The sequence below is a fragment of the Micromys minutus genome, assembly GCF_963924665.1.
Source record: "Micromys minutus genome assembly, chromosome: 2".
In the NCBI taxonomy this organism is placed as follows: Eukaryota; Metazoa; Chordata; class Mammalia; order Rodentia; family Muridae; genus Micromys; species Micromys minutus.
This window is the reverse complement of record NC_137971.1, coordinates 57854406-57926494: the sequence shown is the minus strand read 5'-3', so window position 1 is coordinate 57926494 and position 72089 is coordinate 57854406. Positions and strand designations below refer to the sequence as shown.

The following is a 72089-nucleotide window of genomic DNA, read 5'->3' as shown; positions in this document are numbered from 1 at the left end:
CCAGAGGGATGTCAGGGAGGCTGGGCCTCTTCCTGATCCTGTCAGACAATCCAGTTTCCAACCTGGATTCTGGTACCTGACCAGAGACACTTATTTTCTGTGTCTACTTTACTTATTGTGAGTTTCCCTTCCAGGAAAACCACTGGGGGAGAGGTCCTGCTACAGTATACTGGGTGGAGGTGGGGGTGGGATGGGGTGGGGGTGGAAGGTAGGTGGCTCCATGCACTGTTTGCTGAGTGCTGTACTCTTGTTCTGTGGGTGAGGTTACCCACTTTTGCAGCATCTCGATGGGTTGAGTGATCTTTGGGTACCCTCGGACGACTGGCTAAACCTATTTGGGATATGGGTTCCCAGGAATATGAGAGTCAGGAGGCAAAGGTGAGAGTGCATGCTAGGACAAAGGTCAGGTTGAGGGCCAGAATTGGGGTTAAAGTTTGGGTGGGTGAGATGAGGTGGAATCCAACAAGTCTCTGAGTCCATCCAGTTCCATTGGGAGCCTGGGGTGAGGGATAGGGATCTCCTGATGGTGGTTTGGGTCACTCCTGGGACAGTGAATGCTGAGCAGTGGCCCTTGGAACCCTGCAGGAACCAGGGCCAGCCTTGTATCTGTGTTTGTTGCAGGTTTGGTATCGTCTCTGCCTTGCTTAAGTCTGCGTTCTCAAATGGGCCTGTATCTCACAGTCAAGCTAGGCCAAGCCCCCTACCCTGGCCTAGCATATCTCCTCTGGTCCCCCACCTCATATCCTGGGAGCTCCTAGATGCTATTCTCAGTTGGCTCAGAGAATACCCATCCTGTTAACCCAGGGTGACACCAATGGAGCTTGTCCTAGCTCTGCCTACATATCCACAGCTGGGCTTGGGTGGGTGAGGAGGGACTCAGGATAGACCCTAACACAAAACAGTCGTGTAGAAGGAGCTTATGACCCCATGTGTCTAGGAGCCTTGTGTGGCTTGTTTGGCTGGTTGTGCATGTCTAACAATCTTCAGGACTGTGTGCACATACATGCACACGTATGTGTGGCTCAGAGCTGTGCCTTCCAGGATCTTCTAGGTTGCATACACCTGTGGCAAGAAGGTAGCTCTAGGGAGTGGCACTGCCTTTGCCTGGGTCGATGGTTCCATCCTGTTGGGGAGTGGTCACAGGAGGGCATTAGGGCCCACCTTCTGCAACAAACTTGATTGGTAGGAAATCACAGCTCAATAGTGTTTTTGTCCTTTGACTTGGGAGAGCGAATGCATTGAACAAACAGCTTTGACAGCCGAGATAGCCCTGACGGGGAGTTAAGTGTGTGAGCGCCATTGTTCCTCCAGCAATCACAGTGATAAGCTCCAGGTCCCGCTGGCGGGTCAGGAAAGCGGAACCTACAGCTGGACAAGTGTATGATTGTCCATTCTCACGTCCAGCTCAGACTCTTGCCTTCCACATCCATTGGTGTGGCCAAACCCTGGACAGTAGCCTGCCAGTAGCCTGCCTGGACCTAGGCTTGGCTATGGAGTGGACCCCGAGCCAGTTCTAGTCTTAGAGCCCTGTGTCTAGAGCAGTGGTTTTTGACTTTCCTAGTGCTGTGACCCTTTAATACACTTCCTCATGTTGTATTATTTTTATTTTTTTTTTTGCTATTTCATAACTGTAATTTTGCTACTGTTATGAATCATAATGCAAATATCTATGTTTTCCAGAAGTCTTAGGTGACCCCAGTGAAAGGGTTGTTCGACTCTAAGGGGTTCACAGGTTAAGAACCACTGGTTCAGAGAGAGGTAGCCCAGAATCCTGCACAGTGAAGAAGTAGGCTTTTGTGTAGGGTTGACGGGTTTTAGCAGGTGCTTCTAGATGTTCTTTATGCTTGAGTTCTTATTCCTGTCACAGGCAAGAAGCCCCAAACCCTTAGTTTGCTAGGTCTCATTCATAAAGATATAGGAGTGTACATATTGATCAGCCCATCCAGACTACCTGTCCCTGACTGCTGGGACCATGTGGGTCAGGTGTGACATTCCCCAGGGGATGGGCTGGTGTCTTCCCAGTCCCTTTGGCTTGGCAGCTGTGTGTCATCAGATAAAAACTGGGGAGAGTTTGGGAAAGATATCCACCCCAGAAGTAGGAATTCTCTCCTATGACTGAGCCATGATCTTGGAGGGGTCCCAGCTGTGGTCAGGGTGAGCCAGGACCGACCATCCAGTTTGGACTCTCAGTGGAGGATGTAGCTCAGAATTTCCAAGGACTGGGTATAAAGGGTGGAGTGGCTGGGCCTGGTGTTTCTGGAAGGTTTAAGGTGGGCTGTCTGAAACTTTGGTGGTCAATGAACTTCAGGGCTGGTTCATGGGCCCTTCTGTCATTTTGGGGGTGGGGATGAGAGCTAGTGACCCTGAACACAAGTGGCTGAGGGGTTTCAAGCCTTGGAGCAGGAGCTATGCCTGCTTTGGCTGCTATGTCCTGTGTGTAGTAGGTGGGCAGTCAACCTTGGACTCTGTGACTCAGTGGAGCCTGGGTTTCATTAGCTGTCCCCAAAAGGGCTGCTCTCCCCTCTCCTTCTGCCCCCAAGGATCACTGGTGATCACCCCTCCCCCCTAACTCTCATGTGTCCTGGCTTCCCAGTGGCCTTGAGAGTACTTAAAAGACAAAGTATTCATGGTCCACCTTCTCCAGGGACCTGCAAGCCCAGCCCTGGGAACCTGCTGGCTGGTACTCCTACCTGGAACCGTGCTGTTCTATGGCCCCACTGCCCCAACAGAATGTCCAAGATCCTGGGTAACCCCTGGCCTCTGGTCTCCTAACTCTATACCTCTTGTTTCTTGGGCTCTTGAGGAATTTACCCTGAGGTCTGAAGTCAATTCTGACAGATAACAATGAAGTCAGCAAATCTGCTATGGCCAGGGCCCCACAGCTAAAGGGTGGATGTGATCTCCACAGCCCCTTCAGCGACTGTTCCTCAGTTTCTACCCTGCAAAGTGCCTAGCTTCCACAACTTGCATGATCAGGCTTTGGCTCTCGGGCTGGGATTTGTTATGATCAGCCCCTCCCTCTGGACATGGGCCCTGGCCTCCAGCCTTGGCAGGAAAGTGAATGCCTGATGTCGGTCCTACCTGGGTGGGGAGGAACTGTGTTCTGAAATAAGTGGAGTGCTCACTGTCATGCTTCCCTGGCTGGGGGCCCTTAATCCTTTTTGTTCACGGATGTCCTGTATTTGTGCTTAATGTAGGGACCACAGATAATAGGGGTGGCATCAGAAAGGTGGTAGGTGGACCTGGATTCCCAGGGAGCTGATAGGTCTTACCCTGGGATGAGGGTGCCTGCTGCTGCACATTCACCTCCTCCTTATCTTCTTCTTCCTCCTCTTCCTCCTCCTTTCTTTTTTTCCTCTTGAGATCTGGTCTGATGCAGCCCACGCTGGTGTTGACTTGCTGTGTAGCCAAGGATAACCTTCATCTTCACCTCCCAGGGGCTGAGATTACTAGTGGACCACCATACTTGATTTATGTGATGCTGAGGATCAAATTCAAGGCCCTGTACACGCTAGGTGAGGATTCTACCAACTGAGCTACACTCCCACTTTTTAACAGGAGGGCTTCTGGCTCAGCTGTCCCTTCAGTTAGGGGACACACTATACGTGTGAGTCCTATGATAGACTTGCTTATACTTTTCTTCCTTGCAGAATGATGGGGAGTCTTGGACCTCATTGACCATCAGACAGAAGCCCATAATGAGACTTTTCCCATTACCTGGATGCATCAACAAGCCTTTCAGGACAGTGATTCCCCCAGCCTTGCTCACAGCAGGTACTCTAAAATCACACAGGCACCACCAAACCTAACCAAAGGGAGAGTTCAGAGTCCAGAAGGATGGGCTGCATCCAACCCTGGCCAATGTTAACACAATTCCAGTTTCTAGGCCACATGTAAGGGTTCCCTCAGCCTGGCAAGCAGGAAGCAGTTTAGGATTGCCAGAAAGCCCTGACCAAGCCGACCTGCCCCCCTTCAGTGCAGATCCAGCGGATGTAGAGTAAAATACAGATAGGGGGTTGGTAAGGACACAAGGCTCAGGCCCTGGGTTGCCCTAAGTGGCACCATTGACCTGTCAGGCTTTGGGTTCCTGGGCTGCCTTCTGCCATGTGAGCACCTGTGGTATATGTAGACTCAGTGCAGACATCCCCACTGCTGGGAGCTGCAGGGGGTGGGGGGTGTTCAGAAGTGCAGGAAGGTCCTAGACTGTGAGTGGGTGACTTTGGAAGCTAGAGATCAGGTGTTGAGCTGGAGGCTACAAGGGCACTTCTCTTCAGACATCTTTGATCTCTGTCACAGATAATGTTAGGGATCCAGCGAGGTCCCAGAAACATTAAGTCAGATGCATTTCAGAACAGGGCATCAGTAGCCCAGAGTTAACCATCTGGGGCAGAGCCATGACTATGGAGGTCAGACTGGCCAGCAGCAGGCATTCAAGGGTCTTGGACCTAGAATCAACTGGGAGCTGACAGTGGTGGAGCGGCTTCAAACTAGTCATGGCACTAAAGGGGACAGTTTGTACTTACATGGGGTCTAGGTAAGGGGTCTCGGTGGAGTTTGGGGACAATATCTTGGCCCTGTTAGTAGCATGGTAAACAGACATGCACAGAGGCCACAGCCCGAGGCTGCAGATCCTGCAGGAAGTTTCTGGAAAGTTGTGGCCTCTCTCCTGAGAAGCGTGGCTACCATAGAACAGTGCGATCCTAAGGAATTTAAGGAGCATCCCAGGCAGTGGGAAGGGGAAGGTGGGCGTGGCATAGGGGGACAGCAGTCAAGAGGGAAGGTCTGGGCACAGAAGGGTCTTAGACATTGGCAGTCGTCGGTTGAAGCCTGATGTGGGCTGAGTCAAGGACAGACTCTATGGGAACAGGTGGAATTCTGGGGTCTTGGGGAAACAGGGGCTTTTAGCCTTTCCTGCCCAGTGTCAGACTGAGCAAGGCTGAGACTGGCCTTAGAAATGAAATGCCTATGTCTGGGAATATGGCTCAGTGGTACAGTGTCTGTCCAGTGTGCATAAGGCCATGGGTTCAGTTCTCAGTACCAAGGAAGAGAAGAAATGTGATGTCCAGGGACAGTAGGTAAAAGTCCTCAAGAGATCCTGACAATCGAGTCTGAACCCTGCCATGGAAGGAGGGCACAGACTCCCAAAAGATGTATTCTGACCTCCCCATGAGCGTTGTGGCTTGCTTGCCTTACATTGAATAATGATAAATAAAAGTGTAAATATAAAACAAAGAAAAGAAAATAAATGTTCACCCTTGGAGCCTGATGCACACTCTAATCCTTGGTTGATTTCTTGGCCTGTTTCCAGCTTGAGTTAACCTAAGTGGGCTCTTGGGAGCATGTGGGAAAAGTTTGCCATGATTTGGTTTGCCACAGTCACATCACTGGTGTCTTTGGACTGTGTCCCATTGGGGGCGTAAGAGACTTCTAGGTATACAGTCAGTGATGCCATGTGACAGACCACAGTGCCCACTATGTGTAAGGCAGTCCATAGTACCTACTATGTGCAGTGTTACAACATGGCAGTACACAGTGACCACTGTGTGCAGTGCTCTGTAAGGGCAGCTCTCAGTCAGCTTCCCTTGGCCTCTGTTTTTTTTTTTTTTCCTCAATTATTTTCTGAATCTATTTCTTCAGTGAAGTACTTCAAATCCCTAGTCTATCTTCAGATTGGGTTATTTAACTGTGGTTCACTTAGGAGTTCTTTAGGTGCATGCACACGTGCTTGTGTGTGTCTGTGAGTGCGTGTGTGTGTGTGTGTGTGTGAGTGTGTGCACATATATGTTTGCACTCAGCATGTGCACGCACTCGCACACACACACACTCATGCACATTGAACTCAAGTCTCAGGCATGCAAGGCAATCACTGCACCTCCTGAGCTTTCTCCCCAGTCCTTCCCCTCTGTTAGCTGCAAGCTTATTGAGGTTGCACCCTCTCTTTTTTTATGTTACTTAAACCTTTCACAGAGCAGTTGCTGCTCTTCAGTTTGATAGAGTCTGACTTACCAGTGTTTCTTTAGTACCATGCTTCCAGTACTGGGGCTAAGAACTTCCCGAAGGCCACACACCTTTGGCTGCCATGTCATTATTCAGTAGCCTTCTTTGTTCATGGTAATATCATGGCTCACAAACCTGTTTTGTTTGATGTTAATATTGGCATGCCTCTTACAACAGAAAGAGGATCAGTCTAACTTTTCTGTTAGAGCAGTGGATTTGAGGCAGGGTCTCAAGGAGCCCACATATGGCAAGATAGCCCAGGCTGAGTCTGGGGTAACCTTGGACCCTCCCATCAGCATGGCAGATCCTTTTCTATCCTTTAAATTTTTATTTGGCTGTTATGATTTATGGTTTTTGAGATGACTTGGCTACAGAGCCTAGTCTGGCCTTGAACTTAACATCTTCCTGTCTCAGCCTCCATAGTGCTGAGATTCCATACGCACACACACACACCACATTTAGCTGCTACAGTGAGTTTAGATGCCCTCTAGTATATTTTGTCTTTTGATCTAGTTGTTTTTAATTTTTTTTTTAATAATCAGCTCTGGACTGAAATCAATAAAATAGAAACATCATCAACAACGAATTTCACATTATGAAGAATCAAAGAAATAAAAATTTGACTCTTTGGCAAAATCGTCATGATTGACCAACCCTATTCAAACTAACTAAAAGGCAGAGGGAGAAGGTCCAAATGAACAAAATCAGAAATGAAAAGGGAGACATAACAACAGTCACGAGGAAATCCAAAGAATCACAGTGTCGTACTTAAAAAACCGGTATTCTATAAAACTGAAAAAAGAAGTGAAAATTTTTCTTGATAGGTGCCACTTAGCAAGACTAAATCAATGTCAGATAAGAAAGTTTTATATTTTTAAAATTTACTTTAATGTTTTTTAATAGCCCAGTTATCCCTTTCCTGGTCTGCCCTTCAACAGGTCCTCATCCCATTCCTCCTCCCACTTCCTGTCCCCCCACCTCGTTCTCTCCCTCTCCCCTCCCTCTGTCTCCAAGAGGATGTCCCCACCTCCACCTTTCCAGGCTTCTCCATTCCCTGGGGCCTCAAGTCTCTCGAGGGTTAGGTGCATATTCTCTCACTGAGGCCTGACCAGGCAGTCCTCTGCTGTAGTGTTGGGGGCCAGCTGGTTATGCTGCCTGGTTGGTGGCTCAGTGTCTGAAAGATCTCGGGGGTTCAGGTTAGTTGAGACTGCTGGTCTTCCTATGGGATTGCCATCTTCCTCCACAACTTCTTCCAGCCTTTCCCTAATCCAACCACAGGGCTCCCCAACTTCAGTCCATGGTTGAAGTGTAAGTATCTGCATCATCTCGGTCAGCTGCTTGTTGGGCCTCTTGGAGGGCACCTATGCTAGGCTCCTGCTTGTAAGCACATCATAGCATCTTCACTAATCCTACCTCCAACAGAGGGTGAATATCCAGAATATATAAAGAACTCAAGAAAAACGTTAATCTCCAAAAAACCAAACAACCCAATTTAAAAAAATGGAGTATAGAACTAAACAGAATTCATGACAGAGGAATCTCAAATGGCTGAGAAACACTTAAAGAAATGGTCAAAGTCCTTAGTGATCAGAGAAATGCAAATCAAAATGACCCAGAGATTACGTCAATTGTCCTAAAGCTGTTTGTATTTTAATGTTAATTCCACTTCCGGGACTTCATCAAAACCTTCCTATTTTAATTAGTAAAATAAAGGAGAGAGCCTGGTGATTGGACAGGTAAAGGAGGTGGAGAAAAAGAGGGTCAGAGGTCAGAGGACAGGAGAGGACCGAGAGAAATTCCAAGATGGAGGTCGACAAGGATGAACTGAATCTAGGTGGACTTAATTGGTGTTAAGTAGCTATGAACATTTAAGGATTTTATAGGTCTTACATCTAATATTGTAGGGCAGTTTGTATCTTTGTCTATTTGATGTAATCTTATTGTGTACAGGGTTTGTGGATTGAGAGTTTGATATATAAACTTGTATGAAAAGCTATTGGACTTAGAGTTGTGTTTGTGTTGGAATTTGGGGTAAAGAAACACCCTGGGATGGAGGCAGTAAACAGGTGGAATAAAACCACCAGTGAAGAGCGTCGTGCAGACGGAGTGAGACCGTGGTGGTGGCTCAGATCCAGCAACAGAGTTGGTGGGCACGGCTCCGTATTAGAAGTGGACCCACGGAGTGAGACTGTGGGGCTGATAAAGGAATAAAATATTATATATATTTTAATATTTACTGCAAGGGTTCCACCTTCCCCCAGTCAGAATGGCTAAGATAGAAAAACCACATGTTGGCAAAGATGTGGAGAAAGAGGAACACTCCTTCATTGCTGGTGGGATTGCAAACTGGTACAACCACTCTGGAAATCAATCTGGAGGTTTCTCAGAAAATTGGGAATAGGTCTACCTGAAGGCCCAGCTATACTACTCGAGCATATACCCAAAAGATATCCCACAATGCCACAGGGGCATATGCTACACTATGTTCATAGCAGCCTTATTTGTGATAGCCAGAAGCTAGAAACAACCTACAGTGAAAGAACGGATACAGAAAATGTGGTTCATTTACACAACGGGATATTACTCAGCCATTAGGAATGAGGACATTATGAGTTTTGCAGGCAAATGGATGGAACTAGAAACTATCATCCTGAGTGAGGTAACTCAGACCCAAAAGGACATGCCTGGTATGTACTCACTTATAGGTGGATATTAGCCAAAAAGTACAGAATACTCATGATACAATCCACAGAATTTAAGAAGGTTAACGAGCAGAAGGGCCCAAGTGAGGACAGCTCAATCTCACTTAGGAGGGAGAAGAAAGCAATCATAGGAGGCAGAGGTAGGGAGAGATCTGGGTGGGAGAGGAGACAGGGAGGTGGGAAAGGGGAAACATCAGGTTTTGGTGGGGGGAAGGAGTGAAGCCATTAATGTCAGCAGAATGAATGGAAACAGGCGACCTTGGGAGGTAGAGGGACCCTCTAGAATGTACCAAAAACCTGAGAGGTGAGAGACTCACCTTAGATGAAATGCCCAACAGTGGGGAGAGGGAACTTGTAGAGTTCACCTCCAGTAGAAAGACAGGACATCAAGTGGAAGGGTGGGGCTGCCATCCCACAGTCAAAAACTCTGACCCAGAATTGTTCCTGTCTAAAAGAATTGCAGGGACAAAAATGGAGAAGAGACCGAGGGAAAGGAGGCCCAGTGACAGGAACAAATTGGGACTCAATTCAAGGGGAGGCTCCAAGGCCTGACATTATTACTGATGCTATGGTGTGCTCACGGATCTGGTCGGATTTTTGTTTTTGTTTTTTAACTGGTATGTTACTGATGTAGCTTAGGGCAAGTCTGCCACCTACTGTTGATTTTCCCTCCCTTCCATGCTTCCTCCCCTGTGGTACTGAGCAAAAAGAGGGCCTTAAAGTGAGTACTGGGCACAAGCAAGAACCCTTCCTCTCATCTGCCTTCTTGTGTAACATGCATTTCTTTCTTTTTCCATTATCTATGTGTTCATTGGTGTTTTGTCTGCATGTCTGTCTGTTTGAGGGTGTTGGATTCTGGAGTTATAGACAGTTGTGAGCTGCTAGGTGGGTGCTGGGAATTGAACTGTGTCCTCTGGGAGAAAAGTCTCTTAGCCACTGATTTCTATGTAACTCTGGCTGTCCTGAAACTTACCCTGTAGACCAGGCTGACCCCAAACTCGAAGGTCTGCCTCCCCTTGCCTCCTGAGTGCTGGGATTAAAGGTGTGAATCACTGCTGCCTGGCTTGCTTCCAGGGGTGGGGGGTTTCGTTTTTTGTTTTTGTTGTTGTTTTGTTTTTTGTCCTTTTCCAAGTCAGAGTTTCTCTGTGTGGCTTTGACTGCCCTATGTAGACTAGGCTGGCTTCAAACTCACATATATCCTTCTGCCTCTGCCTCCCAGAGTGGTGGGGTTAAAGGTGTACGCCACTACTACCAGGCTTTGTTCATTTTTGTTTGTTTGTTTTGTTTTTAATTTTTTTTAAGGTGGGGTCTTGTGTAGCTTACGGCTGCTATAGAGCAAGCCCAGGCTTACTATAGAGCCAAACCTCTGGGCTTCATCTCTTAAGTGTTAGGATTTCAGTTTGTCCCACCGTATCTAGCTTCTCACCCCTTGTTATTAATATTATTTCGGCTCTTTTGTCTCTGAACGTTAAGAGTCTGGCACATGCCTCACCACAGTCTGTCTTCCAGAGAAACCCCAAGAGTTGTTTAATCATTAATCTTTTCAAGAGGAAGATGCAGCTCAGAGGTTAGAGTACTTGCCTGGCACTCACAACACCCTGGGTTTAATCCCTAGCACCGCAAAAATAAAGAAAGACCATTAAGATGGAAAAATGACAGGGCTGGAGAGATGGCTCGCAGTTAAGAGCACTGGCTGCTCTTCCAGAGGTCCTGAGTTTAATTCCCAGCACCCACATTGCAGCTCACAACAATCCATAACTCTAGTTCCAGGGGATCCAATGCCCACCTATGACCTCTGCGGGTGCCATGATTGGACATGGTACATGTACATACATGCGGGAGAAATACTAATATAAAAATATATATTAAAAAAAAGTCAGGGTCTGGAGAGATGGCTCAGTGATTAAGAGCACACATCACTCTTGTAGAGGACGGGAGTTAATTTTTTAACACCTACATTAGGGGGCTCACAACTGCTTGTGACTAACTCCAGGAGATTCAATACCTTCTTTTGACCTCTGCCAGTATCTGAACTCAGGAGCACGCACACACACACACACACACACACACACACACACACACACACACACACACATAATTAAAAATTAAAGCATAGGACAGATGTGGTGGTACACACCTTAAATCCCAGCACTTGGGGGCTGGAGAGATGGCTCAGTGGTTAAGAGCACTGACTGCTCTTCCAGAGGTCTGGAGTTCAATTCCCAGCAACCACATGGTGGCTCACAACCACCTGTAATGAGATATGATGCCCTCTTCTGGTGTGTCTGAATAGAGCAACACTATTCATATACATAAAATAAGTAAACCTTAAAAAAAAAATCCTAGCACTTGGGAGGCAGAGGCAGGCAAAGATCTCTATGAATTTGAGATCAACCTAGTTAGTCTACATAGCAAGTTCTAGGCTAGCCAAGACTACAAAGTGAGACCCTGTCTTACAAAACCAAAAATAAGTAAATAAAAATCTTTTTTAAAAAGCGACAAATCAAAAGGCTAGGAAGATGGCTCAGCGCCTAGTGTGCCTGAGGCTCTAGAAAGACAGGAGTAAGAATGGAAACCTTTTACATATTTTCACATGGGACCTTCTTTAGGTGTTCCTGGTCCTTGGGTGGGCCCTGCTTCCTTTTCCTTATGCCTAAGGGTCTTTGCCTAACAGTCCAGTTGATGTTTAGAGCCACATTGATACGAACAAAAATATCTGTATTAGCTTTGAGTGTTTTTCAAAGTCATTCAGAGAGGAAGTGGAGGAGTTAAGGCCCTGGGGCTCATCCTGCGTGTCCTCTGCCTCCATTGGCTGATGTAGTCCCTGCTGCCCGGTGCCTGTGTGGGATCCCCTAGAGCCTGGGTCTGAGGGTCAGAAAGATGAAGGTGGGATGAGTCAGAGCAGATGACCTCTGACCTCTGTAGTTTCAGTTCTCTGGAAGAAGGCTGCACTTCTGGTTTTTAGAGGATGGACAGTAAGGTGGACCCCTAAGGAGTTATGAATGAGGGGAACTGTGATGGTTAGGTTTTGTTTTACACCTTGACAGTTAGGGTCACCTGGGAAGAGGAAACCTTAACAGAGAAAATGCCTCCGTTAGATTGGCCTGTGAGGGGCATTTTCTTGATTGATGATTGATAGGAGAGTCTGGCCCACTGTGGGCAGGGCCACCATTTGGCAGGTGATCCTGGGTTGTTTTAGAAGGAGAGCAAGACTTGTCCTGGCTCGCTTTGACAATGGCAATGTAACCTTAAAACTAAGCCCAGCTGGCTTTGGTCACTGTTTATCACTGCAGGAATAAGCAAACTAGGAACTGGTCAGTGGAGGGCCTGTTGTGCATGTTCCCACTGCAAGAGGACCTCAGAGTGGAAGTAGGGACAGTGGCAGCCATTCTCATGGTTATGAGAACATGTACTCAGACACTCATGTACCTTAGTTATACATACATGCACATGCATGCACACCCCCCACAACACTTGCATGTACATATATGTGCACCACATAGGCTCCTTCCATAGTGGGCATACTCACACCCATGTACATACACACACACATATATTTTCTCTGGTTACCAAGTTATGTTATGGTTTAAATAGGAAGTGTCCCCCCACAAGGCTCATGGAGTTATTTGGAAAGTGCTGAGAATTCCAGGAAATAGGGCATAGGAGGAGGAACCATGGGGGACCAGCTGACTTAATTATGGTTTTACTGCTGTGAACAGACACCATGACCAAGGCAACTCTTAAAAGGACAGCATTTAATTGGGGCTGGCTTACAGGTTCAGAGGTTCAGTCCAGCATCATAAGGGGGAGCATGGCAGCATCCAGGCAGGCATGGTGCAGGAGGAACAGAGAGGTCTACAGCTTCATCTGAAGGCTTCTAGCAGAATGCTGACTTCCAGGCAGCTAGGGTGAGGGTCTTAAAGCCCACACCCACAGTGGCACACCTACTCCAACAAGGCCATACCTTCTAATAGTGTCCCTTCCTGGGCCAAGCATATACAAACTGTCACACTGACTTTGAAGGTTACATATGCTTTCTGGTTCTGTATTTTCTCTGTTTCCCAGTTTTTGTGAGGGTTAAAACTTGGTCCACCACACCCGGCTGCTACCATGATGTGGGACAAGTGACTGTTCTGAGACCTCTAAGGCCATGAACCAAGACAAATCCCTCTTCCTGTAACTCATTCATCCCAGGCACTTTGTCATAGTGATAAGAAAACTAATCCAAGGTATAATGTGTTTAAACTGGATAGCAAGATCTTACCCATACAGAGCTGTGAATTTGCATATGCCCACACACCTGTGTCCCCTTTGCCTGTTCAGTCAGCGCTACCCCGCCAGCTCCCACAGTTCAGATTTCTAAAATCCTAAACTAGTTCAGCCTGTTCTAGAATGTTCCTTAATGGAGCCTGGTGTGTTCAGAGGTGACCTAGACTCCCGCATAAGACAGAACTTCTTAAGTCAGCTCCTATGGCCCAACCCTCCTTTGGGACATAGTGTGGACAACAGGTGCCACCTATTGGCAGGTGTCGGCATCTTGGTATGACATTCTCTGGAATCTTCCACGGTTTGATTAGACCTGGCTTGGGTGGGGTAAGGAAACAGTGGATTCAGATAGCAAAACCTGAATTAGATAAAGAAGAAATAGGGGAGGGAGTTTTTCAAGCTCTGGTGCCGGTTAGCCTGTTTCTACCTGCTTTCCTAGTGCTAAGGCAGGACTATCTCCTGGGTCTTCTGGAGGCTCCATTGGGGAGGACAGTCCAACAAACCTGACCCAGGTCAAGTTCTCCAATGGTCTCTACTGGTCAGTTCCGGAAAAGGCCATGCCCTAGACTGTTGACTCAGGAAGCCCAGCAGGAAGCTGGTGTGTGGTCCCTCCCTTCCAGCTTTAGGTCTGGCCAGGACAGCTGGAGCTCCACAACCTGAGGACTGAAGGTAGGAACAGGACTTCTATAGCATCTTTGGGAGCTCACAAGACATCATGCTTGTTGCTACCCACACCCCAACACAGTCTCCACCCAAGTCTGTTTGCTCCCTCCCATCTTATCTTCCTGCTCAGACCAGACCCCAACCCTTGTGGTACTGTACAGGCTACCATTGTGCCCACAGGTGTCACACTGATTAACCATTTGCCCCTCTCCACCAGGGTTATGGAAATCCTGTTGTACTCCCTCCTTCTGGGCCCTCAGGCCTATAGCAGGGACATTGAGGTCTCTGAGAGGCTGGAGTACTGGCCAGGTAAGCAGATTACCAGGCACCCCATTCATGGCTGGGGTCTCAGGGCTCTGCATACTTTTCAAACACTAAGGCACATCTAGGGGTGTCAGAGTGGCAGGCTAACGTTGCCTTCACCCCGGGCCATCACTCCGGGCAAGCCCTCTGGAGCCAGGCTGAGGGTGAGGGATCCTTGAAGAGCCACTGAGGCCCTGTGGCCCTAAGCCACCAGCAGTGTTTGCTCCCCTCCCTGCCTAGTGACAGAGGCTGGTGGGTACTGGTGAGTGTGAAAACTGAGCCCCCTTCCTGCAGCTGACACCGGGCATGGAGGAAGTGGCTTCTCCAGTGCCCTTACCTGGGCAGAGAGTTGGGCTCTGTAGTGATGTCTGCAGTGCTTTCAGTTTCTATTGGATGCCAACTGGCAGGGCCAGAAGAGGCTGCCTAGACATTAGTACCTGCTCTGGCTGTTTTCAAGGTACTGGTCTCTATTGGTGACCCTGTAGGCCCCCAGTGAAGGGAGTGAACTGCTGGGTACAGCCAGTGACACTCATCCAGGGACAAGGACTGAAGGTCCTTCAGGGTTGGGAGGTAACAGGCAGATGGTTTGAAAGTAGTATGGGACAGCCCTGCAGGTGTAGAAATGGTTTGTGTCATTCAGGGCCTTTTCCTGCAACTCCAGCTTCTAGGCTCCAGTATCTCCCCAGACCCTTGAGCCCAAGGCCCGACTCTCACAGATTAGCCCAACTCTCTGCCTTAAACACACATTCTGCAGCCCAGAGGTGATCGCTCACACCTTTAATCAGCAGAAGCAGGTGGATCTCTATGAGTCTGAGGCCAACTTGGTCTACAGAGCAAGTTCCAGGATAGCCAAAGCCACACAGAGAAACCCCTTCTCAAAAACCAAACCAAACCAAACCAAACAAACAAAAAACCCCAACGAACAAAACCAAAAATCAACCCCCCTAAAACCCAAAAAAGCCCTTAAAAGAAAAAAATATCCTATATAAACTTCTTGACCCAAATACTCCAGTTCTCAGGTCTCCACTGTCCCCAAGCCCTGACCCTTGGCCTTATTTTCACTTCCATGCTGAAAGTCCCCGGGCAAGCCAGGTGTGGAGCACATCTTTAATTCCAGCACCCAGGAGGCAGAGGTAGGTGGGCCAGTCTGATCCTCATACCAAGTTCTGGGTCAGCCAGAATTACATAATAGTGAAATCCTGTCTCAAAATATAAATAAATAAATAACTCTGCAATTCCCAGACTCATTCTCCTGCATCTGCATTCTTTCTTCCTCTCCTACTGGAGAGAGGAGAGCGTGTTTGTGTGTGTGTGTGTGTGTGTGTATCTCCCCAGGATGGATGGACAGCCACATAATCAGTGGGTCCACCACTTTAATCATTGCTGGCACATCTGCCCTGTCCAAACAGCCCATAATGGGAAGGACATGTGTTAGGGGGTTAACTCTCTTCTTTGTTACCCCAGCTCTTAGGTCTGCTGAGAAACACATTCCCTTTCCTGCCAATCCTCCCAACTCTTAGTCCTGGTGCCTCCTGCCTTATGGTTCCTGGAAGATGCCAGCAGGAGGAAGGGTGGTGATGCTGGACCTGTGCCTGCAACAGGACCTGGTCATAAACCTGGGTGGGGTGAAGCCCTGGTGTGGATAGCTGACCCTCCTGGTGGACTTTCCTCCCAGCCTAGCCTGCAGCTGTTGGCCTTGTTTGTTCCTTGAAAGACTTGGTGGTGTTACCTGCCAGCCCTCATGCTTTTTCCAAAACCTGGGGCTACACCTGCCTCTCAGATAAAAAAGGCAGTTCTCTAAAGTGGGACCAGAGGTCAGGATCTCATCTTCGGTCATGTCTGTCCTGTGTCTGCCTTAGCTTGAATGAAGTATAGGATGGCCACCAGGGCCACTCTTGCTGGCTTCAGTTTTGAAAGAGGGCCAGAGTGGGGAAATTATGCTTTCTTATTTTCTTTCTCTCTCCTGGCTACGACTGGGCTCTGTCTCCACCTAAGGACAGTCATTCACCCGGTGACACTGATTGTCCTGAGTGACATGTTGCCTCCACAGTCTCTCTAGGGTCCATCTGCCTTTAGAGGAGGTCTTGAGCACCAGATTATTTTCGATGTAGGGTGAGAAACCACTGGCTGGATACTTGCACAGACCCTGTGTTTCCCCCATGAGGCAGATTCCTTGACCTCCCATGGTTATAGGGTCAGAACACGGGGAGGAGGCACGTCTTGGTGTCTCAGCAGATGTCACTGAGTTTTTTATTCTCCTTTGTGTAAGGAAAAGATGACAGGACACCAATAAAAGGAAAAGTCATGGGGCACCAATGTTGGGGGAAGGATGAAGAGAGTGGGGGGCATATGGCCCATGGAGGTGTGGCGAGGCCTGGGGGCAAGGGAGATGCCTCTGGGGGGGGGTCCATGTTGGGAATTCCTTCCCCCTGAGGGACCAGCCACACAATGGTATAGTACAGAATAGAGTTTATTCAGGTCATGGGGGAGTTAAGAGGGTGGTAGAGGTAGAGAGAGAGAGAGAGAGAGAGAGAGAGAGAGAGAGAGAGAGAGAGAGAGAGAGAGGCAGACCATGAGCACGTGGAGGGGGGGAAGGGAAGGGGAAGAGGAGGGATAGAGGTGAGAGAGCAAGAGAGCCAGGAGGCAAGAGAGGCCAAGAGAGAGAGGAGGGGGCAAGCAGCCCCTTTTATAGTGTCGGGTCACTGGGGCGGAGCATACCTGGCTACTGGCAGGTAATTGAAGGGTGGGGTTTACAGAATTCCAACACTTTGGGCTCTGGAGTGTGAGCACCAGGCGCAGTGACCTGGGGGTTCATGGGACTGGGTTGGGGTGGAAGAGCCTTTTGCTATAGTGGGCAGATCGCTCATATTCAGCTCCTTGGGAGAAGTCTTTCTCCCAATGGACCTAGTGAAGACAGCAGATGGACTTAGTGGCTATGCTAAATTCGTGCTTTCTAGAGAAAAATAGGAATTCTGTGTCAAGGTGGCTTTCCAGCCTGGAGACTTTCTGAGGGGAGAAGTGACAATGTTGGTGACTGTGAGTATGCCACATGCAGGCAGTTATACATGAGTTATACATGAGACCACTCCTAGGTGAGAACTGTTCATGGGGTTCCTCGATGACCAAGGAAGTGTTAATGGTGGTCCTTCCCACTGCCGATGGGGAAATGTACTTCCTCTCACCTTTCCCCCAAGGCCTTGTGTTCTGGGAGATGCACCAGGAAAGGAGCCCTGCTGCCAGGGGTGGAGCCTTGGAAATGTAAAACCCCCAAACAAAACAATGGTACTATTAGTCTCTCAGATCCTCAACATTCTTGTCTTGGAAAAAAATTTTTTTTTCATGAAAGGGTTTTATGTGTGTTGGTGCATAATGTCTTTATTATTAATTGAAGTGAATAGTATTTTTTTTTCAATTTTCTGTTTTAATGTAAAATAGGGAAAATATCAAGACCTTACCCATATACTTACTGTAAGGACCAGCATTCTGTACAAGTAGCCCAGGGTACTGAGGTTGAGGAGACTGTACGCTGCAGCATTCTACTCCATCTTAGGGACAGTAAGGCCACTGACCTGGTACTCTGCTGTATAGAACGCTATGGATATTCACTGTAGGAGCTGGGCAATGCTGGACACAGGTACAAGAAGGGAGTTGCCATCCTTGATAATTTAGGGAATGCTCTGCACTCCGATGCTCTTCATATGCAACATCACTTTCCGAGTCTACGAGATCTTGAATGCACCAGAGCAGCGCGTGGAGCACAGGAAGTGTTAGAAAGGATTCTGCATCTCCCCACGCTGCACTGAGGTCTCAAGCCAGCAGCCTCTCTGGTGGTAATATTATTCTGGTCTGGTGGGATTGGATTCTAGTGCTGCTGCTGACCACCTGGATAATGTGGCTTTGTCCTAGGGAGGCATGGTTGTCCTGGGTAGTGGCTCATGACAGGTGCACCTGCCCCGGTGGCAAAGATGATTTGTGTTTGTGAATCCTTTCTCCACTTGTGCGGAAGCCATGCTAATTATTGCCTTAGATTGCTTTATGGCCTTTTTCTCCCAACAGCAAATTCACTAGGAACATGATTTTAATGGTTCTGGAATATTCTGTGGCACAGCTGCATGGCCCTTCACTTACCAGGGCCTTTGGCTGGACTGCTGGGCAGCTGGGCAGTGGTGGAGTGGAAAGGCTTCAGGGCACTTCTGCTTGCTCATATCCTCCTCAGAGAGACACAGGGCACACCCCCACTCCGCAGTGCTGTCATTCACGACTGTCACATCCCTGAAACCATACTTCCTTATACCCCAAGGGAACACTCTAGAAACACCCCCCCTTTAAAGCCATTGCATGTGAGGATTGTCATGAGTTTGAGACCAACCTGAGCCATATAGTGATTTGAAGCTAGCCTAAGCCGAGGGGTAAGATACCCCCATCTTAAAAAAATGCCATTTCAAACCAAGAGGCAAGCTCAAGGCCTCATTTTACTTGTAAATGTAAACTTGGGGATGGGTTATTGATTTTTTTGAGTAAGTGCCGCTTGGCCATTGTGAGGGTAGGGGTGCAGGGGGGTGTGGGAAGCTGTGTGTGTGCATTGCCTCTTCCCAGGGTGCACTGCAGAAGGAGATGGCATCCAGGGATGGGGCTACAGTGTGAACCTATGCTGATCTCCATAGAATGCCTTGTTCCCTGAGCTACAAGGTGGGAGGTGTCCAGAGCCAAGATGGGTGTGTCTTGGATGTGCACGGTTATACTAGAGAGTTGGGAAGACCTGAGAAACACTAACAGCATTCTCAGTCCTTTCAGGACTTCTCCTTTGAGTAACTCTGACCCTCACTTCACAGTAAGAGTCCTGGGGACTCAGAGAGTGAAAGTGGGGCATTGCACCTTTCTACTTTGCAGCTTAGGGAGAAGGCAGGAATAGCTGGCACACTGATGTTGGCATAAAATGAGGTTTTAAATTTCTAACCATACTTCTCTACCCTCTGAATCTACTGGCTGAGTTCTTCAGGGAGCCCGATTTCCCAGTGTGTAGTGTTGCCCTTCCCCAGACCCTCATCCTGTTAGTTCAGGACACAAAGCCCCATGAGATGTATGTCTCAGGGTTTGAGAGTCCCTCCTTTTCTGATCCTGGAGCAGACTGCCTGCCACACTTTTTCTTTTCCTTCCCTCCCTCCATCCTTCCCTTCCTCCCTCTCTCCCTTCCTTCCTTCCTTTCTTTTCTGAGATAGGGTCTTACTATGTAGCTTTGGCTGTCCTGAAAATCACTATGTAGACCAGGTCAACTTTGAACTCAGAGATCTGCTTACCTCTGCCTCCAAAGTGCTGGTATTAAAGGTGTGCACTAGCTGGTTGCCTGTGATTTTTCAACCCTAGGATGAACAGAGAGCCTAGATAATCAGGTGACAGTTGTCAGCTGGGGTGGACAGGGGCCTAGTGCCTACTGCGTATCTGTGACTCTCTGGTGAGTTCTAAGTGCATCTCACATTGAAAATGGACGGTAGACACCTTACAATCTATAGCCACGGGTTTTGCTATAGATTGACAGTTTTGCTCTCTGCATCTCTCATCTCCCCTGAGAGAATAAAGGGGAGGATAGGAGTGGACATGGCATATGTACTTTGCTTATATGTATGGAATTGTCAAAGAATCAATAAAAATATCCTATTTTTAAAAAGAAGTCTGAAAAAGGTGTCTCTTCCTGCTTGGGGGTTTGCAGCCCACTTGGACTAGTTCTGGCCACAGCTGGATCCCTCCTGCTGTCTTCCTGCTGTTTCATGCAGCCACTCAGGTTCCCGTGGGGAGCTGGGACTCCGAGGACTCACACCGTAGCTCTCACAGAGGTTTTCCTGTACATTCAGCAGCAGCCTTGGCATCTGCCAGTGCCACTGCCCTGTCTGAGTGCCCATCAAGGAGGAAGTGGTCCTCGGTGGTGAGTGGGCAGCAGCACTTTGTGAGCAAGTATCTTGCTGTGTGACAAGGGTGCTGCTGTGACTCCAGCCCTTGGTCCCCACACCTGTATACCACAATCACGGAGACATCAGTAGGCACCCGGCACACTTTATAGGACACTGCCCCAGCTTCTGACATTAGTGTAAGTGCCCTTGATGGCCAGAGACATTTGATCCCTTGGAGCTAGATTTACAGTAGGTTGTGAGCTTCCTGATTTGGGTTCTGGGATCCGAACCTGGGACCACTGCAAGAGCAGTCAGACTCTTAACCACTGAGCCATCGCTCCAGCCCTTCAGTTCTATTTTCCTTCTCACTGATTAGTTAGACTGGCTGGCCAGTGAACTCCAGGGATCTGCCTATCTCATCTTCCACCAGCTGAGGACACAAGTATGTCTTTTGTGTGGATGCTGGGGATCTGAACTCAGGTCCTTAGTCTTGCCCAGCAGGTACTTTGTCTATGGACCCACTTTGCCAGCTATTATTTTGCTACTTTGTAATCAATTAATTAATACCACAAGGAACATTCCTGTGAATAACTTCTTTCTCTTCAAACAATAATCCACTGCTTTTATGATCTTGCAGTAGATGTCACCCAGAGGAATTGTTAGTGTTAACACCAATGATGAGTTTCTATCACCTTTATTTCTCCTGCAGGAATCAATTGGAATTCTTATATAAAATACTCCATTTCTTTTTAAAAATTGGATAGTTTATATATTTACTTTTCAAATGTTATACCCTTTCACAGTTCCCCCTCTCCCAACCCCTCCCCCTGCTTCTATGAGGATGCTCCCTCTCCCACCACCCACTCCCACCTCAACACCCTAGCATTCCCCTACACTGGGGAAATGAACCTCCAGGGCTTCTCCTGTTGATGCCAGACAAGGCTGTTCTCTGCTGCATATGTGGCTGGAGCCATGGGTCTCTCCATGTGTGCTCATTGGTTGGTGTCTTAGTTCTGGGAGCTCTGGGGGGTCGGGTTGGTTGATATTGTTCTTCCGATGAGGCTGCAAATCCCTTCAGCTTCTTCAGTCCTTTCTCTAACTCATCCATTGGGGTCCCTATGCTCAGTCTGATGGTTAGCTGCAAGTATATTAATCTGTATCAGGAAGGCTCTGGCAGAGCCTCTCAGGAGACACCTATATCAGGCTCCTGTCAGCATGCATTTCTTGGCATCCACAATAGTGACTGGGTTTGGTGGTTGCATATGGGATGGATTCCCAGGTCAAGCAATATCTGGATGGCCTTTCCTTCAGTCTCTGTTCCACTCTTTGTCCCTGTATTTTCTCCTTGAGTATTTTGTTACCCCTTCTAAGAAGGACTGATGCATTCACATTTTGGTCTTTCTTCTTCTTGAGCTTCATACGGTCTGTGAATTATATCTTGTGTGTTCCAAGCTTTTGGGTTAATATCTTACTTATCAGTAAGTGCATTCCATGTGTTTTGTTTTGTTTTGTGTTTTTTTTTTTTTTTTTTTTTTTTTTTTTTTTTTTTTTTTGTGACTGGGTTATTCAGGATATTTTCTAGTTCCATTCATTCGCCTAAGAATTTCATGAAGTCATTGTTTTTAACAGCTGAGTAGTACTCCATTGTGTAAATGTATCAAAGTGCACACATTGTATTAAAAACCAGACTAAGGCTAGATTTTAAAGGAATTGAATTGTTATTAAAATCAAATCCAAAGAAAACAACAAAAGCCTCTCTCACAAGGGGGACTCTGGGCTCAGATGTTGTCATTGGTAAATTCTACAGAATATTTGGGAAAGAGATCATAACAACTCAAAAATCTGAAAAGGACTAAATCCCTTCAGTTCTTTCTCTGAGGAACTTAAGTGGCACACAAAAACATCATAAGAACTAAAAAATGGAGCTGGAGAGTGGCTGAAAGGTAAAGATGGCTCTGGGCTCTTGCAGAAGACCAGAGTTCTGATCTTAGTACTTACCTAAGAAGGCTTACAACTGCCTGTAACTCCAGTTTCAGGGAATCCAATGCCCTCTCTGGCCCTTACAGGCACCGAGGGCACACACTGCACATACAGACAAACAGGCACACACCATATACAATAAAAAAAGTGGAAACAAATTAAGATGGAAAAAAAAACCTGGACCAATACCCCCTTGACAAACACAGTCAAACATCTTAAATGTTGGCAAATTAAGTCCAAAGCTATTAAGAAATGATAGGGGAGGGTGAGATTGGTCAGTATGCATTGCACGTGTGAAAAATGGTCTAAAATCAAGTTCAATTAATAAAATAAAATTTAAAATGTAATCATATTTGGTTTCGTCAGGAAGGCATAATGGCTTAATGTTCGTGCCAGTGAGTGTCCTTCAACGTACTGACAGACCCAAAGCTACACAACCCTCTCAGTAATGTCAGAAAAGCACTCTTGCAGAAATGCAACACACATTCCTGGTAAAAACTCAGCTAAATATAGAAGCAAACTTCCTTGTTCTGGTGAAGGGCTGCCGTGACGTTAGAGAACGGAGTGGTTTTTCAGAGACCGGGGCAAGACCAGGGTATCTGCTTTCCTCGCTTCTCATCAGCACTGCACTGGAAATCATAGCCCGTGTGCGCATGGAGGGAAATGAATACACATAACTGGGAAGGATGCAAAGCCTTGCTATTCACAGGTGACATGATTATCCACCTCAGACAATACACGTTTGGAAAAAGCCACTATAACACATCGGTGAGGTCATCAAGGATGTAGGAATCTTAGATCAACTAACTTGCTTTGGATTGTTGAAAATGGGCAAAGAACTTGAATAGCTGTTTCTACAGCGAACTGAGAAGTGTATGAAGACTATTATGGCCAAGAAGGGCAGGGAATGTTCCCAGTAGTATTTGTCACCAGGAAAATACAAATTAGCACCACAGTAAGGGCCAGGGAGATAACTCACAGAGTACCTGCTGCACAAACTCGAGAATCTGAGCTTGGATTCCCAGCAGTGTAGAATCCAGATTGGCATGTGCCTGTAACTCCAGCCCTGTAAGAGCTGAGACAGATTGGAAGATTCCGCTGGCTCCCTGTTCAACCAGCTCCCTGAATGATGAGTTCCAAGCTCAGCAAGAAAGACTGTCTCAAAAAAAAAAAAAAAAAAAAAAAAGGCAGAGAGCAATAGAGAAAGACGCTTGATGGTGGCCTCCTGTATGTGCTCACACAAACACAAATTAAAAAAAAATTATGATGAACCCCATACACTGAAGTGCCTACTATTAAAAAAAAGAGAAAGAAAGAAAGAAAGAAAGAAAGAAAGAAAGAAAGAAAAGGAATTCAGGCTGGGGAGACGGCCCAGCAGAAGTTAAGAGTATAAGCTGCCTTGCTGAAGACCCAGGTTTAATTCTGAGCACCCACGTAGGTGGCTTACAACCCATGGCTCCAGTGGCAGGAAATCTAACACCTTTTTCTGGCCTCTGTCATACACACACACACACACACACAGATACACAGTTGTGCATGCATGTACACATGCACACGCCCATGCACACAGATACAAAGACAATCATACCCATACAAAACCTGCAAGTGTTGGTAAAGATGTTAAGAAATTGGAATTTCCAGGTGGTGGTGGCACACTCCTATAGTAGCAGCACTGAGAAGGCAGAGGCAGGTGGATCTCGGAGTTCAACGCCATCGTGGTCTACAAAACAAGTTCCAGAACAACTGGAGACAGATGGTGGTGGTGGTGGTGGGGCGGTTGAAAGAAAGAGAGAAAGAAAGGAAGGAAGGAAGAAAAGAAGAGATGGATGGAGGGAACTGGAACCATGGTGCACTTTGGTGACAGTGTAAAATGACAAGAGCCTGGTGGTCCTTCAAAAAGTTAAGTGTAGAATCCCTGTATGATTCAGAAATTCTCTTTGTTGGTTAGAAACAGAAGAATCCAAAGAAGTCTTAAGATATTTGTACACTGATGTTGAAAACAGGAAGGATGACTGCTGAACTGTGGAACAACACTAGTACCCATTAATAGGTAAATGGATAAGAAAAAAAAATGTAGCTTAATCCAGCCCTGCAGAGGAGTGCACTTCCGAAGAGAGTCACAGAATGGATGGCATTAAGGCCACGATAGTGAAGCTTCAGGGTGAACAGACACTGCACCTCCCCACTTACAGAAATCTCTAGAGTTGTCAAGAGAGAGGAGACAGGAGGGTAGAATGAGGATTGCCTGGGGTTGGTAGGAGGGGCCGGTGGAGCCTGTAAGTGAAGCCTGTTCCCTGATTGTTCTGGACTCACTCTGTAGACCAGGCTGGCTTTTCCTCAGAGGTTCAGCTGCCTCTGCCCCCTGAGTCCTGGGGTTAAAGGTGTGCTCCACAGCTGCCTGGAAAAATATTTTATTTTTGTTTATGTGTATGTGTGCGTGTGTGTCTGCTTTCGGATGTGTACATGCATGTGTGCAGTGTACACAGAGGCCAGAGAGAGTGTCACATCCCCTGGAGCTGGGGTTACTAGTGAGTGTGAATCACCTGATGTGGGTGCTGGGAACTCAACTCAGGTCTCCTGCAAAACAGTGTGTGCTATTACTGCTGGGCCATTTCTCCAGAGGAGAATTTATTTATTTATTTATTTATTTATTTAGATAAAAAGAGTTCTCAAGGTGACAATCACACAGGATTGTAAGAATATCCAATTATTTATTTATTTATTTATTTATTTAGATAAAAAGAGTTCTCAAGCTGACAATCACACAGGATTGTAAGAATATCCAACAACCACTGAGCTGTGTATTTAACAATAGCTAAGATGGAAAATGTTATGTTACATGTTTTCTAGGTCTCTATATCTTAGCACCAAGCAATCTGATATAGGAATGAACAAATACCTACCACAGAAGTATCAAAAATATGAAGAAAAACATCTGACAAGATGTAAGAAAATCACAAAGTATTGCTTAGAGAACCAAGACCCAAACAGAGGCCTACTCAGAGCCACAGGCTGGAGGACTGAGCTTTCTGATCATTGATTCTTCCAAACTGCTCTATGTGTTCAATGCAACCTCGATCAAAATTCTTCCTGATTTAACACAGAAAAGACCTATCTATAAACCCACCCACTCTCCCACCCATCTATCCTAGCTGCTACCTACTCAGTCATTCAGACATCAGCCACTCATTCATGCAGACACCCATCCATTCTGTATACTCTCTGATCCAATTTGTAGTATCGGAGCTTGCCTTTCTTATGTTTCAGGGGGAACCTGCAGAGTTCTGTGTGACAGACGTCTGGCAATCTGGGCCTAGGCCCGGAATTTGCTGCTTCCTTTGTCCTTGTGTGTCTGGGGCTGGGGTCTCCTTTAGGAATCCAGAAGGACTGAGAACTGTGGCTTCTCTGGGAGTACTCTGCTTACTACAGTGGTAATCACTTCAGTTAAGGCCAGCTGTCCGGGGTTTGCTAGCCTGGCATTGGATGCTTGGCCAAGATGGCAAGCGGCAGGGGTACTGGTCTGCATGAGTGTTAAGCAGCCTTGTCTCCTGTGCCCAGAGAGACTCTGTCGAGGCAACTGAGACATAAGCTCCTCAGTAATTCAGTTTCTGCTACAGGAGCCAGTCATCAAACTGACCGCAAAGCATTATGGGGGCACGGTCTGCAACCATGGCTGACACAGTGAAGGTCAGCGAGGAAACATGAGAATAAAATGGGGTAGGGGGCTCACAGAGCTGCAGATTGGATCTCTGTATGGCTGCCTCCCACGCTGAGCGAGGAGGAGTTGTGTTGTGCAGCATTCATTAGTCAGGGTTCTTCAGGGAAACTGAAGCAACGGGGTATGTGCTTGTGTACACACATAGGAGAGTGTTACTTTAAAAAATGACTCATGAAATGGTGGGGCTGTTAAGTCTGAAGGGAAGCCAGCAAATGGGAGACTCAAAGCAGAGCTGGAGGCAGCCTCCTCCTGTTCTTGTAGACCTTAGTCTATTCTTACTACCCACTCCAGGGAGGACCAACTGCTCACATCCGGATAAACAAAACAAAACGAACCTGCCTTCATGGAAACATCAAGACTAGTGTCTGGCCACACATTGGTTGTTGAGGCTCTGCCATGTTGGCAGACCACAGAAACCATCACAGAAGGCCACTGAGATTAAATGGGATCGGGGCTTGGATGATCCTCATTTGGAGAAAGACTCCCTCTTCTCTCTTCCGTCATTTGGGCTTCTGCCCCCCTCTCCCTTCTCTTCTCGTAGCCCCTCCTCCCCCCAGCTTCCGGGTGAGTCAATGTGTGGACAGGCCTAGTGGAACACTCACTTTAGGAGTCTGTGACGTCTTTGCTACCTCCTCCCTGCAGTCAGGGCTGTAAATTTTGTGTAGTCCCTAGAAACAGTGTCTTGTCCAGGTAAACACTGCAGGGCGTGGGGCCAGCAGAAGAAGGCCCAGGGTACCTGGGACCCTGTTCACTGTCGGTTTCAGTTCCAGTCTAACTTAAGGACTGGGCAGGAAGTCTGCAGTCTTGCAGGGTCCATCTGTGACTGGGCGGGGTAGTCATTCTCACCTCGGCTACCACATCCTTGTTGAATACTGTGGCACTGCCCAGGAGCTTCCTCGAAGTATTGATGTCTCCTTTCCTCCATCACAGCCCTGGGGAAAAGCTGTGAGGAGACGGGGTAGAGGCCTCTGGAGCTGAGAGTGGAAAAATGAGCTTTGAGGCCCATTAGACCCCAGTACTGAGGAAGGTTGATCAGGTGGATAAATCCATCTCCAGTGTATTTGCCACATCCAGCGGGGTCTGAGAATCTGTCTACACGTGTGTCGGCCTCTGTGTGGTCCCTCAGTGTTTTCCAGCTCCTGTCTATCTTGTAGAGCCTTGCCCCTGTCCCCAGGCTATCCTGGTCCTCATCCTTCACTAGGGCACCACAAAGACCAAAGTTGGCAGCTGAAAAGCAGGTGACAGGACTCTAGCTTGACAGCCTTCACTGCCATTTACATCAGTTCCCTCGACCACCAGGGTTATGGCCTGACCATGGTGTCCAGCTAAGTGCTGGGCTGATGACATCAAAGCTTATCTAAGCCGCTATGAGTTCCTGCAACGGGCCAAGAGGTCTGTTAGTATCAGGACATTCAGCTGGGGTCACCACCACTTCATTCAGTAGGAACACTGTGTTGACCTTCTCTAACCAGGAAGATTCCAGCTTCTTCATCTAGGAAGGACCTACTCCCTCCATACAGGGAGGACCCATTTCTTCCATGTAGAGAGGACCTAGCTTCTCAGAGCTTAGCTCAGAGGTCTGTTCTGGGCATCATGAATTTGGCCAAGATTCTGCTGACTGCCACCAGAGAAAGCATGGCATGGAAAACCACAGGTTTTGGGGGCTAGGTCCATCCTTGGGTTTCTGCAGGGCATGGTGCCAGCCTGAGGGGCCCACACAGGGAATCCAAACAATGGCTTCCTTGGCTCAGCTGGTTCTAGTTCCCTAATCCCTATTTCTTTGGGCTCAGGCCACACTCAGGTTCTCCCACGTGCCCAAGCTATGGTGGGGAGAACAGTACAAGGCTAGGGCTGATGGGCACAGTGAGGTGGGAAGACTGGCTTCCACCCATGCCCAGGCTCCTGATCACTTTTTTATCTCTGATGTATTTGCAGTGCATGGAGCCCTTTCTGTCTTTAGCGAGGATGGCACGGAGGTCCCAGAGGACTAAGGGGATGGCATCATAGGACAGGTATTATCACCAGCAGTACAGTCTCTCTAGCCCAGGATGTAGCCTTTGTTCAGAGCTGGAGGAAGAGTCTAGGGAAGGAGATGCTGCTCCCCATTCAGGGAGCCTGTGACCATCGATGCACCTCTCCTCACTCACCTCTGGAAGTTGGGGACAAAATTGGAGCCTGAGTCATCTTGTGACCAAATTCACAGCATGTACTCTAACCAAAGTCAGGACCTGTCCTTGTTTTCAGGAAGAAGAAATGTGGGTGCCTCTCCATCCTGTGTGGACCTTGGGAACTGGTGTCTCTCTCAGAGGCTCATGTTTGTGGTTTTTACCAGCTGTGATGCAGCACCCTGATTCCTGGAGGCATTTCCAGATGGTGAGGCAGCTGAAGCTTTGGGCTAAGCTCAGGGACTGAAGATCACCAGGGTCACTCAGAGGATCATGTCGTTTGCTTAAGAGCTGTGGCTAGGAGCACAGAACAGGGTGCCCAAGCCCACATTTCCCTGTGAGAAGTGTTAGCCTCAGGAGACCCTGAAGGGACAGGGCTGCTGGGGTTAGGGCTAACTGTTTGCTTTGACCCCATTCTCACTGAGTGGCTGCTCCAGACCTAAGCTGCTTCCTCTTGTAGCCAGGGGACATGATTCCAAAGAGAGTTGTTGCCTGGGCTGAGGGCTGCCCAAGTTTTAATTACATGTAATTCCAGAGACTGGCAGAGCCTGGGAAAATAAGGGGATTAGAGAGTGGACTTAGCTGGGCTCTCAGTAGACTACAGCAGGCTCCATGGAGACAGGTGGCCCCCGTGTCCCCACTGTTCTGCGCCTTCTGGATCATGAAATGGGGTCAGACACCCCCCTCTGGAGTCTTGGTTTCCTGCTACATTTTGTCTTTCCCAGATGACTGAGGTGCATGAGCAATCATGGTTGACCCAGCTCACACAGCTTGTGGAGAGAAAGAATTGAGTGTGTGTGTGTATGTGGGGGGGGGGGGCACCTGAAAGCTCCTTATTCTATTGAGGCTGTGTTGGAGGTTGCGGGGCTGGGCCTAGGGGCATTGATGGGGTGGGGGGGTATGGCAGACCTTGTGGGATGTAATTCCAGCAGGCACCTCCTGCCTCTCTCAACTTGAGACTGGACTCGCTTGTAGCTTAAAGGAATGGAGTTCACCTGGGGTGTGTGCTGGCATTGGGATAATTGGGGCTATGACATCCTGAGGAAGGCTAAGTTTACCCAGGGAGTCATATAAAGATAAACTCAGATAACATGAATCAATATTTCCTCTCTGGGACCCATGGAGCCCCCACAGCTGTCTTCCTGATAACTCGGCAAATGCCCCACCCACCCTTCGCACCTCCCTTGTCCTCCGCCCTCAGGTGCCTGCTGGGTATATAAGTCCTGGACCCCTGCCCTGGGATGCTCTTCTGTGCCACCCTCGTGAGCCACCATGGGGCTGCCACTAGCTCGCCTGGTGGCTGTGTGCCTAGTCCTGGCCTCAGCCAAGGGCTTGGAGCTCCAGAAAGGTAAGGGGCTCAGTGATCTGGGTAAGGGAACAGGTAGAATTCCCTGAGAGTGGGAAGGCAGTCCGGAGCAATTAGGAAGGGCTTTGGAATAGGAGTGGGGTTCCCAGTCAGAGCCACCACAGTGTCTTAAGGCTCTTACCACCACTCTGAGGTTCAAAGCTGAGGCTCCTGCACCAGGTGAGTGAGAAGCTGGGATCCCTAAGGGACCATTGTCCCCAAGCGTGGGGAAGGCATTGGATGTCTGGAAGAAGCCAAGCTTAGGATGGCTCCAGGTATAGGGGACCTTCGGCAAGACTGTGCCTCTGGAGAATGGGCTGAGTGTCCATATGGGACACTTCTGTCCCATCAGGTTCAAGCTGTAGAAGGGGGATGTCCAGTGGGAACTATTGAAGACTGAAGGATGCAGCCCAGCCTCTTGCTGGGTGAAGGGTGTGTGGAGAGGGGCTAAATGGAGCATCATTTGAGGGGATGGAGGTGGACAGAGTGACCACATAGTTTGAAGGCCCCTCTACCTTTCCTCCCTGCTTGGACTCCACACTAACTTCCACCTTGTCTCTGCAGAGGGGTGACCAAATATTTAATAGAGACTACTTCTGCAGGGGGAACAAGAAACCCTGGTTTGGAGTCCCAGATGGGGACCTCTGGGGGGACCTCTGGGGTTAACTTTGAGGGTGGCCTCAGTAAAACCCTCCTTGCACCTGGGTGTCTCACCTGGTGTCCCCACTGTTCTCCCAGAAGCCAGATCCCGAAACCATGTCTGCAGCACCTGGGGTGACTTCCACTATAAAACCTTTGACGGCGATGTCTTCCGATTCCCTGGCCTCTGTGATTACAACTTTGTTTCTGACTGCCGGGACTCCTATAAGGAATTTGCTGTGCATCTGAAGCGGGGCTTGGGAGAGGCCGGGGGTCACTCCCGGATAGAGTCCGTCCTGATCACCATTAAGGACGACACCATCTACCTCACCCACAAGCTGGCAGTTGTGAACGGGGCCATGTGAGTGGGGTTACTACTCTTCTCTTATGTCCTAGCAGCTAGGGAGATGTCTCTGGTTTCTCAGAGCAGTCCCCCTAACTCCCAACATTTTGTATGACTTAGCCAGCCTCCAGGATACCCTCTTCTCCTCTGGTACAAGTCCAAGTTTGAGGTTTGAGCTAGGCCATGGATTCATTTAACAAACACTGAGGGGGTCCCTCTGTAGACTAGGGGTCTTCAGTATCTTGTGAGCCCCCTTTGGGGGCCAGGTGGGATAGGCTGGTGGCTACCAGAGCATGTCTCCCAGGCTAAAGTTGCAGAAGCTCAGAAGGGAGAGGCTGCTTGCCCTGCCCTATTGTTCCCTGGTATTGTCTCTGTAACAATGAGGTCCTCTTAAATGCATTCCTGTCCTGCAGGTTCACCTCCTGGGGAGTTGCTCTTTTCCTGCTTCAGGGGTTTCTGTGACCCAGGGCTCTCCCAGTGTCCCCTTACCTGGCTTGTTTGGTCGGCCTGGGTCATGCTGTTGTGTGTGGGTTAGGGATAGAGCTCTGTTCAGGGGCTGTTGTGTGGCAGTTGTAGGCCAGCACAGAAGTAAGATGGGGTCTTGGCCTAGGGACGGCCCCATGGTTATGGGCTGGGCAGGGGTTCAGGGTCCCACCCTGGCAAATTTTATGAGGAACAATCTAGAGAGGGTTGGAGGCTCAGTCCCCAAGATATCCCAGATCCACTGCCTTTAGGACTCCTGGAAAGGCCTCTATCCTGGACTCAGAGAGGGCACAGAAGGGAAATAGGCTGAAGGGTGACCCTGTCCCTAGGAAACTCACCTAGCTTAGGACAGTGCTCTCTGGCTTCCTCTTTGAGCTTGGCCAAGTAAGTTTGTGGCTTCAGATGAGAACAGACTGGCCATGTAAGGAGCCAGGCTGGGACTGACTTCACCCAGATAATGCCCATGGCCTCAACATCCTATGAACAGCAGAACCCTCATGAGGACAAGTAGGAGGGTTCTGAGACAGTGAATTGGTGAATGACACAAGTGGCTCCCACAGGGTCAGCACCCCACACTACAGCTCCGGGCTGCTCATTGAGAAGAATGATGCTTACACCAAGGTCTACTCCCGTGCTGGCCTCTCTCTCATGTGGAACCGGGAAGATGCACTTATGGTGGGTACCAGCATCCTGGCTTCTGGGGCGGTGGGACTCTTCTGTCTGGCCAGAGGCCTGGTGGCTCCATAGAAGGGCAGGAGGGTGGGAGACCCACACCTCATGATTGGAGTAGGATGCTGTATGGTAGAGAAGGTGGCTGGAGACAGTGATTAGTACCAGAGGTCCTACTGGCTAGTCCTGAGAGAGGCTCCCTGTGTTACAGTTGTAAGTACAGTGAGCTGTCACCCTTCTAGTGGCTGACCCCTGCCTTCTTCCTAACCTGCCCTGTTTGAAAAGCTGCCTAGACTTGGGGGTTCTGGAAGATGTGCTGGGCTCTGAGGTCTGCTCATATCACGCCCTCCACCCCCAACAGGTAGAGCTGGACAGCCGGTTCCAGAACCACACCTGTGGTCTCTGTGGGGACTTCAACGGCTTGCAGATCTATAATGAATTCTTCTCTGAGGGTGAGTGCTAAGGTGGTCTTGTTGAGAGGAGACAGGTGTGGCTGCAGGTTCCTGGTTCCCAAGGATAGCTGCTGACCTGCTGTCTCTCTAGGCATAAACATCAGTGCCATCGAGTTTGGGAACATGCAGAAGATCAACAAGCCTGAGGCTGTATGTCAGGACCCTGAGCCAGTACAAGAGCCGGAGTCCTGCTCTGAACATGTGAGCCACCACTGGGGAACCCCAGTCTCTCAGGAAGCCTGCACTTGCTGACCTTTGTTGGGGATCCCTATGCTCTAAGGGGAGGGAACAGAGGTGTGAACAGCTCTCCACATTCATGTCTTTCTATCTTAAGCGAGCCGAATGTGAGAGGCTGCTGACCTCCGCGGCCTTCGAGGACTGCCAGGCCCGGGTGCCTGTGGAGTTGTATGTGCGCGCCTGCATGCACGACCGCTGCCAGTGTCCTCAGGGTGGTGCCTGCGAGTGCAGCACCCTTGCTGAGTTCTCCCGCCAGTGCTCCCACGCAGGCGGCAGACCTGAGAACTGGAGGACTGCCTCGCTCTGCCGTAAGTAGCTAGTGACCCATTCACAGGGTGCTCAGTGTTAGTGTCCCTGGGTTTAGTGAGACCCTGGTGGGAGCCATGTCTGTGCCAAGCACCCGGATGCTGTATCTACCAGTGGCCTTGGTATTTGTGGACTGATGAAGCCGACTTTGCTTCTAGCCAAGAAATGCCCTGGTAACATGGTGTACCTGGAGAGCAGCTCGCCCTGCGTCGACACTTGTTCACATCTGGAGGTCAGCAGCTTGTGTGAGGAACACTACATGGATGGCTGTTTCTGCCCAGAAGGTATGTGCTCTGGACTGGGTGGGGAGCAGGCAGGGCGGGTTGGGACCCTTCCAAGAACCCCGAGGGCCATGAGATGAGAACCTTCACTGACAGATTAGGACTCCAGACACCTCTGGGTGGAGGTCTGGCTTCATGCCTCACCTTGGGGGAGACTGGCACTTCCTGAGGCTTCCAGGGTAAGTTTGCATCTCTGGCTTTCTGTCCCAGGCACTGTGTATGATGACATCACAGGCAGTGGCTGCATCCCTGTGAGCCAGTGCCACTGCAAGTTACACGGACACCTCTATATGCCGGGCCAGGAGATTACCAATGACTGTGAGCAGTGGTAAGTCTCAGGGCATAGAGGTTGAGGGGTCAGACAGGCTGGGGTATTACTGAGTCTTGACCCTGTGCCCTGCTTCCGGGCAGTGTCTGCAATGCCGGTCGCTGGGTGTGTAAAGACCTGCCTTGCCCTGAGACCTGTGCCCTGGAAGGTGGCTCCCACATCACCACCTTTGATGGGAAAAAGTTTACCTTTCATGGCGACTGCTACTATGTCCTGACTAAGGTAGGCTAGCCAGGAACCTGGATGGAGCTGGGGGGTCCTCTGTCTTCTGAGGAGGGTGGAAAGACTGATTTTGGGGAAGGCTGTCCTTGGGGTGGTGGGTAATGCTGCTCTTAGAAACAAGATGAAAAGTGGGGGTCTGGAGGCTGTCAGAGCCTCAGAAACTGCACCATCCTTTCTCATACAGAGTGAACACAATGAATCCTATGCCCTCCTGGGTGAGCTGGCTACCTGCGGCTCTACAGACAAGCAGACCTGCCTGAAGACTGTAGTGCTGTTGACTGACAACAAGAAGAACGTGAGTGCCTCCACTCCTTCCCTTTCCAGCATTTCTGGGTCCTGCATGCAAGCCCTCTCAGCTCCACACACCCTTCACACTTCTTGCAGGTGGTGGCCTTCAAATCGGGTGGCAGTGTATTGCTCAATGAGATGGAGGTGACCCTCCCCCATGTGGCAGGTGAGTAGTTCTGCTGCCAATCAACAGAGCCAGATAAGCCCAAGAGTCTGGGCCAAGGAGGGGCCTTGTGTTCTCAGGCAGACTCTATCCTTGGGTCCCTGCTAGTGGTAGGGGGTGGTGGGCCACTCCATAGTATGGTGGAACCAAGGAGCCCTGCTGCCTTTCACCATGTCCTTTGTCTTACAGCGAGCTTCTCCATCTTTCAACCCTCCTCCTACCACATTGTTGTGAACACGATGTTCGGGCTGCGCATGCAGATCCAGCTGGTCCCAGTCATGCAGCTTTTTGTGACTCTGGACCAGGCTGCCCAGGGACAGGTGCAGGGTGAGTGGTTCCCTCCTGTCTTGTTTCTGAAAAATCCCCACGAGGGTCCTGTTTCTCCCAGCCCCTGACCCCAGATTCTTTCTGATCCTGTCCTGGCCCTTTAGGTCTCTGTGGGAACTTCAACGGCCTAGAGAGTGATGACTTCATGACATCTGGTGGGATGGTGGAGGCCACGGGTGCTGGCTTCGCCAATACCTGGAAGGCCCAATCAAGCTGCCATGACAAGTTGGACTGGCTAGATGACCCCTGTTCCCTCAACATTGAGAGCGGTGAGGCTCAGGGGAAGCTGGTTGCTGTCCAGTGGCTTGTCAGGGACACACAGTCCTGACAGTACAGCCTCAGAGCAGATGAAGATAGATGTAGGGTGTGGGTGGGGGGTGGGTGGAGTTCACATGGCCCATGTGATCAGCACATTCACCTGCTGTTTCTGCTCATTTATAGTGGCCTCATGGTGGCAGCGTTCCAGGCGATAAAGTAGATGGGCTGGGCAGGCTAACTGCTAGGTGGTGGCTCTCATCTAGGTCTGCTAGGATGACACACTCTCCTACCGGTCTCTCTGTCATATATGTGGATTTTAGCCCTTTGGGGTGAAGAAAAGGAGATATGGCTGCTATGCAGAGAGGTCTCATCTTGCTCATAGCTGCCTGGAGTTATGGTGGGAGAAAGGAAGGGGTCTGGCTTTGGTCACACAGGAGACCATGCCACCTCCATGCTGGGTGCTCAGACTTTAGGCTCAGGGTATGTGAAAGGGAGCCTGGTCCATGCTAAGGTTCTGATCCACTCCCCAGCCAATTACGCTGAGCACTGGTGCTCCCTACTGAAGAGGTCAGAGACGCCCTTTGCCAGATGCCACCTGGCTGTGGATCCCACTGAATACTACAAGGTGCGTTCATCCCCCAGCACTGTACACTCAATTCTGCAAACAGTGTCCCCAGAGCCACCAAAGTGTACTCTGGTCACCTAGCTGAGCTGGGAGGGGCTGTGTGTGTGTGTGTGTGTGTGTGTGTGTGTCTGAGTGCTGGTGTGTGTGCACTTGAGTGCACGGGATGTTAGGACCATGCACTTGGCCTCCTCGACTCACTGTCTGTTGTTTGGTTTGCCTCCCAGAGGTGCAAATATGACACGTGCAACTGTCAGAACAATGAGAACTGCATGTGTGCAGCTCTTTCTTCCTACGCCCGCGCCTGTGCAGCCAAGGGTGTCATGCTGTGGGGCTGGCGGGAGCGTGTCTGCAGTGAGTGCTTCCCCTTTGGCTGATTCCTAAGATGGTGGTCCAGACGTGGAACTCCATGGGCTTGGGCTGGGACCCCTGAGCACAGTCAGTCCAGAGAGAGGGGCCAGCTCCTTGTTGCTGCCTCCCGGCTTCTGCCAGAAGCAGCAGATTTCACTGATGTTTTAGGCTCTCTGCTTGCAGCGAGGAGCATAATTCTGTAGAGATGGACTATGGGCCAGTCACAGCTGCGGAAGCTGAGTTCAGGGGCCAGGGAGGGGTCCTCAGGGTGGCTGGCCTTCTGGCTTTTGGGCTAGGCAGGTGTCTGCAGTCCTGGCGGTGAGAGAAACTCAGGGACAGTAGTTGGAGTTCATTCCCTCTGCCCCCTCCTTACGCCTGTGTTTTCCTCTGCAGACAAAGATGTGCATGCTTGCCCCAGCTCACAGATCTTCATGTACAACCTGACCACTTGCCAGCAGACCTGCCGCTCACTCTCAGAAGGCGACGCCCACTGCCTCAGGGGATTTGCACCCGTGGAAGGCTGTGGCTGCCCCGATCACACCTTCATGGATGAGAAAGGTCGCTGTGTACCCTTGGCTAAGTGTTCCTGCTATCACCATGGTCTTTACCTGGAGGCAGGAGATGTGATTCTGAGGCAGGAGGAGCGCTGGTGAGTGTCCTGGACTTGGCAAGGGGACCATGGAGTGGGGAGGAGGGAGGGGACCATAGAGTAGGGGAGGGGACCATAGAGTGGGGGAGGGGACCATAGAGTGGGGGAGGGGACCATAGAGTGGGGGAGGGGACCATAGAGTGGAGGAGGGGAGTGCTCTTGAATCTACCCTGAGTGAAAAAATGGGGGACTCTACCTGTGGGACCTGAGGCTCTCAAATGGTGCAGAAGTGCCAGGGGTGAGATTCTGAGAGTGGCCCGGCTGGCATCTGTCCTGTGTGGACACAGATGCGGGCCCCATTCATCCCTTTCTACTTCTCTTTTACAGCATTTGCCGGAACGGGAGGCTGCAATGTACCCAGGTCAAACTGATTGGCCACAGTAAGTGGATGCTACCCATGTATAATCACAATTTTGAGTCTTGTTTCTCCTCCCTGCTTACTTGGTGCTCTGAATTCACCTTGAGCTAAGACAGACTCCTTCACTCCACAGTCTGTCCGAAACCCAAAATCCTTGTGGATTGCAACAACTTAACTTCTGTGGCCATCCGGAAACCCCGTCCTACTAGCTGCCAGACACTGGTGGCTGGCTATGTGAGTGGCAGAGAGGGCTGCTGTGGGTGGGCTGGTCGAGGGTGAGTGTTCTGGATGCCTGAGTCCATTGTGGAGGGAAAAGGGCAGACTTCCACAGTGCCAGTTCATTGGGCTGGGAGCTAAGTCTTAAAAACTTGCGGGTTAATACTCCTCGTGACTCCAGAAGAGAAGTGGCAACCTGTGTCAGTACAGAGGTCAGTGTAGGGGACTTGAACAGCAGCTGGATTCTGTCTGCCTGACCAAGATGAGCTTGAAGGGAGGGGTCTTAGGAGAGAGGAAAAGTTGGGGGTCTAGGGCACTGTTAGATCTCACACGGGTATCTGCACTTGACCCCTCAAGAAGGGTTGGGCCCTTATCTGAGCACCTTCTTGTTCCAGTACCATACAGAGTGCATCAGTGGCTGTGTGTGTCCCGATGGACTACTGGATGATGGCAAAGGTGGCTGTGTGGAGGAGGACAAGTGTCCCTGTATCCACAACAAACAGCTATACTCTTCTGGGGAGAGGATCAAACTGGACTGTAACAATACATGGTGAGCTGGTTCAGTCAGGCTGCACTGGATGGACTGGGCTGGTTTTGTGGGGACACAAGGTGGTCCCACTCTGTTGATAGAGCAAGTCTAGTGTCTACCCCTCACTCTCGAAGTCACTTGTAGGCCGGTATACATGCTTGCAGGTTTCCTACATGGACCTCCTCAGGAGGTATCTCCATGGTGTCCAGGGCCTTACCTAAGCTGCTCTCCAAGAGCAGAGGGAGCCTTGGCCTTAGGACCTTTCAGGCTCCTCTACTTTTCTCCTCAGTACTTGCCAGAAAGGACGTTGGGAGTGCACCCGGTATGCATGCCACAGCACCTGCTCTATCTATGGGAGTGGCCACTACATCACCTTCGACGGGAAGCACTATGACTTCGATGGACACTGCTCCTATGTGGCTGTCCAGGTGCGATTGTAGACCTGTCTGGGAAGAAGCCTGGCCTGAGATATGGAAGAGGGTCCTGGGGGTGGGAAGGGCCAGCCTTTCCTCACCCTGAAACTCACACACTGGCAGAATTTGGGTTCCCAGCTATGAATAGAGATGGTGTGGTAAACCTCTCTTCTCCCCTCATGCATGACGATGAGGGTTACTGAGAAAGCCTGCTCCCTTCCCCCTGTGGGTGTTTGTGTATGTGTGTGTGTGTGTGTGTGTGTATGCATAGACAGGCCAAGCTACTATCTCTTGTGCTTTTCATCCTCAGACAATAGAAGATCTGATCGGGTGAGGTTTGAGTTAGGGCCTCTCCTCCCAGATGGGGAAGGGCAGAGCTGTAGCACTCAGAGGGGTGCTGTAGCCTAGCCTCTGGGGTAGGAACCCATGTCCTGGCCTTCTTGACTGACACTGTTTTGCTGGTCCCTAGGACTACTGTGGCAAGAACTCTACCGGTTCCTTCAGCATTATCACCGAGAATGTCCCCTGCGGTACCACAGGTGTTACTTGCTCCAAGGCCATAAAGATCTTTATTGGGGTGAGTGCTGCTGGTTCCCAGGACAGGGGATCCCTTGGGAACCCCTAGACACAGTCAATGACCATATTTTCCTCTGGGTAGGGGACAGAGCTGAAGTTGGTGGATAAACACCGTGTGGTAAAGCAGTTGGAAGAGGGACACCATGTGCCCTATATCACACGGGAAGTGGGTCAGTACCTGGTGGTGGAAGCCAGCTCCGGCATCATCGTTATCTGGGACAAGAAGACCACCATCTTTATCAAGCTGGATCCCTCTTACAAGGTAGGGCACCAAGATGTCTGCTGTGCCATGGCTGCTGCTCTCCCTTACCTCAAGATCTTCTCAAGCTGCAGACTCTTACCTTTCTTTCTGCAGGGCACTGTATGTGGTCTGTGTGGGAACTTTGATGACCAGACCAAAAATGACTTCACCACTCGGGACCACATGGTGGTGGACAGCGAGCTGGACTTCGGGAATAGCTGGAAGGAAGCTCCCACTTGCCCAGATGTGAGCCGCAACCCAGACCCCTGCAGCCTGAACCCACATCGCCGCTCCTGGGCAGAGAAGCAGTGCAGCATTATCAAGAGTCGTGTGTTCAAAGTGTGCCACAGCAAGGTACCTTGGGGCTGCAGGGTTGGGCAGGGTCACAGCAAGGCAGGCAGAGCTGCATTTGTGGGAGGGGCCACAAGTGTGGGCGGGGACACAGGTGTGGATGGGCCTTGGGCATTTACAAACAAGTGTGGGCACAGGCACAGGTGTGGGTTGACTGTGGGTATGAGCAAAGGGCTCTGTAGGCAGAGTCCACTATAGGTGTGTTGTGGTTGTGGTCAGGGGCCATGGTTGGGGTCACTGTGGCCAGGAAAGGGGTGTGACGTATTAGTCTTACTATGGTTGCTTTGGGGACTCTTGTCCTCTCCAAGTAGGCTAAGGACACTTGGAGGCATGTTGCTGCACCACCATGGGGTGTCTTGTTCTTGAGCTCTGTACACTTCGTTCTTTGAGTCTTTTGGATTTGATGATCAACCTGGCTGGAGATTCCTGGCTGGACCCTGGTCTCCTCTGCCATGATTACATGATCACTAGGGAGGGTGAGGAAGGACTTATTTTGTTAGTGCCTAGAGGATAGCGGGGAAGGACAGCTTTAGGAGGGTCATCTCAAGACACTCAGTGTGAGTGATGATAGGTCTATAGGCCCCGAGTGGTCTCAATGTGGGTGTTCTCCCCCATCAGCCACTCTGGCCTGGGCCAGCCTCATTATCCTGAGTTCTAGGCCCTCTAAGGGCAATGTGAGCCTAGGGCACACTGAAGTTTTCTTCCTAGGTGGACCCCACAGTTTTCTATGAGGCCTGTGTGCATGACTCCTGCTCCTGTGATACCGGTGGTGACTGTGAGTGTTTCTGCTCCGCCGTGGCCTCCTACGCTCAAGAGTGTACCAAGGCAGAGGCCTGTGTGTTCTGGAGGACGCCGGATCTATGCCGTGAGTGTTCATAAATGACAGCACCTTCCTTCCCCATGTGGACCATTCCACACTTGCCCCCCAGGGGTTCTTTCTTGAGCCACAGTGAGATTTGTTGGTAGGAGCAGATTGGTCCTGTTCTTGCTTACGCTCCCTGACTCAGGCTTACTGGGCACACATGTGAGTGCTCCTATGCCTGACCATGTCCCCACCCTCTCTCTCTCTAGCCATATTCTGTGATTACTACAACCCCCCAGACGAGTGTGAATGGCACTACGAACCATGTGGGAACCGCAGCTTTGAGACCTGCAGGACCCTCAATGGCATCCACTCCAACATCTCGGTGTCTTACCTGGAGGGTGAGTAGGTGGGGCCCTCCAGGGAGGTAGCCACCAAGGGGCAGGCCTCTGTCAGGCTAAGTGAGGGCTACCGTCAGCTGGGGGAGACACATGGGGCTTTTGAGAGGTGCCCAAGGGTTGAGAGGCTTGGCTCAGGGAACAAGATTCTTTTCACCACAGTCTGTTTAATGAACTGGGATCATGCTAAGGTCCTGCCTCCTGAAGAGGTGGTAGAGGAGCAGGCGAACTCATGGGTGGAAATGATCCCTTGTTTCTCTGCATGTGGGGAGCAGAAAACCCTAAGGGAGACACAAACCCTGTCTTTTGACTCTTGGTCTTCTTAGATGAACATCCCCAAGCAAAACACCAGGTGGGGTGGGGTTAATGAGGAAGCTCTGGTGGTCCTCCATGGTGGTCTGAGGCCCATTTTTTATATCCACTAGGTTGCTACCCTCGGTGCCCTGAGGACAGGCCCATCTATGATGAGGACTTGAAGAAATGCGTCACTGGGGAAGAGTGTGGTTGCTATATTGAGGACACTCGCTACCTGCCTGGGGAAACTGTTCCCACTGATAATATCTGCGAGTCTTGGTACTAAGCCTACATTACACAGGTTCTGGGAAAGGTTGCCATATACATGTACACACACATGCATGCACACACAGACACACACAGACATGCATGTACATACTATGTTTATTCACATGGAAATGAGGTCACTTCAGTTAGGTGCATATGCACATGCAAGCACACACAGAAGGATCATATCCACACTCACATATGTGCATACATGCATTCAATGTGCATGCAACCATGGATACATAGTTGCACACCCAATCACACACGTACACACATGGTGATAGGAGCTAGAGTATGTAGGTGCTGATTTTTGTCCTTGGGGGCGGGGTATGGAGGCCTTTTGACCTCACCCTATGCTCTTGGCCCAGCTTCTTCGTAGCTTCTTCACCTCATCTAGCTGGCCACATTTAGAACCCAATGGGTGAGGCCCTTTGTAGCTTGTGTTTGGGGCAGTACTCTGGGGCTTTGGGCCATGGCACTGGGAGATGGGCATGTGGTGTCTATGAGCAGGGAGGGTCTGGGGAGTATCTGTAGCATCTACACTTGCTTTGCAGTATATGCACCAACACGTCAGACATCATCTGCCATCCAGATGAAGGTAAGCTGCCCTCTGCTGGGATCCTGGAGGAAGAGGGTTAGAAGTTCCAACCCAGGAAGCCTGTGGGCTGTGCTGTTCTAGTACCTATGGGACCCGGACTCGCGTGGGGATTAGTTTTCTCCTGGCTTCTGTTTCTTTGTTGCACGGGTCCTTTCCAGCTTCAACTTGCTGAGCTATGCAGCAAGCTTGAGGGACTCACTACACATCCTTGGTCCCTTTCTCTAATGGGAATGGTGCCCTATGGGGAAGTTCTAGTGTAGCTCTCATCCAGGTTCTAGGCTCCTTAACTCTGGGAGCCAGAGGCTCCTTCAAAGTGAGAGGTTCTGAATATGCAGGCCTGCTGGGATGTATCCCCAGTCTTTCCTCATGTGTGATAAATTGGGGAAACCTTGAAAGTGTGTCTTTCCTGTTGGGTTGATGGTCCTATAACTTCTGTGCAGGGAAGGTTCTTAACCAGACGCAGGATGGTAACTTCTGCTACTGGGAGATCTGCAGTTCCAATGGAACAGTGGATAAACACTTCAATATTTGTGGCTCCTCTACGCCAATCCCATCTTCCCTGACAAGCTTCACCACAGTCTCCACCCCCATCTCTACCACTCCCATCTCCACCACCATTATGACCACCACAGCCACTGCCACAACCACTGCCAGTGCCACCAGCACAGTCACAAAGACTGGAGGTGAGAGTTTTTCTGGAGCTTTTGTCTTCTTGAAAATCCAGCATAGAGATCCCTTCTTGGGGTCAGAGCCAGTTTTGTGTATATAGCCTGTACTGCAAATCAACTGTGAATTTGGGTGATATTGACATTTCCCTGAAGGCAGGAGACATCGGAGGGTGTTCTTACATTTCTCTGCATTTGCTCCAGTACAGACCATATCCATGATGAGTGAGCAGACAGAGGTATGACAGACACAGGGGAGAACATCTGTAAATTTGAGGACTTGGGCTGAGTTTGGTCAGTTGGCAAAGCACTTGCTTCACAAACATGAGGACATGAGTTTGCTCCCCAGAGCTCATGTAATCATCAGACATGGGGAGCACATTTACAATCCTACTGTTGGGGATATGGATTCTTGGGGTTCACTGGCAAACCCATATAACTTAATTGGCAAGTTCTTGGCCAATGGAAGACCTTGTCTGGAAGGACAAGACATTCTTGAGGATGATAGTGAAGATGGTTCTCTGGTCTCTACACTCACATATAAACATGTGCATGTACATTTGCATGCACATGTATACTTGTACACATAGAAACTGCACACACACATGCACACACACATAAAATGCAGGCTGAACATGGTGGTGCACACTTAGAACCAGCACTAGGGAGGCAGAAGCAGAATGATCAGCATAAGTTTGAGGCCTATGTTCTATTTAGAGAGTTCCAGGCTAGCTAAGGCTGCATAGCAGGACCATGCATTATAAATGTCTTAAACTGTGCAGTAATATCTTCCTTTTTTCCTTAAGCGAAGTTCCATCAAAAACTCTTAGTAAATGGCATTGACTATGCTTTCCCATAAGTTTCTCCAAGAAGAGGAACTCTTTCAGAATGACTCCAGGCTTCCTTTGGAAGCAGATATGAGCAGAGGATGTACTTAGCTGCTTGGGGATCACAGGTGTATTTATTTACTCTCTGCCAAGTCCATGGACACAGAGGTGGGACCTGACCTGTGTGATGATCAGGTTCTTGGTCAGGAATAGACAAAGCCCTTTTCACACTCTTCCTTAATGATGGCTCTCTTGTTAGTCAGAGAGTTTTTCTCTCTCACAAAGATTCAGAATTGATAAGAAAGAGATACTGAGCTGGGGTCTCTGAGATTAGGATATGACCCACATAAATATGGGTCTGGGCGGCTTCTCCACTCTGAGCCCCAGTCATTCAGCTGCAAAAAAAGTGGGTATGGCTCTATTCCAAACTCTGACTGGGTTAATATAACTTGGTCCTTTGGTGATGATGAGAGGGTGGACATGTGTGTGTGTGTGTGTGTGTGTGTGTGTGATCTGTGACGCCACTGAGAACTCTGAATCACCTATCCTTTCTCAAGTACTAATGACCTGTATGTAATTTTGTTTCTCTAGGACAGTGCTGCTTCTGGTCTGACTGGATCAACAACAATCACCCCAGCAGTGGCGTTGGTGGTGGTGATCAAGAGACCTTTAAACATGTCTGTAGTGCTCCTGAGGACATTGAGTGCAGGGCAGCCACGGAGCCCAAACTCAGCTGGAAAGAGTTAGGCCAGAAGTTACAGTGTAATGTCTCAGAGGGGCTCCTTTGCAAAAATGAAGACCAGTATGGAATTGGGCAATTTGAACTTTGTTATGATTATGAGATACGAGTCAACTGTTGCTATCCAGAGGAATACTGTACTCCTTCAACCATCCCACCTACAACTTTAACAACAACCGTGTCTACCACTCCACCTACGTCTTCACCAACCACCTTACCCACAACTTCCCCACAAACTTCATCTGCAACTTCACCAACAACCTCACATAGTACTTCAAAAGTTTCGTCAACTACTTCAGCCATCACTTCGCCAACGACCTCACCAACCACCTCACCAACAACCTCACCAACCACCACACTAACCACCTCACCAACCACCTCACCAACCACCTCATCAACATCCTCACCAACCACCTCACCAACCATCTCATCTACTGCCATGCCAACGACTTCAGTTACCATTTCACAAACGTCTTCATCAGCTACCTCTCCTAACAGTTCACCAAGCTCCTCAGCTACAACTTCACCAGCAACTTCATCAGGACCCTCAACTACCACTTCACCAAGCACCTCAAGTCCCATGTCATCAACTTTTACTACCCCATCCCACTCTCCATGCATTGATTACTGCAAGTGGACCGAATGGCTGGATTCTGGAAAACCAACCTATGCTATAGAAAGTGGAGATAATGAAAGTATTGAAGGTGTCTGTGATCCACACTGGCAAGCAATCAACATCTCCTGCAGAGCTGTGATGTATTCCGACAAACCACTTGATCAGCTTGGACAAACAGTGGTTTGTAATACAAAAGTTGGGCTAGTGTGCAAAAATGTAGATCAGAAAATAGGAGGGATGATTCCTATGCGCATGTGTCTCAACTATGAGATCAGTGTTTACTGCTGTAGTACAATATGTTTTACTTCAACCCCATCATCTACTACCACAGAGACACCAACAATAACATCAATGACAAAGACTTCCACTCCAGCGACTACTACCACGCAGACACCAAGCTCATCTCCTACAACTACAGTGACTCCACGTCCAGCACCAACAACTACAACTATTTCTACTTCAGAACCTACTACAACTCAGACCACAACCCCAACAACCTTCACAAAGACCTCCACACCTATATCTACCATTAGCCAGACACCAAGTATAGTCTCTACCACCACTGTGACTCCTACTCCAACACCAACAATTGGAGAGACCTCAACCACAACATCTATAGTAACAGAAAGTTTGACTCCAAGATCTACTACTACCCAGACATCCAGCCCAGCATCTTCAACCACAGTGACAACGACAGCAACACCCACCACAAAAGAAACATCAACCCCAACATCTACTACCACACAGACAACAACGCCAACACCTACAGGAACAGAGACCTCTACTCCTACATCTACCACTCCTCAGACACCAAGTCCAACCCCTACAACAACAGTGACCACAACACCAACACCAACCACAACAGAGACATCAACCCCAACATCTACTACCACACAGACAACAACCCCCACACCTACAGGAACAGTGACCTCTACTCCTACATCTACCACTCCACAGACACCAAGTTTAACTCCTACAACCACAGTGACCCCAACACCAACACCAACCACCACAGAGACATCATCCCCAAAATCTACTACCACACAGACAACAACGCCAACACCTACAGGAACAGAGACTTCTACTCCTACATCTACAACATCCCAGACACCAAGTACAACCCCAACAATAACAGTGACAACAACACCCACATCAAGCACTACAGAGACACCAAGCCCAACATCTACTACAACACAGACAACAACCCCCACACCTACAGGAACAGAGACCTCTACTCCTACATCTACCACTCCTCAGACACCAAGTCCAACTCCTACAACCACAGTGACCACAACACCAACCACCACAGAAACATCATCCCCAACATCTACTACCACACAGACCACAACTCCAACACCAACAGGAACAGAGACCTCTACTCCTACATCTACCACTCCCCAGACACCAAGTCCAACTACTACAACCACAGTGACCCCAACACCAATACGAACCACCACAGAGACATCATCCCCAACATCTACTACCACACAGAAAACAACCCCAACACCTACAGGAACAGAGACCTCTACGCCTACATCTACCACTCCCCAGACACCAAGTCTAACTCCTAAAACCACAGTGACCCCAACACCAACACCAACCACCATAGAGACATCATCCTCAACATCTACTACCACACAGACCACCACCCCAACATTTACAGGAACAGAGGCCTCTACTCCTACATCTACCACTCTTCAGACATCAAGTCCAACCCCTACAAACACAGTTACCCCAATACCAACAAAAACCACCACAGAGATATCAACCTCAACATCTACTACCACACAGACCACAACTCCAGCACCTACAGGAACAGAGACCTCTACTCCTACATCTACCACTGCTCAGACACCAAGTCCAATCCCTACAACCACAATGACCACAACACCAACACCAACCACCACAGAGACATCAACCCCACCACCTACTACCACACAGACCTCAACCCCCACACCTACAGGAACAGAGACCTCTACTCCTAAGTCTACCACTCCCCAGACACCAAGTCCAACCTCTACAACCACAGTGACCACAACACCAACACCAACCACCACAGAGACATCAACCCCAACATCTACTACCACACAGACCACAACCCCAACACCTACAGGAACAGAGACCTCTACTTTTACATCTACCACTCCTCAGACATCAAGTCTAACCCCTACAACCACAGTTACTCCAATACCAACAACAACAATCACAGAGATATCAACCTCAACATCTACTACCACACAGACCACAACTCCAACACCTACAGGCACAGAGACCTCTACTCCTACATCTACCACTCCACAGACACCAAGTCCAACCTCTACAACCACAGTGACCACAACACCAACACCAACCACAACAGAGACATCAACCCCAACAACTACTACCACACAGACCACAACCCCAACACCTACAGAAACAGAGACCTCTACTCCTACTTCTACCACTCCTCAGACATCAAGTCCAAACCCTACAACCACAGTTACTCCAATACCAACAACAACCACCACAGAGATATCAACCTCAACTTCTACTACCACACAGACCACAACTCCAACACCTACTGGAACAGAGACCTCTACTCCTACATCTATCACTCCTCAGACACCAAGTCCAACCCCTACAATCACAGTGACCACAACACCAACACCAACCACCACAGAGATATCAACCCCACCACCTACTACCACACAGACCACAACCCCCACACCTACAGGAACAGAGACCTCTACTCCTACATCTACCACTCCTCAGACACCAAGTCCAACCTCTACAACCACAGTGACCACAACACCAACACCAACCACCACAGAGACATCAACCCCAACATCTACTACCACACAGACCACAACCCCAACACCTACAGGAACAGAGACCTCTACTTCTACATCTACCACTCCCCAGACACCAAGTCCAACCCCTACAATCACAGTGACCACAACACCAACACCAACCACCACAGAGATATCAACCCCACCACCTACTACCACACAGACCACAACCCCCACACCTACAGGAACAGAGACCTCTACTCCTACATCTACCACTCCTCAGACACCAAGTCCAACCTCTACAACCACAGTGACCACAACACCAACACCAACCACCACAGAGACATCAACCCCAACATCTACTACCACACAGACCACAACCCTCACACCTACAGGAACAGAGACCTCTACTCCTACATCTACCACTCCTCAGACACCAAGTCCAACCCCTACAACCACAGTGACCACAACACCAACACCAACCACCACAGAGACATCATCCCCAACATCTACAACCACACAGACCACAATCCCAACACCTATAGGGACAGAGACCTCTACTCCTATATCTACAACGTCCCAGACACCAAGTACATCCCCTACAACCACAGTGACTACAACACCAACACCAACCACCACAGAAACATCATCTCCAACATCTACTACCACACAGACCACATCCCCAACACCTACAGGAACAGAGACCTCTACTCCTACATCTACCACTCCTCAGACATCAAGTCCAACCCCTACATCAACAGTTTCCACAACACCCACATCAAGCACTACAGAGACACCAACCCCAACATCTACTACCACACAGACAACAACCCCCACACCTACAGGAACAGAGACCTCTACTTCTATATCTACCACTCCCCAGACACCAAGTCCACCCCCTACAACCACAGTGACCACAACACCAACACCAACCACCGTAGAGACATCAACCCCAACATCTACTACCACACAGACCACAACCTCAACACCTACAGGAACAGAGATCTCTACTCATACATCTACCACTCCTCAGACACCAAGTTCAACTCCTACAACAACAGTGTCCCCAGCACCCACATCAAGCACTACAGAGACTCCAACCCCAACATCTACTACCACACAGACAACAACCCCAACACCTACAGGAACAGAGACCTCTACTCCTACATCTACTACTCCCCAGACACCAAGTCCAACCCCTACAACCACAGTGATGACAACACCAACACCAACCACCATAGAGACATCATCCCCAACATCTACAACCACACAGACCACAACCCCAATACCTACAGGAACAGAGACCTCTATTCCTACATCTTCCACTTTCCAGACACCAAGTCCAACCCCTACAACCACAGTGACCACCACACCAACACCAACCCCCACAGAGACATCAACCCCAACATCTACTACCACACAGACCACAACCTCAACACCTACAGGAATAGAGACCTCTCCTTCTATACCTACGACTACGCAGACAACAAGTTCAACACCATCAACCACAGTGACCTCAACACCAACACCAAGCACCATACAGACCTCAACCTTAAATTCTACTACCACACAGACCACAACCCCAACCACGACAGGAACAGAAACCTCTACTCCTATTTCCACCTCCACCCAGACCCAAAGTCCAACTACTACAACCACAGTGACCCCAATACAAACATCAACTTTACCAATCACTTCATCAGGACCATCAACTGCCACATCACCAAGCACATCAAGTCCCATGTCATCAACCTTTACTACCCCATCCCACTCTCCATGCATTGATTACTGCAAGTGGACCGAATGGCTGGATTCTGGAAAACCAACTTATGATATAGAAAGTGGAGATATTGAAAGTATTGAAGGTGTCTGTGATCCATACTGGCAAGCAATCAACATCTCCTGCAGAGCTGCGATGTACTCCGACAAACCACTTAATCAACTTGGTCAAACAGTGGTTTGTAATACAAAAGTTGGGCTAGTGTGCAAAAATGTAGATCAGAAAATAGGAGGGATTATTCCTATGCACATGTGTCTCAACTATGAGATCAGTGTTTACTGCTGTAGTACAATATGTTTTACTTCAACCCCATCATCTACTACCACAGAGACACCAACAATAACATCAATGACAAAGACTTCCACTCCAGCGACTACTACCACGCAGACACCAAGCTCATCTCCTACAACTACAGTGACTCCACGTCCAGCACCAACAACTACACCTATTTCTACTTCAGAACCTACTACAACTCGGACCACAACCCCAACAACCTTCACAAAGACCTCCACACCTATATCTACCATTAGCCAGACACCAAGTATAGTCTCTACCACCACTGTGACTCCTACTCCAACACCAACAATTGGAGAGACCTCAACCACAACATCTATAGTAACAGAAAGTTTGACTCCAAGATCTACTACTACCCAGACATCTATCCCAGCATCTTCCATCACAGTGACCCCATCACCAACACCTTCCACAAGAGAAACATCAACTCCAACATCTACTACCACTCAGACAACAACGCCAACACCTACAGGAACAGAGACCTCTACTCCTACATCTACCACTCCCCAGACACCAAGTCCAACCCCTACAACCACAGTGACCACAACACCAACACCAACCACCAGAGAGACATCAACCCCACCACCTACTACCACACAGACCACAACCCCCACCCCTACAGGAACAGAGACCTCTACTCCTACATCTACCACCCCCCAGACACCAAGGCCAACCCCTACCACCACAGTGACCTCATCACCTACACCAACAACCACAGAGACATCAACCCCACCACCTACTACCACACAGACCATAACCCCAACACCTACAGGAACAGAGACCTCTACTTCTACATCTACCACTCCTCAGACACCAAGTTCCACCCCTATAACCACAATTACTCCAACCCCAACACCTACCTCCACAGAAACATCCACTCTAACATCTATCACCACACAAACTTCAACCCCAACACCTAATATAGAAACCTCTACTCCTTCCTCTACCCAGACACCAAGTCTATCTTCAACCTTCTCAACAACTCCTACACAAACCCAAACTTCTACTATTACAGGGACTTCAACCTTAACAGCTACTACCACACAGACCACATCTCCAACACCTCCAGTAGAAGAGCCCTCTACGCCCACATCTACCATTAGGCAAACACCAAGTTCAGTTCCTATCTACACAGTGACTCAAACCCTAACTTCTCCCACTTCAGAGAAACCAAGCTCATCCTCTCCTACCACTGAAAGCACAAGTTCAACATCTACTACTAGCCAAACCCCAACCCCAACCCCCACCACCACAATCAAAGAACCTTCTACTCCGACAAACACAGTATCTACTATGGGATCAACCTCTCCCAAACCTTCAACTGAATCCTCGATGCCTGTGACCTCCCAATCTACTCTTTCTCCACCCACGGAGTCCACTACCCTTTCAAGCACCCCTGTAATCACCACAGTAACATCTAGCACAATATCATCCCCTGGATCAACATCACCGTTCACCACTTCTTCAGTGGGCAGCACTTCCTCTTCACCTCCAAGTTCAACACCAGGACCCACCACATCCTCAGGTAAGCAGACATGTCAAGCCACTCCTATTCCTCAATTCTTAGGATAGCTCTTTGTAAGGGAAGTTCTGTGGTCTCAAGACCTAAGCTTGTGGTCAGCACTTTGTGCTTCATGACCCTGTTCTTGCTCAGTGATTCCAATCCCCTGTAAGGTTTTAGGCAGCCTAAGTGGGCCTTCTCTGCCTACTGAGTCAGATCCTTGGGATTGATGAATTGTAGATAGTATAGATTATGCAGCCCAACACTGATTGGACTCCATGAGTAAATATCTCCCAGGGAAGTCCTGGGCTGTGTAGGGTCAGGGCTGGTGTAAGACACTCCTGTATGGGCAAGGCCTAAGAGGTCTTGGAGGGTAGCTAGTCCGGCACTGGAAGATGTTCAGTGTTCAGTATGATAGTCACACAGTGTGCATGGTGATAATGAATCCTGGTGAGTGGGTATAAAGTTTTGACACCTCACCATGGCTTCTTGAACTAGTTGTTATCTTACAGTGGTGGGGCTTGCAGGTAGAGCTCTGTGGTACCTGAGATGATCAGTGCCATCAGCCCACATGGAATTCTTCTTACAGGCGTGCCCACCTCCTCAAAGACCACAACAGGACTAACTTCACATACCACAAGACCACCCTCTACATCCCCCACTACATCCCCAACTGTGCCAACATCTACCACGGAAGCCACCACCCAGACAAGTCTCTCGTCAACCACACCAACTACCGTGGAGACCACCAGGACCTCATCTTGGGGGACATTCTCTTCAGCCTCCCCAATCACCTCTCCCAGCACTATGTGGAACCCCACTGAAACACAGGTTACCTGCTGTGTTTTGAATGACACATTCTATGGCCCAGGTATCCATGGTGTTCTTTTCATTTCTAATGTTCACAAAGCTGAGGCTCATCCCTGCTCTTACCAGTGGGTAGATGAAAGGTCAGACTCCAACTTGAAGCTTTATCAGGAGGGTGAAGGCTGAAAGCTGGTTGTGGGTGGGTGTCTTGTGGCCAGCTTCACCTTTTTGGGAACTTAAACCAGAAGTCAGGGTTCTTCAAAGGCTTAGAGAACAAGTAGACCCGGGGGGTTTAGTCCATTTTGTGTTATAAAAAAAAACACTTGAGGCCAGATGATTTATAAATAATATAGGGTCGTTTAGCTGGTAGTTCCAGAGGCTAGGAAGTACAGGAACTGTACACTGGCATCTGATGAGTTCCTCATCTGCATCAAAACTGGTACCAGGTGGTGAAATGGCATAGCTATGCTGGCTTTGGGTCTCTCTCTCTTTTCTTTGGATGCCACTATTGCTATGTTAGGGGAATCACTGTCATACCTCACCTAACCCTAGTTATCTCCCCTAAGGTCTCTCCCCAATATACTGAGTCCCTCCCCAAGACCCTAGTTATCTCCCCTAAGGTTTCTCCCCAATATATTGAGTCCCTCCCCAAGACCTCCATGGGCATCTGTCAGGGTGTTCTAGTGGCCAGTTCTGCTTCTGGATAGTGTAAAGACTCTCTTCCCTTGTAGGTGAACTGGTCTACAACAATACCCACAAGGACACCTGTTACTTTGTAAACTGCTCTGTGGACTGCCATCTCCAGTTCTTCAATTGGTCCTGTCCATCTACCCCCTCAACTCCAACACCTTCAACACCACCAACAACCACACCCTCCACACCATCTACCACATCTTCAAAGTCTACGCCCCAATCCACATCGTCCAAGTCAACAATCAGTACTCCAACCAAAACCACCACCTATGGGTGCCTTGATTTTGATCCTCCCAGACAGGTCAGTGGGTAGTATGTGGCTTTGTTACCCTGGCACTGAAAACTGGGGTTGATGTTTCCCCCTTGGTAACATTGGCACAGGTTCTGCTATCTCTCCCTCTCTCTCTCTCTCTCTCTCTCTCTCTCTCTCTCTCTCTCTCTCTCTCTCTCTCACTCTCTCTCTGTCTCTCTCACCATATCCTGCCTTTCCATCTCCTAATCCTAGCTGCTCAGCTCCAGCTCTTAGAGTGACCTGGGTGTAGACTGTGTCCTCCTGTGTAGATTGGGGAGGCTAAGCTAAGCTGCTTGTTGATTGTTCCATACTATCTCTCCTTCAGGTGAATGAGACCTGGTGGCTGTGTAACTGTACTATGGCTATTTGCAAGCATGACAACGTAGTGGAGATTGTGGAGCTGGAGTGCAACCCCCCACCCATGCCCACCTGTTCCAATGGCCTCAAACCTGTGCGTGTTGTTGATCCCGATGGCTGCTGCTGGCACTGGGAATGTGACTGTAAGGCCTTTAGCTATTTGGGAATGCACCTGCCAGGGTCCTTTCTTCTTTGGTATTGGTGGCTGCAGGACTAGCCTCCTGGGAGCAGACCTTAATTGCTAGGCACCTGCTGAAGGCTAGGCACACAGTCGTAGGTACTTCTCAATACCCTTTATGTTTCTGAGTAGGAGCCTGAGCAGGTAGAAGTCTTGTGTGGTGGAGCAAGACATGTTTCAGAGCAAGGATGCCTCTGAGGATGGGTTGACTTGGCTCTAAAGCAAGAACTCACATTACAGAAGGTCTCTGGATCAAATGGAAAGATTCTTTTGGAAGATCTGCTCCAGCTTGGATGCCCCTAGTGGCTCAATATAGGGACCTGGTTATTTTTTAGACTCCTTTAATTATTGATAGATTTTTAGCCCATCCCTTGAATCCTGACAATGACTTGATTCCAGTAGTTCTGGCCCGGTGACATCAATTTATGGAACTTTTCCTACAGGCTACTGTACTGGCTGGGGGGACCCACACTTTGTCACCTTCGATGGCCTCTACTACAGCTACCAGGGTAACTGTACCTATGTGCTGGTGGAGGAGATTACCTCTACAGTGGACAACTTTGGGATCTACATTGACAACTACCACTGTGATGCCAATGACAAGGTGTCCTGCCCCCGCACACTAATTGTGCGTCATGAGACCCAGGAAGTGCAGATCAAGACTGTGCACATGATGCCTATTGAGGTGCAGGTATGTGGCTGGGACTGGCTGGGTGTCTACAGTGTGTCTGTCATGGCCTTAGGCTGTGGCCACAGGCAATAGAAGACTAGGCTGCATATCCATTGAACCAGGCTGGAGCCATGGCTCCATGGTATTGTTGGGGCTCCTTAGAGTCCTGTCAGTTCTTCTCTGAGGATAGGTGAGCAGGAGGTGACAATGTCTAGCTGAGTCTTTTCTATCCACTGGGGTCACTGGTGATGCTTATGGACACAGCTGAGGAGCCCTGACCCTTTCATAGAGCCTCAAAGTCTCCAGAAGAGTCTTCTTGGGCTCTCTTGGGATGAGCTGGGACAAAGGTCAGTATGGTAGATAGGAGGCAAAAAGGGAAGAGAAAGATGGAGGGACAGGAAAATCTCTTTCAGGTAGAAGTGAAGATATTGCTAGTGTTAACCCAAGGTGCAACCTTGCCTTCTTGGTTTCCAGAGAGGTCCATGGAGGGACCAAACAGAGCAGGTGGCAGGCTCTAGCCCTATCTCAGAGGTCTTCTCTGACTCAGATATGTTGACTACAGGTACAGGTGAACAAGCAGTTAGTGGCTTTGCCCTACAAGAAGTATGGGCTAGAAGTGTACGAATCTGGCATCAACTTTGTGGTGGACATCCCCTGGCTGGGTGCCCAGGTCTCCTACAATGGCCTGTCATTCTCCATCCGGCTGCCCTACCACCTGTTTGGCAACAACACAAAGGGCCAGTGTGGTGAGTCCCCCCTATTTCTGCCTATTTCCTTGGAGGGCAAGACTGGGTGTGAATCTCTGTCACCCAGCTGTGGGTTTTCTGTTCCTCTGTGGACAGTCACTGTGGCATTGTCTTGTGTTTGGTCCCTGTGAGAAGACAGCAGATACTGGAGTGGCCTTGGCTTTGTCCTCTGGCCTGATGAGTGGAACACATAGAGTTTTGACTGAGAAGTGTCAGGGCTTGATGCTGGCCTGATAATGTGGTTTCTCTGCACACAGGCACCTGCACCAACAATACTGCAGATGACTGTATCCTACCCAGTGGGGAGATCATCTCTGACTGCGAGGTTGCTGCTGACAAGTGGTTGGTGAATGACCCCTCCAAGCCACACTGTCCCCACAAAGGCCTCACCACCAAACGCCCAGCCATCACAACGCCAGGGATTTCGCTTAATAACTGCACTGCCTCTCCTGTTTGCCAGCTCATCATGGACAGGTGACCCATGGGAAGTAGAGAAGTGGAGGCAAGAGGATCAGGGCAAGCCTGGGCTAATGAGATCTTGTCTCAAAAAACCAAAACAAACCAAACCTAACCAAACCAAACCAAACCAAACCAAACCAAACCAAACCAAACCAAACCAAACCAGGGTCTCACAATGTCTCATCTCTACTGTCCCTGCTGTCTACCAAGTAGGCAAAGAGCAGCCCATGTGTGTGGGCCTGGAAGAGCCAAGGTTGTGTTGCTGCGAATAGTTGTTGGCTTCTAGGGGTTCCAAGACTTGGCTTCTGTTTCCCCAGGCCCTAGCTATATATTCTCTGACATCCCATACCCATACCCCAGCATCCTTCTTTGTTTTCAGACATTTCTCACCTCCTGGCTAGGTGCAGCCTCACTGAGCTGGAGACCACAAATAGATCAACTGACCAGAAAGCAGCATCTCAGGGAGGCAGGTTTGAGATAGAACATAGGTCAGGGACTCCTAAATCTATTAGCCACAGGAGGACCTTTCCTGTCTCTGGAGGTGTTAGGGTGAGGTCAAAGCTAGGTGAGCCTCTGCCAGGATTGTTGGAAGGGGACATCCTGGCAACTAGTGACCATTGAGGTGTGCATAGTACATCTGTATGTGTCTAATGACACAGAGATATGTCCTTCCTTTCCTAGAGGCCAGCCCTTCCTGCTTTCTGCTGCTGGTAACCATAGTATGTCTTTGGTCTTTGGCAGATGCCTCTGAGCAGGCTACAGTAGAGCAGGGTGTGGGGGTCGGGGGGGGGGAAGGGTATTGAGAGAGAGCATGTGGAGAGGCTTCGGTGCTGACTACAATGTCAACTTTCTCTCCCTGCATAGCCTATTCTCTGAGTGCCACCCCTTCGTGCCTCCCAAGCACTACTATGAAGCTTGCCTGTTTGATAGCTGTTTTGTGGCTGGTTCTGGTTTGGAGTGTGCCAGTGTACAGGCCTATGCCACCCTCTGTGCCCAGGAAGGTGTCTGTATTGACTGGAGGAACCACACCCATGGGGCCTGCTGTAAGTGCCTTTCATCTTTTCCCATTCTTTGCCCTGTGTTGGGACCTGTGGGTCAGGCAAGGGTACTGGGAAGTTACCCATCCTCTGCAGGCATGGGCTGAAGTTCTGTGTGGGAAGAGCTGGGTAGCTCTGTCACTTCAGGGAGGGACAGGCTTCTCTGTCTGTATATGACCTTCCTTATTCTTGTCCCTCCCCTGCAGCTGTGAAGTGCCCATCTCACAGGCAGTATCAGGCCTGTGGCCCTGCAGAAGAACCCACCTGCAAGACCAGGTATTCCCTAATCCTGCTCATGCATCTTAGTCAGCTTTAGCTCCCACCCCAGAGCTGTGCCCCAGCACCTGTCACTCCTTCCTTCTGAGCATGTGTCTTGTGTTCTAGCTCTCCTCAGAATTCCACAGTCTTGGTGGAAGGCTGCTTCTGTCCTGAAGGCACCACAAAGTTTGCCCCTGGCTATGACGTCTGTGTGAAGAAATGTGGTATGTCTCCACGTTTATCGCCCTCTCCTGTTTTCTTTGTGTTCACAGAGGCAAGGTCAGGAGGCTGATCCTAGTTCCCTATAATATCATGACAGTGTTAACAGAGTTTGTTTCCTCTTTCTTTCTAGGATGTGTGGGACCAGACAATGTGCCCAGAGAGGTAGGTTCCCCCTTGATCTAGGAGAATTCTCAGTAAAATCCTGAGCTTTGGGAGAACGAGTGGGGCGAAGTGATCAAACAGCCTGGGAGTCCCAAGGACTGAGTCATGAGCAGTGTAGATCCTACTAAGTGAGATCCATCCACGCATCCTCCTGCCACTGGTACATCTCTCCATCAGTCCACTGTCCAGCCATCTGTCCTTGAGCCATCTGCCATCCATGTGTTCATCCAGTTAACATATTGTCATCAATCTATCCATTCACCCATCTGACCACTTGCCTATCCATTTTCCATCTGACTACCCATCCACCCATCCATCCATCCACCCATCCATATGCCAATCAATTACCTATCTAGGCTAATCACATACCCACTATCCACCAAATACCCATCTATCCATCTACTATCTACCCATTCACTGTCTATCTATATATCCACCGAAGCCATACATCTGCCTATACATCCACTACATATGTATATATCCAACCAATTACCCACCCATTATCCATCTGTCCATCCATCCATCCATCCACTCGTTCACTCATCACTCACCTGCCTATCTTACCCCCATTGATCTATCCACCCACCTACCCATCTGAACCATTCACACTCCATCTCCCCATCTGCTAGCCATCCATTTAACTACCCCATCTATCATCTACATTTTTTTTACTTATCTCTTGTCCATTCATCTACTTACCAACTCTCTATCTATCCACCACCTACCCATCATCTACCCATCATCTATCCATCATCTATCCATTTCTTTCCCAACCATCCACCCATCTATCATCTATTCATCATTCACTCATCCAACTACTCATCTACTATTATACATGCAACCAACTAGCAATGCAGCACCCATCCATCCTTCTATTTTTCCAATCACCCACCCATCCATTAAACCATCCATTCATGTGTCCACTCATCTACCCACCAGTCATATAACACTCTGACTAAATATAAGATGGCACATTGGCTTCTTCAGTGTTGTTTCCTGTATGTGCTCACAGTCACTGGTGGACTCTTTAGCTCAATTAAAAATACCTTCAGTAGGCAACCTGCTGCATACCGGGCAGATGCTGTTGGGTGCGAGTGAGCAGGGTCACATCTGTGTGATGTCAGTGCCCTTGAATGGACAGTTTCTGGGCTGTCTCTGGACCTGCCTTGTGAGTCTAGAGGTGGTGAGAGATACAGCTTTCTCACGTGACACCTCATCTAGCTACTTGGTCCAACCATTTTCTCCCTGCTTGGCCATAGATGTGCTACCATAGGGCTAACCTGGTGCTAATCTAATCTATCCTCTTTGCAGTTTGGAGAGCGCTTTGAGTTTGACTGCAAGGACTGCGTTTGCCTCGAGGGTGGAAGTGGCATTGTGTGCCAACCAAAGAAATGTACTGGGGGCAACCTGGCTACATGTGAGGAGGATGGCACCTACCTTGTTGTGGAGGCCAACCCAGATGACAAGTGCTGCAACATCACCTCATGTAGTAAGGCCACCCCTGGGACACAGGAGCCATTCTCAGACCACTAGGGCTGGTGCTCTTAGTGTAACCAAACATGCCCACTGTAGATAAGGCTTTCTGCCACTCCCTCGTTGGTGAGCTCAGGTTCTGTTCACTTGAGAGGACAATGGCAGTGGCTGTTGGATCAGACCAGGAGCCCCTGCTGCAAGGACTGGTCCTGGTGGGCCTCACAGAGGCCTGGGCCTCTGCTATATAGCGGGGGTGGGGGTGCTCTGCCCGTGGAATCCATCCTGGTCACCACACTCTTGCTCTGCCTTCAGAGTGTGACACCAAACGATGCAAAGCTGAGCGCCCCTCATGTTTGCTGGGATTCGAAGTGAAGAGCGAGCTTGTACCTGGGAAATGCTGTCCAGTTTACTCCTGTGGTAAGTGAGGCCAGCAGGGGAAGGAAGGGTCACAGGCAGAACAGCCTGTGAACAAGGGGCCTGTGGAGGAAGCATGCTTTCTCCCTGGGCTTCTTTGTCATGGCTACGGCTGGGTGCCCATTAGCTCTGAGCATCTGCTCAGATGTGTATGCCAGGTTGAGGCTCAGGATACCCTTTAATGGCTTTCCCCACTCTTTCTTCCAAGTGCCCAAGAATGTGTGTGTGCACCAGAATGCCGAATACCAGGTGAGTTCTGAGCTGGGAGGGGACAGGGAGGATGGGTGGTGTCGCCCTTGCCTGAAGATGGAGTAATGCGTGATATGTGCGGTTGTCTTACTTCTGCCTGTTCCCAAAGCCCGGGTCTCCAGTGTATTCCAACAAGTGCCAGGACTGTGTATGCACCAACATCATGGACAATAGCACCCAGCTCAATGTCATCTCCTGTACCCATGTACCCTGCAACATCTCCTGCAGCTCTGTAAGTGTGGCTCCTCCCTTCTCTCCTGCTTCCTGCCTCAGCTTACCCTCTACCCATTTTCTAAGACACATGGTTTCACGTTTGTTTCCATGATTTGCTTTCAAGTTTTTAAAATCTTTCTTGCCAAACGGTGCCTGTATCTACCTCCCACCATGTCACTTGTTCATACACAGCCACCCCCAGCCCCTCTGGTGAGGCATTCTATTGATCCCATGGTCTGGTTGGGTGCAGGGACGGTTCTTTGATCTCAGCCTCATCTTTTTTTGTGTTCACAGGGCTTCGAGCTTGTAGAGGTCCCTGGGGAATGTTGCAAGAAGTGCCAGCAGACCCATTGCATCATTGAGAGGCCCAAGCAGCAGTACATCATTCTGAAGGTGTGTGCGCTCCTGGCTCCTCCCACAAGCTAGTCAGCCACTGAGGGCAAGACTAGGATGACTTTGGGCTTGAGTTATCCTAGATCCCACATAGCTTGGTATGAGTGACCATATTTGGGTGGCTAAAAACAACACATATGGCTGCTCCACTTCTGGAGCTCAGAAGTGCAAGATCAAGGCTGCGAAGCTCTGAGGAGTCCTTCCTGCCTTCTCTCCTTTGGGCTACAGAAAACGATGGTTTGTGTTTGCATCCCCTCTGATGTAGCAGTTTCCCTTCTACCTGAGCCTATGTCTCCTCTTCTGTCTCTTACAAAGATGCTTATTCCTAGAGTTTGAACACCCTTGATGTAGGGTGACTTTATCTCCAGATTATTTTCTTGAGCTTTTCAAAGATCATTTCCCCATTCAGGGTCACTTCCTAGTTCACAGTTTAGACCTAGGTTAGAGACCTTTGTGTTATGTAACCACAGGCAGGTAAGCTTCTGTCTCCAAGACTCTAACAGAGTGTCACTTGCCCAGTGACTCTGGACTTCCTTTCTGTCAAGCTGTACCTTTCAGATTTTTTGGGCTGGCCTCTGCTGTACACTTGCTCATCCTCATGCTATTGTGTCCACAGCCTGGGGAGATACAGAAAAACCCCAGTGACAAGTGCACCTTCTTCAGCTGCATGAAAATCAACAACCAGCTCATCTCTTCAGTCTCCAATATCACCTGCCCTGACTTCGACCCAAGTGACTGTGTTCCGGTGAGTGGAATCCCTATGGACCTGTCCATGAATGCTTAGCCAGGAGCAGGAGACCCTGATGCACTAGCTACCTGGTTTCCAGGAGACTCCATACCTCCTGTAGGAAAGTCCTTATGGTTCCTTTCTCTTTTCCCTTTCTCTTCAGGACTCCATTACATACATGCCGAATGGCTGCTGTAAGACATGTAAGTACAGCCTGGGAAGTGTTAGATGATGGGTGGGCTTTACTCAGAACCCTGAGCAGGAAGACACAGGACATAGTGCTTCGGGACTCCTGTCCCTGCTGTGTCTCTTACACTCATGTGGATCTATAGGAATCTGAGTCCCCTTCCAGGGAGAGGTTGGGTGGAGCCCAGCTGCATGCAGGGACTCAGTTCCTAAAAGGAAAGTGGGACATAGTTAAGGGCTAAAGACATGCTTGGGGAAGGGAGAAGAACCAGCACCGGAGAGGGAGAGGGAGGTGAAGAGAGGGAGAGGGAAGGGAAGAGGGAAAAAGGGAACTAGCTAGAGTCTTAGATCATCCCTTGTATCTGAATTTTCTCCCACAGGCATCCCTCAAAACAAGACCAGATTTCCTTGCTCTGCCATGTCTGTCATGAAGGAGGTTTCCCACAATGGCTGCTCCAAGAATGTCTCCATGAACTATTGCACTGGGTCCTGTGGAACTTTTGCCATGTGAGTCCCAGGCTACAAGTGTGAGATGGGAGGACTCTGTTGATGTCCTCATGGAGGCTGGCACTCATCCTGCTCTTCTTGTCCCCAGGTACTCTGCTCAGGCTCAGGATCTGGATCACAGGTGTGCTTGCTGCAAAGAGGAAAGGACCAGTGTACGAAGTATTGTCCTGGAATGCCCAGACGGCAGTGAGCTGAGCTACAGCTACACACACATTGAGAGCTGTCTGTGTCAGGACACCGTCTGTGGACTCCCACAGGCCCAGCAAGTCCGCACCAGGCGTTCTAGTCCCCGGCTTCTAGGAAGGAAGTGAGCGGATTGCACCGAGCACAGTCCTTCCCATCCTGGACATCCTGCTGACTCTCTGACCTTCTCCACTTCTGGCTTGGCTTCTTCTCTGCACATATTTATTTTCGGAGTTTCTGTTCCACTCTTTGCTTTCTGATAATAAACTCAGGCATAGCCACTCTGGTATTGTGATTTAAGTTGTTTCTTCGAGAATCTGAGCTGTCCATTATGTGGATGGATTCTAGGAAGTGGGTGGGGCCTCTTGGTTCTGTCAGGCAGTGTTCAGAGCACTGGCTGAGTGAAGCCCCCTCCCCACAACAAGCGACAAAGCCTTCAAGTTCCTTCCCAGGAGTTTCTGCTATGGGTGAGAACTTTATCAACATGATATGGGGACAGTGTGTGTACAGGTGTGAGTACACAGGTGTGTGTGCACACATGTGTATTTCCATGTGTCTTTGCCAATGGGTGTGAGTGTGTCACTGGGAAGGTTTCAGGCCACAGACTAGGAGTGGGGCATTGACTTCCACTGTAAACTGCAAGAAAAGCAGCCATAACTGTGGACTGTATTGTTTACTTCAGAGTGACACAGATCCCTCAAAACAACTACAAGCAAGGGTCCCAAGGGATTAGCTCACTATTGCTTGACTCCATGCATTTGTGCAGAACACCAAAACAGGAGGAACATGTGGCAGAGACAAGTCGCTCATAGCTTGGTTGACCAGAAATCTGACTGAGCGTGTCTGCAAAGTCCAGGCATCATAGCCTTCAAAGACTCAGCACTTCATAATCTTTAGCAAGATCTCACCCCCCTCAAGTTTCTTGAATTTCCCAAATAACACTCTTTCAATATATGAACATCTTTTTTTGGGGGGGGGGATACTCCATACACAAACCATCACATGGCTCCTCAAAGACCGCTGGGCAGAGCTGTCAAACCACATGGACCTACCAGCATGAACTTATGTGGTCCTTTGGAAAAATGTCAACTCTTTTAGTTTGCTCTTGTATTGGTTCAAACACCGAGGTGGGGGATGTTGTGTATGATGCCACCCCTCCTACCCAGATAACTTCAGGAGAGGTCTTCCCAGAATATCCTTCAAGTGGTCCAGCTTAGTACAGACTTTGGATGCTGGGATTGTAATACTACCATTGAGCAGTTGGGGGAGCCAGAGACACTTGGTGGCTGTACAGTGATTCCAATGATGGCTCTTGGATAGATGCAAGGAGAAAATCCAAATGGTCCTCTTTTGGAAAAAAAAAAAGTGTGTGTGTGTGTGTGTGTGAGTGCATGCACTAGCGGGCACACACAAAAAGTCCAGAATAGAGCTTTGGATTTCCTGGAGCTGGAGTGACAGGTAGTTGTATATATATGGATCTGTGTTTGTGCTGTGTGCATGTGTGTGTACACGTGTGGGTGTACATGGAAGGCAGAGGTAAGAGGACCTTGGGTGTCATTCTTTAGTTGCCCTTTACCTTGTTTTTGAGACAGAGCTTTTTTTTTTTTTTTACTGAACTTGAGGTGCACTGATTAGGTTAGGTTAGCTGGTCATCGATTCCCAGAGATCTACAGTCTGTCTCCTCAGCTTTTTGCACGTGTCTAGGGTATCAAAGACAAGTCCTCATGCTTGAGCTACAAATACTTTACTGACTGAGCCACCTCTCCAGTGTTGGTGGTATCTACTAGTTTCTTCAAATGTAAACTAATACCACGTTAGTTAAATATATGCAAATGCAACAAACATTAAAACATCTGAGGTCCAGTAAGATGGTTCAGAGGGTAGAGACAATTACAATCAAATATGGCAACCTGTGTTCAGTCCATAGGACCCACATAATGGAAGAAGAGAACTCACTTCCAGGAGTTGTTCTGTGATCTTGACACTGTGTCGTGCCACTCATTCACCCTGTACACACACACACACACACACACACACACACACACACAGACACACACACACACAGACACACACACACACACACACACACACACACACACATGTGAGAAAACCTGTGAACATTAGCTTCAGTATCATGGCTGTGGCTGTAGGTGGCTTGAGAGAGGCAGCTCTGACTGTCATGTCTTATTCCTTCCTGGAAGAACATTTGAAAGCAAAACTGGTCACATGCAAGTCACTCATAAAAACAGTTGGGGACCCAGGCAGTAATGGTGCACACCTTTAATCCTAGCACTCGGAGGCAGAGGCCAGCCTGGTCTACAGAGCAAATTCTAAGACAGCCAGGGCCACACCAAGAAACCCTGTCTTGAAAAACCAAATCAAACCAAGAAAACTTTCTGGAGAGCCAGTGAGTGTATGCTGGGCTACAAGTAGGGGCTTTTGAGGCCACGTGGTCTCGAATTATTTGCCTTTCTTCTCTGCTTGACAACTTCTTGTCACTCTGGTCTTTCTGTCCCACTCCCACCCCCATGAACAACTCCTCTATGGTCTGAGCTTTGCAAACTAATCCAACATCAATGGCTAGAAACCAGAGCTGAGTAGGAGCAGCTCAGAGGAAATGGGCTCTGCAAACTTCATAATGCTGGCAGACCCAGCATTTGCAGAAGCAATGATGTCCATCCAGTCAGGCCTAGTCTGTGCAGGATTCTGTCAGCCACAGCAGCAGCCCATCCTCTTTCAGAGCCCATGAGAGGATCGAGGTTTTCCCTGTGACTTCAGAGCCTTTCTCTACTTGGCTCCTGTCCACTTTGGGGTAAACTGTGCTGTGGGAAGGCATTGAAGTTTTAACCTCTAACACTCTGAGGAATTGTTTAGGAAGAGGCTTCTTTTCTTTGACATTTATTTATTTTTATTTTTGTTTATGAGTGTTTTGCCTGTGTGTGCATGTGTGTGCACTTTTTGCATGCCTGGTATCCTCCAAAGTCAGGAGAGGACATCAGAATCCTCTGGAACTACAGTTAGAGATGGTTGTGTGTGATGTGCAAGAACATGTGCTCACTTCTTTCTTTCTTTCTTTCTTTCTTTCTTTCTTTCTTTCTTTCTCTCTCTCTCCCTTCTTTTCTTTCTTTCTTTCTTTCTTTCTTTCTTTCTTTCTTTCTTTCTCTCTCTCTCCCTTCTTTTCTTTCTTTCTTTCTTTCTTTCTTTCTTTCTTTCTTTCTTTCTTTCTTTCTTTCTTTCTTTCTTTCTTCAGAACTGAGGACCAGGGCCTCTGAGCTACCAGTGAACTAAATTCCCAACCCCCAAGAACAGGTGCTCTTAGTCACTAAACCATTAGCCATCTCTTGAAGATATGGTCTTTAAAGAGATGATTGAACTACAAGGAAGTCATTTTAATGAGGCCTATTTTGATTGGATATGGATTAAGAGGAGTTTAGGACACAAACACACAATATGACCATACAAGGACAAGGAACTCAGGTGGGTGGAATGTGACCCTCAAGAGGCCATGGAGATGTCTAGCCAATGCCATAAGCATTCCTATAGAGAAATTACACCCGGGAGGAGCTAGAAGAGACAACAGGAGTAGTCTTTATTGGGGGGAATGTATCCATATCTTATGCTGAGGGCACAATACTCAAAACCTGACAGCTTCAAATTGGTTTAGCTAGTTCAGGATATTGTCTGCCCACCTTACAGACGGGGTTGTAATCAGGACCAGACCCATCTTATGAATCTGGGTGTCACTTGAGTATTCTAGGTCCAAAGCCAAGTCCTATCCTGGCATGATCCTAGCAGACAGGTGCTTCCCACACAGCCTCTTTTTCTCCACAGGCTTATCTAACAAGGCCCAATAAGACCGCTCCCATTGCTCATTGTTGAAAGGTGTCCTTTTGGTGGCAAACCTGGCGGCATCCTCTCAACTTCAGGGGCTGTCACCGGAACGCAAAATGATGCTTATCAGGACTTGGTGGTTTCCTGGATCAGTCAGTCAACTTATTATCTTTACACTCCCTGTGCAGACGAGGGTGGTTCTTACTAGTCTGGGGACACAGGTAGCCGCTTGGCTGTCATTCTGCACCGGTGATCTTTGCTCTCCAACTTTAGGGGTCTCCAGAGAAGCACGTGGTTCCAAGATAATCTGACTCTCATCCAGGACCCTGCGGTTTGATCCCCTGCTAAGACAGTTGTAATTAGGGTCCCTTCCATTGCTGTTGACTCAAACTGATCTAGCTTCAGCCTCTGGGTACCGGATAGATATAACGTTGGTCTGTTTTGGTCAGCACAGTGTTTCTGACAACTCTTCCTTCCCTCGAGCAGGGGCAGGTTTCTCACATGGACACTGGGAAATTTAGCCACAGTATGAGTGTATGGCCAGTCCTACTGAAGGGGACCTGAGACCAGTTTAGGACAGGTTGTCCGAGGGAAGATAGAATCTTTCTTTTGGCCTATCTGGTTGGCCATGGTGACTGGGCACTGTTGGATACACTGACCCTATATTGGCCACTCTGTTTATGTGTAGTGGCTTCAGCTTAGGGATGGCTTCCATTTCATAGAAAGCCCCAGGGAAATCTGAATCTTGGCCTAGTCACTGGGTCTATGGTGCTCAGACTCTCCACTCATTCAGGACAGAGGACCTTAGTACAAGCTGAACTTAATGTCGGCTTGTTGGGGCTACACTGTGGCTCTCCTTCATGATGTACCTTTAAGGTCCTGATGAGGCCAGGTCATGGGTGGCAGGCAGAGGACATGCTGTACTAGACAGAAGCATTCCTGGAGACTCCTGCCCACGAGACCGGAGCCCAAGTAGAACCCAAACCTAAAACAACAAAATCCAGTTAAGCCACAGGACCTCAGAGCTCTGGCCAGGTGGTGTGTGTGTGTGTGTGTGTGTGTGTGTGTGTGTGTGTGTGTGTGTAGGGTAGTGGGCCATGCTCCAGGCCACAGAAGTTTATCTAAGAACAGAGAGGATGAGGAAGTGTGAGTGGGAAAATGAATGGAGCTGAGCACAAGCACATGTGAGCACACATGAATCCATGACTCTTGACTGCGGATGTGATATGACCAGCTGTTTGACTTTTTTCAATTGTAGACTGTAACTTGAAATTATAAGCTGAAACAAACCATTTTATCTTCTAAGGTGCTTTTTGTCAGGGTATTTATCACAGCAACATAAATGAAATGAACAATCTCTGTGAGCTGAATTGAGCCTTGTAATTTCACAGGCATCTGAGGTGTATGGCCCGGCGAGTGTCCACACAGGTACACATACATAACCAGCTTCAGGTGAGATCCAGAACACTCTCAGAACTCAGACTCCTGCTAAAGTCAACCTGGCTCTTTTCCCTTGTATAGTTTCTGTTTTCTGAATCTTAAATGCAGGCCCTGTCGGTATCGGCTTTGCCTGGAATCCATGCACACAGTAATCGTTTCCTTCTTTCCTTCCTTCCTTCCTCCCTTCCTTCCTTCCTTCCTTCCTTCCTTTTGTGGTTCTTACTGGCAGCATTACATTGTAGCCCATACCACGGTTATTTATTTTTTGTACTGTTGATATTTTTGGTATTCCCGCTGTGATTCCCAAACTGTTTCCTTCCCCCACATCCATAGGTCAGTGTGGAAACCCTCAGGACCCCAGAACGTGACTTTATTTGGAGCTAGATTTTTATTGAGGTCAGCACATTAAAATAAGGTCAGAAGAGTGAGTCCTAATCCAGCCTGTGTGCTATCTATACTTGCCAGCTTGACACAAGCTAGAGTCATCTCAGAGGAGGAAATGCAACTGAGAAAATGCCCCCTAAGATCAAACGTGGGCAAGCCTGTGAGGCATTTTCTTAATTAGTGACTGATATGGGAGGGCCCAGCTCATTGTGGGTGGTGTTCTCCTGGGTAGGTGGTCCTGGGGTATATAAGAAAGCAGGTTGAACAAAGCCAGGAGTAAGCAGTCCAGTAAGCACTCCTCCATGGCTTCTGCACCAGACTCTGCATCTGCTTCCAGCTTCCTGCCTTGAATTTATGCCCTCACTTTCCTGGATGTTAGACTAAAAGCTATAAGATGAAAAAAAAAAAAAAAAAAAAAAAAAAAAAAAAAACCTTTCTTCTTAAGTTGTTTTGGTTGTGGTGCTTTTCACAGCAATGGGAACCCTGGGACAGAGGGGCGTCTTCACACAAAGGGGAAACGACACAAGTCGTGGTCAGGGAGAGTGCCATGGGAACCAGAAGGCAGAGGACATTTATGGTTTCATGACAAGGATAGCTAGCAGCCACAAGAGCTTGGGCAGGCTCACATATTTTCCTCACAGCCTGGGAAGGACCAGCCCACCTTATTTGGAGCTCAGACTCCTGCCTGCCACCTGAGAGCACCTACAGTTGAAGGTATGAATCTGAAGCACTGTGCCCCATGCTTTGACACACTTTTCTTGGTTGTATGGACATGGTGGCTATAATGCCCACATATATGGTCTGAGTGGATCAGACTGCTTCCTCAAGGAATTGGGAGTGAGGGGGTAGGATCCTATGTAGACCAACGCTTTTATGAATAGTTGAGTTCATATATTTGTACACATATAACATAGCCTGGGGTGCTGTTAGGAGACCCTCCTCTGGCTCCTGGAGTCTCAGTGTGGTATCATGCCCTCTTTGCCCTTCCTTAATTGTGGGAAAACTATCTCCATGATGAATCTAATATTTTCTCCTCCATTGAGACTGAACAATTTAAAACTGGTAAAACATGCGATAGAGGCTGCCATCACAACTGTTCGGGGTGGCCATGGTGTGTGAGGCCAACAGATCCCCTCATCTTATAGAACTCCAGGAGAGACCCAGCTCTTCCCTCCATTGTTTTCTCCTGATGACAGGGCTCCACCTTCTGTCCATGCCAATGTATGAGTGTTGGAGATCATGACTTGGTCTCCGTCTCTGTGTCTCCTTCCAGTTTGCCTGTTTTTCTCTGTCAGCTTCTGTGTCTTGATGCTTCTCTTTATTTTTTTTTTTGTGTCTTTATATTTCTTCTTGTCTCTCTGTCTCTGGATCCTCACAACTATCTCTGTCTGTCTCTTTATCAATCCAGACATCTGTGTCTTCCTATGACTGTCCATCTATGTCTCTCCGTGCTACTCGGTCTCTATGTCTTCTAGGTGTTCTGTCTCTGTGTCTCTCGATCTCTGTTTCTGTGTCCTCCTTCTCTTTTGGGATTTCTGAAATTCTTTATATCACCATTTCTGACTTTTTTTTGTTTCTGTCTCTTTGTGTCCTGTTCTGTCTGTTCCTTTGTCCCTGTTTATCTCATTCCTGGAGTTTGTCTTTCTCCACACCATTCCTTTCTGCAATGCAGGCAAGCTGGAGGGCCAAGGGCTTTGGTGTTTTTTCCACAGACCAAGAGGCTCTTTTAACCCAACTATAGTGGGAGCAAAGTCTCACCAGGCCTAGCCTCAGGCTCTGGGACCTAGATTCCTTGAGGAGCCCTCACCATGTAGGATATCAAGGCTACTGAGTTGTGGGTGTTCTTTTCCTGCCCTTCTTGTATGATTCTGAGCCCTAGCCCATTCTGAGTGAGCTGTAGGTTGTGGTCCCAGCAGCTATGGCTTCTATGGTACCAGAAGCCTCCAGCTTGACCCTAGGGTCTCAAGGCCCTACTCCCCTGAGGCCTAGGTACAGACAGGTTTAGATTTGCTTCTTTTTCTGAAGCTGACAGGGGATATGGTGGGGCCACATAGCCAGTGTTCTTAATTTTGGGGAGTTAATTCTGTTGGCAATTTCATCCAGCCCCTTGGTATGGAAGCCCACCCAGGATTGTCACTAATCACCTATTTGCAGGATCCTTCGGGATCCTTGGGAAACAGAGCCATCAGCCTCTTCACCAACCACACAGAGCCTTGAGTGATTGGGTTTCTTGGGTGAGGCATTCTGGTATCTGCTTTGGCCTCTCAGATGCATGAACCATCATGGTGGAAATTGGCTACCTGCTATCCGACACTAATGTCTACACTGAGCTGTGGAAAAGATAAATAGTACAAGTAACATGCAAGAGAGTCACCAGTGTGATAGCTTCATGACCCTCGCAGGAGTCCTCCATCTTTGGGTTGTCCTTGTGCTATGTCATCTTCTGGCTGGTGGGTAAAACGTTAGAAATGCCAGATGTACCTCAGGGCCTTTTCAGTGCCAAGTGTGCATAATGGATGACTCTCCCTCTTGCCTTGTGAAGGAATAACCTAGACACAGATTCTGTGTATGTTATTTTAGGTCCCAGATCAGTTTCCAGCCTATTCCTTATTCTTTACAGATACTTCATGGGGAACTTCTTTCCCAGGCTAACCTCAGATAAGCTCAAAAAGTCTAACCACTCACCCATTGGCCAGTGGGTCTGGGTGTGGGATAAGGACGTGTGGTGACTGAGAAGCAAGGGTTGCAGCCTGTAATTGTCAATGATCTTGATCAGAGTCCTCTTGCCTCTGTACGTGGGCAAGCCTGGTGATGTAAGGGCCCTGTAGGATCAGGGAGGGTTTCCTGGACAGCCCTTAGGCCTGGGCTTGGAGCAGACCTGTCCAGAGAAACATAGGGTTGGGATTGATAGAGGAGGATGGTGAAAAGATTCATGGGGGGAGAAAGGTAGGTGTCATGGTGAAAGCCACCGGCTGTCCAGCTAGGCTAGGGCAAATGAAGGGACAATCAATGAAGCAGAAGCATGAGACCATGTTTCTGGGAAAATCTTTCAGAGGCTGAGAGAAGGTAGATGGGAGTTGTGGTTACAAGTATCAGAATAAGAGGGTTAGATGCCAGAACTTTTGAAAGGTCTTTTCGAATAGACTCAGCATGTAGAGGATCTGCTGGTAGTGAAAGACCCTGTGGGTCCAGACCTTGGTTCTAGAAGGCTAGAACATGGAGACATGGAATCTTGCTGGACACTTGGAGTTTTCAGGGAATGTGGGATAATTCCCCACATGCTGAGCGTCTAGTAGTGATAGCACTACTGTACAAATGTATAGCTAAATAAGGCATCCAGTCTAGTCCTGAGTCCAAACATGGTACATCCATGTAACCTTACCACATGGCTTGTGGGAACACAGAATCTCCCCTCCTTCCTTGACTGTCTCAGTCCTTGGAGTTCTGGCACTTTCCCCTCAAGCCATGTGCTGACACTGCCTAGTTCTGAGAGTCCTTTCAGAACAGAAGAGTGACATTGAGCTGCAAAGCCCATTCATAGCTGCTCTGTCAGGGTAGGAGAGTCTGGTGTCACCAAACATGTAAATTCATTGAAGAGCAACCACAGGAGAGGTCTGGTTCAGGCCTTAAGGAGCCCCAAAGAAGATGCAAGCCTGAGAACTTCACAGCAGGGCCATATACTTCAGACCTGCATGCACTGTGACATCAGGTTCTTGGTTGGGACCTGGCCATGGCTGTCAGGAGTCCTGCCTTCAGATTGTAACTGTGCTCCTATTTGGTTGTAGATACAGAGTACACACCTTGATAGCTTGAATGTGTCAGCCACACAGGGTGATAGGTGTCAAAGTGTGAGTGGACAAAGGTCTGGAAGATGGATTTATGACATCCACACCGAGTGGCAAGGCAGGGATGGCATGTGGTGCAAGAGGCTGTGAGAGCACTGTGGGCACTGTGGAAGTATTGTGGGGACTGTTGTAGTACTGTGGGGACTTTGAGACCACTGTGGGCCAGTTATAAACCCTCAGCTCCTGCAGCCTTTGACATGCTCCCAGCCAGAGCCCCAGAGGTAAGGGTTATTCTCTGCTCCCAGTGAGGCTCCTGTCTATGGCTCAAGACCTGTCTTGAGGTCACCCTGCTCAGGTGTCTAGGCTGCCCCACGTTTCCTGATGTCCTTGGCCCTTTTTTCTTACCCTACCATGGACACAGTTATGCTTTCCACCTCCCAGGGCCAGGAAGATCCCCTCTGCTCTCCTGTTTAGTCTCACTCCTCACCTTGTGTGGTCACTAGACGTGCTGCCCATTCCTTCCTGTGAACTTAGAATCTGGTTCACCCCTCATACCTGTACCCTCAACTCTAGGCATGGATCTATCACTGCAGTAGGTCTTTAGGGCCAGGGAGATGTTAATGACACCAGGATGTCCCCAGGAAGTCAAGCAGAGCCGCTGGTCTCTAGTCCAATGAGACAGCCGAGGATGACCTATATCTGACCCATTTTCTTTAGCCTGAGTGAGGGTGGTGGCCATGGTTCTCCAAGAATTTGGCTGGCATTTCTAGGAGACTGTGAGTAGTTCCTCTTCTTCATGGGTTCAGAAGAGTCCTAAGACTCCCCAGAGGTGCTGGGCAAGGAGCTGGAGTTGTGTCATATTCCCCATGGAGTTCATGTCAAGAAGGGATTGGATTGAGGAAGCCTCATAGCTGGTTCTGGTGTTATTTCTGAGAGTGTCCATCAGTGTGGGTCTTCTACTGTCCTTAGAAATCCCCCTACCTTCTCTCTTAGCCTAAAGTGGAATTAAGGGCTAAGCATGCCTGCATAGTCATATAGTCAACCTTGGTGGCAGGTGCTTTTCTTGCTCTGAGTCCTTGGTCTGAGCCAGCCTGTCCTTTTTCTGATGAATACGCTCTCCACCCAGTGCTGGTTCTCATGCCCAAGGAGAGATAAACCCAACGTTTGTTTTCTGAAGGAGGAGGGTGGTAGGAGAAGATATTTTCCTTTTCTGTGAATAAATGAGTCTTTTGCTAGTATGCATGCCAAGGTACACGACTCATAGGCAAGGAACCTGGCTGAGTTATAGCCTGTGACTCAGACTTCCACAGGGAATCTGGAACCACCCATCTCAGCCGGAAGAAATCCTAGGCTAGCCCCAACAGCAGCCTTTATCATCCACAGGGTATCTTCCAAATACCTGATGACCTACCAACAACCACCAGTGGTGGCTCAGTGGCTTGGCCTAGTCTTTCCCCCAGGTACCCAATGCTAAGCTGTTCAGACAGGTTTGAACAGCCCGTAGGCTGGTAAGAAGGCTCTTTCCACATTGAATGAGCTTTGCAGGTGGGCATAGTGGCCAATAGCCCATGTTCATGGCTTGGTCAATATTTGCTGAATCAAAGAAGGAATGAATAGCTCAGACCACCACCACTTGCCTGTGTGTCCAACACAGGCCACAGAAAGTCCCCAGGTCTCTTATTCAGGCTTCAGGCTGAGTCCTTCTGTGGTGAAAAGTGGTCTGGACCAACAAGTCTCAGGGACCTTCTCTCTCTCTCTCTCTCTCTCTCTCTCTCTCTCTCTCTCTCTCTCTCTCTCTCTCTCAGCCCCCCTTCTTCTCCCTATTTCCACCAGTTCTTTCCTGGTCCCTTCTTGATAAGTGTATCTGATACAGTGTCAGGAAGGGGTGACATCTCTGCATCCTCATGCAACCCTTTCATGCCTTTGTGCAGTGGATATTTTTGTCCTGTGCTGACTGTGAGTGACGAGCATCACTACAGCCCAAATCCAGTCTCAGTCTCCACTTCACCCAGGGAAGCTCTGGTGGGTGACAGTCGTACAGCTGTGTGGATGTGTCAGCCACAGAACTGTGCAGTCCGCATGGTCATGAGGGTGTGTTTTATCCTGTAGTTCACCACATTGCAAAGCATGTTATAAGAAAAAGGGCCTGGGGAAGCAGCTTCCCATCATACCCAGGTCTGAGTGTATATCCCAGCTGTATAAATCTCGCTCACATTGTTACATAATTGTCACCATCATCCACCTCCAGAACTTCCTTAAAAAAAAATCCATGTTCCTGTCAGGCATGGATTCCTCAGAACCCGATTTCCTATCTTTTTTTCCTCCCTGTTTCTATGAATCTGACAACTATGAGAACTTTCAAGACATGGAGTCCTGCTAGATTTACTGCAGCATCTTTGAAGGTTATTCATGGCAAGTATCATCCTTCTTCTTCTAAAGGTTGAGTAATGTCCTCCTATGAAGATGACCACACATGGGACAAGAGGATCACTCCGTTTGTCCAGGTATCTGTTAGCTACTTGATTATCCACCTCTTGGATCTTGAAGG

At 48.9% G+C, this 72089-nt stretch overlaps 1 protein-coding gene across 1 annotated transcript; it reads left to right on the top strand.

The window, feature by feature from the left end:
* Nucleotides 1-28951: 28951 nt before the first annotated feature.
* On the top strand, nt 28952-60229 carry MUC2 (mucin 2, oligomeric mucus/gel-forming; the record flags this gene model as incomplete). Its single annotated transcript, XM_080912972.1, has 53 exons — nt 28952-29027; nt 29763-30024; nt 31050-31164; nt 31520-31610; nt 31702-31811; nt 31945-32155; nt 32312-32437; nt 32645-32762; nt 32846-32984; nt 33169-33279; nt 33369-33438; nt 33625-33762; nt 33867-34031; nt 34551-34645; nt 34870-34996; nt 35387-35642; nt 35970-36022; nt 36134-36234; nt 36612-36766; nt 37035-37173; nt 37628-37735; nt 37817-37996; nt 38090-38329; nt 39035-39191; nt 39398-39529; nt 39952-40099; nt 40642-40685; nt 41126-41338; nt 42769-43712; nt 43823-43949; nt 44070-44666; nt 44752-45090; nt 45534-47810; nt 47896-49899; nt 50465-50746; nt 51414-51676; nt 51993-52167; nt 52646-52893; nt 53435-53618; nt 53876-54092; nt 54942-55120; nt 55321-55390; nt 55499-55596; nt 55725-55756; nt 57068-57245; nt 57542-57646; nt 57852-57892; nt 58002-58124; nt 58400-58498; nt 59115-59243; nt 59389-59428; nt 59792-59918; nt 60007-60229. 53 exons carry the CDS (start codon nt 28952-28954, stop codon nt 60227-60229), a joined length of 12981 nt encoding a protein of 4326 aa, XP_080769098.1.
* Nucleotides 60230-72089: the final 11860 nt, after the last annotated feature.